The sequence below is a fragment of the Hetaerina americana genome, unplaced genomic scaffold, assembly GCF_022747635.1.
Source record: "Hetaerina americana unplaced genomic scaffold, ioHetAmer1.1.p SCAF_1, whole genome shotgun sequence".
In the NCBI taxonomy this organism is placed as follows: Eukaryota; Metazoa; Arthropoda; class Insecta; order Odonata; family Calopterygidae; genus Hetaerina; species Hetaerina americana.
This window is the reverse complement of record NW_027286069.1, coordinates 29,714,893-29,786,981: the sequence shown is the minus strand read 5'-3', so window position 1 is coordinate 29,786,981 and position 72,089 is coordinate 29,714,893. Positions and strand designations below refer to the sequence as shown.

Below are 72,089 nucleotides of genomic sequence, written 5' to 3'. Positions count from 1 at the left end.
TTTCAGGAAATATACGAGCCTTGCAATGCAACTTGTATATTCTTCCGGCTTCATAAAGTACCGCGAGCGATGATGCTCCAACACATGTGGCCAGTAGTCCTATGTAAACATGACCACAATAAAAATATTGCTACGAAAACCACATGTACAATACATTGAATATGCCAGTCTAAAATTCAATCATAATCAAGATATATGAAATATTTTCTCATTCCTTCGTTTACAATACGTTCAATTTAATGGCAATCACATCAAAATGAACGTCTATAAAATGCATGGTACATTGCTAGGACCAGTTTGTTACCAATTAATATTTCATCTATGGCTAAGTTTTTATAAAACATTGCAAACTAGATAATAGAGCATTAAACCCTAAATTATTAATCCAAATGTCAAACATCTTTTAATATATATTTAAATTACCACAAAAATAATAGCAATTAGGCCAAAAGAATAATTTACCCCATATTGATGTCAAGTCATATCCTTCGAATAAAAAGTTTTTTATGCGAGTGCCGAGCCAAAACGATCGTTCCATTACTATATAGCCTTTAAAAACTCGGAAGCTGCTATTTTAATATGTAGTATGTTATGGCAATAGTTAACCAAGATACAATCTCTTAACTCCGAACTCTTCCGGAAGACTAACTGTCGAGTTCACATTGGTGCGTCGAGCGCTCTTCGCATAAGTCAACAACCTCTGCTATCTGTATTTAGATGCTTAGGATGAAAACAACAATCAGCTGAGCAGGATACGGATAACACAGGCCAGTTCATTACGCCCCATACCATTCACTTATGGATGTTGAGTACAGTCAACATAATTGCATGGCATCACGAACATTTGTATCAATTTTGGGAAGGGAAATCATTTCTATAATTATCAATCGGTTTTCACACAACTTAAATCTTCGGTAACTTTTACAATAAAGATCCACTAGAAATTCAAAAAATTAAGTATCAATTCATTTCTTAGGCCGCCACTTCAGGAAGATAAAATTTAGCTGTAACAATATGCTCCAATGTTACATAACTTCAGCAAAATCACGGATATCTTATCGCGATATCTTGAGCCCGTTTCCTCAAAATCAGTCAACAGCTGACTCACAGTCAATGTATTTCTATTTCGATCTTCAGATGCTTGTTTGAAAATTGAAAATTGACTATCGTTCTTGCGAACACATGGCTTCTGGAGCCTGTTAATTTTTTCAGTGAAATATTGTGAATTTACTTGGGGTTTATGTAATAAAGTTGATGATTCTTCAAAATGGTTCTCAACAAAGAGTACCGAATATGCATGCCTCTTACCGTGGAGGAGGTTTGTTCCTTTTTTTTAAAATTATTATTTATTGAGATCTTAAGCATATCTGTTCAATGACTTCTGAATTCATTTCAGTACAAAATTGGTCAGCTTTACATGATAGCACGTCACAGTCATGAACAATCAGATTCAGGTGAAGGAGTGGAAGTCGTGGAAAATTGTGCTTGCGAGGATCCAGAACATGGACCCGGGCAGTACACGGAGAAGAGAGTACACCTGTCAAGGTAGTAATTTTGCGGGACGATTTTGGGTATGATGTAAGGATGTGAACTTTTTTGATGTTCACTTCCGAGCTGTTAATTTTTAGTTTTTGTATTTTCGTAGGCGAAATTCTAACTACGGTCACTTTCCTTTAAGTGATTGAAATTCCCTACAGAAAAGCTCCAATAGTGAACATTTCCTAAAGACCCTACATTAATTTGTCTTTACAGAAATTAGTTGAAGTTTTATTTACCCCTGTTTTTAATCTTCGCAATAATGTCGTCTTAATTTCCAGGAGATAATTAAATAATAGATTTTATAGCCGTCCAACGGAGGATTCAAACCAAAATTTTTGAGTGCTGTGGTGATATGCTTTAGAACGCTCAAAGACAAGAGGAACATTTTTTTAGTTTGACGAAAGAAAAAAAATTTTGAATGTACATGGAATGGCCCTCGGACACATTAATTTTCCCAGCGGCATAAATAACCGAGTTAGTGATGTAGAATGATTAACAACGAAGATGAAATATTATTGGACGTATCATAGTGTGTACTGACTGAACCAATTGAGTTCAACTGCTATTAAACATTTCCTTGGGTTGCGAATAAAACAATTATTTTATTGATAAGCAGCATGGGTTTTTTAAACCATAGATCAACTTCAACCATTTCTTGTGCAATGAAAAATTAATTCCAAATGTTTAAGAAAAGGGGAATAAAATTGATTTGGGTGTACACAGATATTTCCAAGGCTTTAGATCAAGTTAACCATGATTTATGAATATAAAAAATAATGAAATGGCTATCTCAACCCTCTCCTTTATTGTTTTGAAATTTAATTGATAAACACGGGTCAGTGTGGGAAGTTTAAAGAAATTGACATGAAAGCAATGAAGGACATTTATATAATGCTGAAATTTACTGAGTTGTAAGCAAGTTCTTCCAATTTAGGTTCCATATATTTACCTGAAATCTAGTAAAAATATTGCATTTTTCCCAGCTACATAGTTTATTACAAGGGTTGTGACTTCAACCATTATATGTACTAGGTACTTGTATCATATTAAAATCAAATAGTGCCACCCTGGTTTGATTGTAAGGTTTTACTATGCTGTAGTTGTTATGGTTTGTGATATGTTCAAGATGTGCTGGGGAAAGGGTGTGCGTAAAGTATGTGCTGATGAGCAGTTGTTGATGAGATGAGGTCAGGAGAAAGATGCATCACTGTAAATAGAAATGCTGATTCTTTGAGGAAAAATGAATGTGGATGTTGAGAGAGAAAAAGGAGATATCTCATTTGTTAGGATAGATATGGATCACAAATTGAAGGGAGTTGGATAGGTAGAAAGGAGTTGGAACCTTATGCATTGAGGTTCCATCTCCTTTCCAACTCTTTATGTTGGTTATGCTTATAACCTTTCCATCCTCGTTTCCTTTTTACCCAGTCGCATTGTCATACTAACCAGGGTCCCTCTGTGACTCCTCAGCCTACCTTGGAAACTTGCCCTATTTCTCTCTCCCCGTAGCATTCAGCACTGCTCACTGAATTTCCTTTCCCAAACACCGATTGTATAACATAATCGAACGAATTGCCAAATATCAGAGCCAGTTCCCTTAAACATAATATACAATGGTGGCCAACTATGAATATGAATATGCAAGGAGGAGGAAAGGCTTTCCTCTTCCTTGTTAAATTCCAATTTGAAGGTGTTTATGGTGGGGTAGAAGAAAGTAGAAATTAATTAAGAGCTATACTTTTGGAAAAGTTATAGGAACTAAGTATTTAATTATAATTGTATTAATTGAGAAATGTATGGAGTATGGTTGCAGATTTTATGGACGAAAATAATTGCAGGGTCCACCCAAGGGGTCTTGATTATTCTTTAGAGTATGATTTTTTACCATCTTCACGAATGATTCTCCCAAAGATTCATACCAAAGGAAAATTATTCTTTGGAACACTTCCTTGGATGCCTGCTAGTAACCTTGATTTTCTTCCCTAATGCACCTTCCTCTACCTCAGCATCGCCAGTTCAGATTCTGCACTCCCTGCCATTTGAACAATGTGAAGGAGATGCATTATCATAATGAAAGAATATAGCCTACACAATATGCTAGTGACAAGGTTGATGTGTTCTCTATAATATATTTCACTCTTCATCAGTGGAATTAAACATTTAAGACATGTGAACAAGAAAATTTGAATTTATTGCTTAAATGTTTTGGTTTATCTTCAGTTTATTAATTTTTGACCGAAAGTTAAGATTAAAAAAGAAATAATTACAAAATTTCCTGTTTTGGCATTTCCCAAGGTCAATCAAATCTTCGATTTGAAAAATGATTAATAATTGATAAAATCATGTTTACCTGATCATTTTTCCATTAGGTTTGATGTTGAAAATTTTCTTTTTATTTCCAGTCGTCTTCCATACTGGTTGCAGAATTTAATTCCTAAACTTTTTTATGTGACTGAAAAAGCTTGGAATTATTATCCATTTACAATCACAGGTAGTAATTACTGATTTGTATGTTTTTTCATTATTGCATGTTACACTTAATCATGTTTATAAGAATTTATCTGGTGATGAAATATTAATGACTCAAGGAGTGAATAATGGTCTTTTGTAACTAATATCTTGTTTGATTTTCTCTTTTGGATTCTCTGGGATGCTCTGTGCTGTTATGACCACCTGTAGAGTACACAGTGAGTTTATTGATGAACATTTTTTCATAATCCTTATAGGATAATATAAATGATTTTAATAGGATGCATCTGCTTTCTTTTTCTTATTTTAAAGCAAAGTACAATTTTTCTTTAGCCATGAAAGTTTTGTGTTGCAATTAAAATTTTGCATTCTCAAAGAAATTGATTTTTTTATGCCTTTCTTTTCAGACATAATTAGAATATCATAATAGAGCTTTGAGTAAAAAAAGTTGGAATTTGGAATGAAACTCTGAAATTAGGATTATCTCTAAGTCTGTACTCTTGGTGGGCAATGTGTAAGAATTGGCATTTTCACAAAGATATATTGAAAAAATAAATGAAATGGAAAATAATAATACTAAGATATGAAGCCTTATATCATTCTCCTCAATCAGCTCATGCATCCCATTTTCTTGATTATGTTGTCGACACTAGCTGAAGTGAACATGAATGCTAAGGAAATGGAAAAGTTGATGAAGTACCAAGATCTACAAGCATGGTACAAACTTTGGCCGATGTACCTGGGATGCTCAGTCAAACTTGAATTTACCATGATAGGCAGGCTTGGTGGAGTTTAGGCCTTTATTATAGAGAACATGAAGTGCATCCCAGCTTGTAGAGCTAGAGTGGTGAATTCACTGCTGGCAAGTGCACAGAAGGCCATCATCCAATCAAGGCCCCTCAACTTGCATGAGGATGCCCAGACAACTGGTTGGCCATCTATCAGATGGTGGTGAACGTAGATACTACTCTGCATACCCTTCTCAAGTGTTTCGCCTTTATGATAGCAATGAAACCTGATACTTCCCAGTTGTTTCAAATGTATCATTTAATAATGTAGAAAAGGGAATAAACACCCAAAGTGAGTTGAAACACTCTCTTTCTCAGGTTTTTTATTCCAGTGTGTTGTGAGTACTCACTCGCTGGAGGTTTTCAGAAACTTTATAAATTTTATTTTTATAATTTATTTTATATTTTTACAGAAATTATTATTGCAGGGACAGATCAATGGCACTACTTTAAGTGGAAATGGGGAAAACACACACACTCTGCTTTGTGATCTACAGTGGCTGTCATCAGCTGTTGCATAAGCAAAAATTATGGGGATTTTGCTCCTATGGTTTGGGACTTATCAATTGCATAATTATAGAATTAAAAAAACTACAAACACAGTAAACAACCCGAAGATCGGTTTGGTAGGAGATGGTAGAGTTCACTCGGTACTAAGCCCGAAGGTGTGTGAAATTCACACATCAGTGTTGGGGGGCCTGTGCCTTTCCCTGTAATTATAGAATATAAACAAAATAGAGAAAGCATACTTTGTAAATGCATGCACTCTCCCAGTTTAGTGTGTGGTCAACAGAGATATTCTGTGGACTGTTTGCATGCGTTCAAGGTACGTAGTTTAAAGGAAAAGAATCAGTGCTCAAAAAAACCTGACACCTGATGTTTTGCCTGCCAAGCTAAGGGGAAGTGTTTTAATCACCATTGTGTGTATTTATTTTTCTTTATTATTATTTTCCTATGAATTCAATTTTATTTGTTTGAAAATGTATCAAATTGCTCCTCCTCATTTGTGCCCACCAAAGTGCTGCCTTGGAGTAATCTTTTTTTTTTATTTCAATGGCCGTACGTAGATTCTCTATTTGTAAGAGTTGGAGGCTATACTTGATACATACTAGAATGAATTTATGTAAAAAAATCAAATTCCTCTCAGTTGTAGTGTGTATAGTATTTATGTGAGGAAAGATTTCTGCATTACTGTTTTTAGTACATGATTGTGTTCATACCTTAGATTTGGCCCTTGAGTATCAACCGAGTGCATCATACTATTATTTTACATAATGATGAACATGAGCCTGAAGCATTTGAATAATTGTCATTTTTAGAGGTAAAAATTGTACTTGCTCTATGTCCATATCAGTATTTGCCAAATAAAATCCAAAGTAGAGGCTGCTCTCTTGACTCCATCAATAAGTGTGGCAAAAATTACTGAAAATATTACTGAGTAAAGCAAACTAATCACATCTAATAGATTTTTCTTTTAAACCTTTGTACTGAGCTAGTGCTGCCAATTAGTAAATTGAACCATTGTTATTTCTTATAGTGTTCCTTCATCCCAAAGTTTCACATTTCAATTCGAACTAAATATGAGGACAACAATGGGTCATCAGAAAATGTAAGTGCTTCTATTTTACCAGAATGTTTTTATTTTTGGACAAGGATGTTTCATGTAGGAACTGCATCTAACAGTTTACATATGACAGCAGTTCAATAAATGGTGATGTTACATTTTTATTTGCATATTTTACAGGGCAAAAAAAATTAATTTCATGTAATATTGTTAGAAAAATGTATATTGCATATGTGGTACAAGTTTCATTGATTTGACTAGAGTTTTTCATGAGTGGCCACTGTTTTAGTTGGAAACATGTTCACTTTGTCTAAGCCTTCAACTGATGATGAGAAGTGCTTTCCATGGAGATGTTTCTTAGAATTGGGGAGCAAGAACAGGTTAGTAGATCTGGGATGAAGAACACACTGTGGATATTTTTTGTGTGATGTTCAACATCTGCGATGTGTGGCTGTGCATTGCCATGGTACAGCGTCCAGGCTGTTGCTTTGAAATGCAGCCTCTTGGGATAGAGATGGCCTTGGAGAATTCTATACATCCCTATATTATGCTCCAATTACTCTACTGTATGCTGATATGCTTATACACCACTCCTTGAATATCAAAAAAGATGACCAAACTTTTCCATTAGAAGGCATCTCTTTCGTTTTTTGATATTGGTGATGTTGGAAATTCCCACTCACAGCTTTGCAGTTGGCTTTCAAAATTATTTAGCTAAGTTTCATCTGCAGTGATAAACTTTGGAAGAATCTCTTTAACCTCCTGCTACATCAACTTTAACTGTGAACAAATCTGCCTGCAAGCATCCTGCACGAGTATGCATCCTTGGAATCCACTGCACACAAACATGCCTCGTGGGATTTTTCTGGTGCCAGTATTTTTGATGGCAACTAAATGAACTTTAAAAATTTCTTACAGTGCTGTTAGAGCTTTTTCATGATTTTTTTCTTGCAATGGCAGCAGTGATGTTAATGTATGCCCCTGTAAGAACTGTTACTGGAGCTGCATATCCACTTTCCTTTGGAACTGCCTCCTCTCTTAAAGTTTTTTAAACTGTCTTTAGCTGTGCCATATGGAAGAGGAGCTCTCCATAGGTTTACTGTACCATTACGGAGGCCTCAGGTAATGAATTTTTCTAGCTGGAAGCAAAATTTCAGTGCAGTGTTTTACTCATCAACATGTATCTCCGTAGGAATTTCAGGCCAACTGGGTATGTTTCAACTTGAACCTGCTGCTGCTGGTGCAATACTGAAGTCAAATCAATGATACTTACACCACAAATACTCTAAACATTAAAATAATGGTATAACATAACATTAAATTTTTGAACAATAATTAAACAATTTTAAAATAAAATATTCATGATCACTCGTTTTTGAAAAATCCTCTTTGTGTACATGTCTTCGGTAGCACTGGGGAGTTAATAGCAGTCAATGGTCAATATGTGCCAAAATAATTGAGGAATCCTTCACTGTTAACTATAAGTCTCCAGTTAATTTACCTCCTAATTAGTCAATGTATCATGTTATTGAAGACTCTTCTAGTACCAATTACTTGGAAAAAAATAAACTTGATTACTGCCATGAATTAAAGTTTTATGCATGTATGCCAAACACTTATTTACAGATAATATGATTTGCAAAAATATGACATTCTACTTAGATCTGTTATAATTTATAGTAATACATAGACTCGTTATTTTTGTTGTTTAATTAAAATGTTAAAGGATAAAAGGTGAGACATAGTACAGCTTTGCTATTTTAAACTGTCTAACTCTCTAGAATCATAGGGCATAGCTTAGGTTTTTAAAGAATTTGCTCGGGCATAGATGCTGAACAAGATAAAATATCTAAAGCAGGAATGCCAAATGCATAAATGTAGCTATTTACTCAATGTTCATTAAGACACAATTTCGGCATATTCTGTTGAATTAGGTATCAAACTTATCTGTATTAACTATTAGTTCATTCCTTGCATTGAAGTGTCAAATAAGTAGTCATATTACTGCAAAAGTATGGTCTGAGTGATTGTGTATATATGTATCGAGATGCATCCAGCTAATAGAAACAGTTATTCAAGAAAGGCTTGAAGTAATCAGACAAGATACAGTAATACTTCCTGAGTAAAAATGTCTTTTACCAAATGAATTGTTTCTGGGCTCTGCTCGAGTATGCTAAAAAGGTGTAGTAAGTATACTTTTTGTATTTTATGGTGACAGGCAGTAATTAATAAGAGTAAAAGGGAGATAAATGGAAGAGTAAGCTTTGAGGAGAAGTAAACAGTCGCTTCTTATGGTCATAATCACTATTGACCAGTCCTTCCCATATCTTTCCCCTGTTAACTCATCCCTTTCAAATAAGAACCCATCTTTCAGCTAATTGCCAACTTATAGAATTTTATCTGTACTGTTAATTATTTTCTTGATATTTTAGTCTTCAATTTTAGTAGAATTTCTATGCAACCTTTGCTTCCCCTTTCACCCTTGATTCCTATCTCAATGGCAATTGCTCACCACCACTCCCAGAACAAAGTGAGAGTTCACCCATTCCCAACTCCAAGGTAAAGGAAAACAAGAGTTTGAGTACATAAACCTATGTACTTTCTAATGGTGTCATTTGCAAATCAATGGAATTCATCAGTTGATTTTTTGAGCAGTCAAAACACTATCATGGGAAATAATTAATTGGAAACCATTCATTAGGGGGTGCAGAAAGGGGGGGGGGGTTGCAGGGAAATCCTTCTCTTGGTATGTGCATCCCTGGGAGGCTGATAAGCCTTTGCTTGTCATCAGGTTTCCTAGGTACTGAAATTCTGAATTTTACATCGTAAGCATGCCTTAAGATGGAATTGATGCTGGCATCTTTGAATTAGTGTGACTACTCACCAGAGTAACCCAACCAGCAGTTTATATGTAAATTTCAAAATGTTCTGTCTGAATGATGTGTATGGAACTCTGTTCTCCTGTTGTAGTGTGGGCTTCTATGATTGACTAAATGTATATCTAGTGTTGCATATGAAGTTTTGTTCTTCCTGGTATATTTGATGGCTTCCTTAGTCAACCGATTTGAATATAGAGCAGCGTAGTAAATATTTCTTGTCAAAAGTGATCGCTTCTGGCAAGGTAGCATAAGAGAACTGGCAGATGATGTAGATGAATATACTTTGGTTTGTCGCTGAGTGAACTTCATGAGGCTGATGTGTCAATGAACCACTCAGTCATTGTCCTCGGGGCAAGCAAGATAAGCTGAGTCAAAATTTTGACTGGTCTATATGTTTGCTTCTCCGTCAGGTGTCTTCTGATCAGTTGATGTTGACTTGGTGTCTTTCCCCTGTGCAGTCAGTCTTCTTGAGCTCAGGTTTTCAGCAGCATTTTAGCGTTCATCCAGAATGTCAAGAAGATTGAGAGTACATGGGAAAGAAGGGAAGTCAATGTTAAAAAATATGGCCATTCTATGAGCGCATATGAACTGGCCAAATTTTTTAATGTTTACACAGCTTGCCCCAAGAATGATAAACCAGTGGTTTATTGAAATTTCGACTAACCTCACCCACCGACAAACAGAGTAAATCTTCAGTTGTAAATACATATACATTTCACAATGTAAAGTGGGTCAAAGCTATTAAAATACTTCATAAAGTGAAATTTATTCACACTACTTATTCTTTATCCATATCTATAAAAAAAAGTGAGTTTACTTTCTTCGGCATGTGAAAATGTGGTATTCCATTGTCTGCTTTCTATAAAAAATGGATTAAACATTTTTATATACTTGTACTTGTATTCATGATGCATTCATGCATTGATGATGTCCTCACATTTTTTCAGGTTTTAGGTGTCTCTCCTATAGAGTTGAAGGATCTCGCAGTTGACTTTATTGACATAGTATATGACGAAGTCAACCCCCGAAATTATAAGGAAGAGGAGGTGAGTTCAGTCTAATATATTCAATTGTTTATTTTCAATTCAGTTACCAAACAGCGCCAGGGATTAGAAAGGCCAAAATAATTGGTAATTTTATTTGTGAAATTCTGGATCTCTGATATTTTGCTGCAGTTGATCTTAATTCTCATGATGATTTTTCGGTGCCAATGCACTGCAATACCCCTGAATTGTTGTCGTGAATTTCTAGATCATCGCAGTGAGACATCCTGGAAATCCCTAAATTTACAAAATAGCACTCTGAAGGCCTTCGACAAAAATTTGAAACAATTATTGTGTTTGTGCAAAGCTATAATAATTAAATGAATATATTTGCTTTCCTTGTTTTCAATTATCATTGGTCATTGATCTTAGAAGTCTGGCTATGTCTGAGAAATGGCTGAGATATTTTGGATTTAATTTTTTCATCCTTAGGAGTTTGAGAACAAATTTATGAAAGCATTAGATTATTTTTAATGGACCATTTATTAACTCAGTTGTGTAAAATTTTAAGGCCAATGTAGTAAAAGTTTTTATGTGCCTACGCAATGTTTTCCTAGGTTGTGTAAATTACCCTTGAAGCTTTTGGCTTAATGTATGTTTTAGGTAGTAGCCCAGAATTAATGTCTAAACAGTGGGATATCTGGTGTTATTGCTGTTGGTTATATTGAGATGTTCCCAGAGAAGATAAATTTACCAACAGTCAACGTAGTTTCATTCCAGGAAGTGCCCTTGTGGAAAAGTTGTGTTTTTCACTATATTTGCAGTATTTGTGTAAAATTTTCTTCAAATGTCTCTGTCATGCTGACATTATGTATAAAATTTAGCAAGTTGTTCTCAAAAATTAAATATTTTATAGTACTTTCATCTTATATATGAATGTGGCACAAATCTTTTAGTAACTGACTGATTCTCAAGCCTTTAGAACATTACAAGTGTAAGAAAAGGATAAAATCTATTCTTTTCAAGTGGAATTAATTTTGTAGGTTAACTGAATGCTAAGTTTCTGAGTGACATACTCCATGTCAAAATACTGACTTGGCTCTTACCTTCTTTTCCCGCTTCTGATAATAATAAATAATCATAATTTACTTAACTTATCATAAGTATTTCAACATTCTGCATAAAACAGCTATAGTATATACCTGTATAATATAGAAGAATGCAAAAATTTTATATGAAGCCAATATTTAAAATAATTGTGAAAAAACACTACTTCTAGCTTTATAGCCAATGAATCTCATGGTTAAGTGAAGCACAGGGGTTAGGCAGCATGACATATTGGATGAAGACCTCTGTGCGAGGTTTATTCTTCATCTGCCACTGATAGAAAAATTCTTAATTTTAATGATACTTGGAATAAGTTTGTTTAAGTTAAATGTTGTGCATCAAATTTCTTATGTCATCAGAATGGGTGAAATTATTTTAATCAAGAAGTTTAAATGTTCACTCATGTAATAGTTGAGTTTCCTAAAACATATATTTCTGGGAAACTGAAATTGACTTACATAACTCTTCTGTGATTACAAAATTGGCTTCTTTTTCCATATAGGACTTGAGGTACTTCAAATCAGTCACTACAGGACGTGGGCCCCTTGTTGAAGGGTGGAGAGGAGGACCACAGAGTGGTGTCCTGTCAGAAAACAACTCATGGCTGGACCCCACTGTTCATCCTATCATGTGCTCATACAAACTAGTCTCTGTTTCATTTGAAGTTTGGGGTTTGCAGACAAGAGTGGAGGAATTTGTTCAAAGAGTAATTATATACATTTTCTAATTCTCTCTCAACTTTCTTTTCTACTTTTTTCTCTGTCTGTTGTCCATGTGTACCAAGTATTAGGTGAGCTCTACCCTCACCTTATAAACCAACCTTGGAATGATTACCCTTGTTTTGGGATTGAACATTTTTTTTTTAAATGATACAAAAAATAATAATAATTACTGAGAATATTTTTGGGCTTAGACTTGTATATTCAGTCAATAGGCTGGGCATCTCGTCATATGAGCCTAATGAATACTCACACATGATAATAGTTTACACAAGGATGGCTGTCACTGTGATTTTGCCCCCTGAAACAACATTATTACAGGAACACAAATTACTTTTTGCCCCAGTAACTTTGTGATATGATTTTACTTTTTTGTGCAACTTTGAAAAATATGCTCTTCTCTCGGGAAAAAAGGTGAAATCCAGAAACATCTAAGCTTTGACTACACCAATTACACAATGAGAAAAATCTTACTAAGACAGGATTCGATTTTGTGGTCATCAGGATGGTATATTTAGTAATGGATCAACTATTGTTTGAGTGCACTCTATTACTTAGTCACAGGGAAGAGTAATTTGCATAGAGAAATAGCTTTTGGTGTGATAAAAATCTGTTGACTCTTCTGCTCTGTGGCTATTTACAGTGTGTACGAGATGTCCTCCTGCTTGGGCACAGGCAAGCCTTTGCATGGGTCGATGAATGGATTGCAATGGATTTGAGTGCAGTTAGAGCATATGAAGCTGATATGATTGGGAAAACAAATGAGAAGGTGGCCCAAGGCAAAGCAAAGGGTACTCCTGAGAATGCAGATGGAAAGGCGGCTCAGCATAAGGAAGCTGAAGGTGGGTGTAATGATAGGGTTAAGAATGGCAGGAAACATACTGTATAAATCTATGGATGGCCTGCACCTGTTTTCTCAAATGCCACTGCTTAAAAAGTCAGCATGCGTCTTGCGTGAGGTAATCTCCCTCCCTTACCTCTCTACCCTTCTCAGAACCCTCTGTGGTAGAGGTACTTCCTCCCTCCTCTGTGTCCCCGGCCCTTGAGAAGGGCATGAGATTTTGAGAGGGGAAGTGCCTCATTTTGTTGTTTGCTGTTCAAGGCTAGCCGGCACTAGCTAACACACTTACACCAATGTGTTGTGCTTGAATCGATTGTACATGTTTTACAGTGGCTACATTTACAGGATTCAAATATTCCATGTGATAATTTGCTGATCTTTTATTTGAGTTAATAACATGAATAGTTGGAAAGTAGTCTGTCTTTATGAAATGTGAAAAACTAAAATTAATCTGAGATGCTGAAGAATAGGCAATCACACTACAGGGCAAAGGTACAATTATCCAGAATTTTTATTTATTTATTAAAACATGTAGTCCAAAAACAGCATCACACCAATTACAGTGAACAAATTTTAAAGAAAAATAAATGGTGAATTAATAATGGAAAACAAATAATAGCACCACATAAAAATGAAGCTCAGTTTACATAAATGAGAGAGAAAATAATGAGTGGCAAAGGAATGGGAGGGGATCGAGATGGTGTGGGGGCTAACGTACTGGCTTCCTACCCAGAGGGCATGGGTTCATATCCCAACGGTGTTGAATATTTTTCAGCGGTATCTCGATCCCTACGTGCTTAGTGGAGAGCACTTTGAGTGAGTACGTCGTCCGTCGGATGGGACGTTAAACTGCGGACCCCTTGGCGCCTTTTGTAAAGAGTAGGCTAATGCTGATGCCAGGTTTCTCTCCACCCTTCATCCTTTCCTGTCCATCCCCTATGGTGCAAATGACCTCAGTAGTTGGTTGCCTCCCCTAAAAACTACTACCACTAGGAATGGGAGGTCCGAAAAAAATTAGAGGGGGGAGAAAGATCACGGCAGCAGGAGTTGGGAATGGGTCGAAGTCAAGGAGGTGTTTCATCATTGCTTTACAGATTGATGGAAATCTAAAGATTGATGAACATTTTGTGCTTGACAGTCAATGGCTGACACAATGAAAGAGATCATTCGACCATGTTATATGTAAAGGCATTCAATCCTGGAAAAGGGAAAACAATTTCAGATGGCCTATAGTTGCATGTACATTTTATGAAAAACTTTTTATCATGCTATGCACAGTGATCAGTTGGGGAGTAAATGCCAAGAGAGACCTGACATAATCCAGAGAGAAGTTACGGAAGTGTAAATGATGGTAGTGAGTTGCACTTCTCAGGATTACTGAGGACAGAAGGGCCATTAGGGAAATATCTGCGAGGTAATTGATCACTGAACACTGGCTGGCTGTTTATATAAGAATATAGATAACAATTTGGATGTCCAATAGGTATAGGGTATCAAAAGATATGCTTGTGTCGTGACATTTTCCAGACTACAGCAGCAATTGTGCTCTTTTTCAGTTGCTTGTGATGTTGATGAAGTGATTTATGAGAAAATCCTGTATTTTCTTTATTTTTAAAAATGGTTTCTGTAATCAGTTATCTCTTTTTTCCATGCTTGATTAACTTTTGTGACAATTGAGAATAAGTTGGCATTAGAAATACATAAGATGAGTGTCAGACTGTAATGAGACTGTGAAAGTATAACAAAAATATCAAAATAATGATAAGAAATGGATTACTCTTTTTAATTGAGAACAATATTTTCACTAAAGCCCAATTTGGCTTTATGGAAGGGAAAAGTACCCAACCCACATTGGCACAGTTGATTGAAATGATTCTATCAGCTCTGGATAAGGATGAGTTCTCCATCTGTATTTTTATGAACCTGACGTGGTCTATTGATGCAGTTGATCATGTCATCCTATTAATAGACTCAAAGTCAATGATTGGCAGTATTAGTAGTAGTTTTAGGGGAGGAGACTGACAGCTAAGGTCATTTGCGCCATTAGGGATGGATGGTAAAGGAATGGTGGAGAGGAACCCAGCGTCGGCATTAGCCTACTCTTATCAAAAGGTGCCAAGGGGTCCGCAGTTTAACATCCCTTCTGACAGACATCATACTCACTCAAAGTGCTTTCCACAAAGCACCTCAAGTAGGGATCAGGGTATCACTGAAAAAAATCTGCTGCCCCCAGGATTCGATCCCGGGCCCTCATGGAGGGAAGCCTGTACGTTAGCCACCTCGCAATCCCGATCCCTCAATGATTGGTTCAAGTCAAATTAAGCAAATAGAAAATTTAGTGGAAGGATAAAGGATAAAGGAGCCTTTGAAGGCTCAAAAATATGGGCTTATTACACCATGTAGCTAAAAACAATGGATATTGCAGTTCCACAAAAGAGTACATACATAAGTTGGTATTTGGCAAATTCATGAATAATTCTGTGTAGAGAACTGTTCACTGATTTCATCAAGTGTTATCCACTGATTGAAGTTTTCTGAGTTGATCAACTGAACTCAGTGGTTCATCCATAATGATGGACTGGTGCCCTGAATGCTGTCATCATTATGGATGTTCTCCCTCCCCAAGTTGTAGTTTTGACACGATTGCCAAAGAAGTGACTTATCAATAACATTGTCATTATAAGCCTCCTTTAATTGATGGTGGATATTAAATGGTCACACATTTCTTATGTTGAGAAATCTGATCATAGCCATGGCTACACAAATGGCGGGGTTTTCAATTTTCTTAAATTTGATAAACACTTGGAGAAACAACAAAATAAATGGCAGCATTGATAGATTTATTTGCCATAGAACAATACATAATTGTATGGGCTTGTTAAGCTTCAATTACGTTTACAGCTTTACAACACTTCACACACGGTGAGAAAACAACTGAAGGTGTTTGAGAATGAGTGATGGCTACTTGCAATTGTTGCAAGGGGCATTTCTCGTACGACACAAAGGGTATCGGGGAAGGTCAGAATAAATACACCGAGTCTTACCCAAATGATCGTATATTATACAACATCAGTCATATTACACCATTTACATAAGTATAAGGAATTTATGGATGGCTAGACCCTCGATGAATCAACGCGAGTGTGGACAGCATTTAAATGGCAGAACATTATCTGGGTAAGGGTAAAGGCAGGGTGGACGCAGTCACGAAACACGTAACCTAGGCAGAGCCCTTATCCATTGGAAAGGAAGGGATAAGGCAAGGTGGATGCAGTCACGAAACATGTAACCTAGGCAGAGCCCTCCTCTGTCAAAAAGGAAGGGATAAGCCAGGATGGATGCGTCACGAAACTCGTAACCTAGGCAGAGCCCTCGTCCAAAGTTGAGTCAGCAATAGGACATGCTGTCGCGACATGCGCAACATGGCTGAAGCACCGTGTCTTACTGGTCACCGCCAGGTAACCAGCTGACTGCTTTTCGCCATGCGACCAGGGCTTTTATACCCAACTTAAGAGCCAGGGGAGGAATACTCTTGAAACATTGTCTTTGGTCTCGTGGGAGATTCGGAGGGGCCAGGGAAGGAATACCATGTTGCATACTTGCGACACAGTGCAAGTGCTCTATGCAGCACAAACTGGTTCTACTTTCTGAGGGGCCCTTGTACTTTGTTATATATGATGTTTATTATATATACATAAAATGAGCACTATTCAAATTCACATCTAAAAGTAAAGTATTGTCAACAGATTAGACCGCAGAAAAATGGAGTCATTACACTCTGGGAAGGATTATATCTTGACCAATATGACAGGACCTGGTGCAAACCTTGAAGTTAATGTTGGTTTATGCCAATAAACTGATCTTTTGTGAAAAGGATGATTGTGGGAGGCAAGAAATGACCATGACCATGTAGAAATTAACCACATAATACTTTCACATGTATGAAGTGTAGTAGAACAATTAGTGTTTTATCAATGCATAGTTACTCGTACATTGAAATATAATCAATGGTTTCATTAAAAAATGCCAATGTTATAATTTTTACCTATTCCCTATTTACTCGTTATTTGGACTATTTATAGGCATGCATTGAATTATAAAATATTTTTACCTTTCTATAGCATTTTTGTCCATTGAAAGTTATAAATAATGCATTTAATTATTCTACAGTCTCTAGTATTTTTCATCTGTGTAGAATATCAGATTTATAGTTTGCCACTTACTTAACAGTAAATCAATAGAAATGCATTCCAAACAAGACAATGTGGGATAATTTTGTGTAATGAATTTTTTGCTTCAGTAATTTTAGTGAATATGATTTTGAATCCTCTTTTACTATAAATGAAATTTCAGGCAGTGGAAAGAGACCTCATTTTCATCATTAAACTGCCAAAGAAGAACAAATATTGTGTAAAATATTTGGGAAATCACCACTTTTAGAGGTATTTCCTGATAATTTCAAATCTTATATAGCCTTGAAAACTAACATGTACCGATATGTTTCATGCAAATTTACTAATTTAGGGACAGTAATTCTTAGTTGTACTAATTTAGGGAGGGTAATTATGTAGTGGTACTAATTTATGAAGAATAATTCTCTAATGATGAAAGAACCTGTTTCCAGTACTTTATTGAGTCTAATACTGACATGCACCCCTTGTCTCATTGTGATCACATGTACGTAGTCATTTTAAATTCCCCTTTCATTTATTGTGTTGTCTATAAGTGTCTCGTCTCCACTCAGAAATGTTTCCTTACTCTTGGTCCATATGTTCTATAACTGAGATGCTCTATGAGCAACTTTAAATGAGGAGTCAGTTTTCTTGGACAAATATGGGTTTTTTATGCCCACAATAGACCGGTCAAAATTGTCATCCTATGCTCATAGAAAGACCTAACTGTGATGGTGGTTATCTCTTCGGACTGATCCTTAGTCACATAATTTATGAATATGTGTGCAGTAAAACTTTGATATTTTAATCCTACTTTATTAAAAAATAGAGTAATAGGTAGCTAAAGGCACCATCCCCTAACCAAAAGAAAAGTATTTTGCAAAACTTATAAAGTAGATTAATTGAAATACATATGTCTACGATGAAAATCGAAGCAAATAATGACTTTCAATTAGAAACATCATTTATCTAGAAATCTCTCCCCAAAACTTAGCATTATAAAGCATTATTGCAGTTAGATATAAACATCACAATGGAATTGTACCTATTTTCCTTATTTAATGAAATAAAATTCCAATCCCTCGAAAACATAACATCTTTTTGTTTAGTCAGTGAGCCAACATGGAATAATATGCTATATCATTTGATCTGGAGCAGCATCTTAGACTTGAATCACTGGACATATGAATTTTTTTTGCTCTTTTGGTATGCTTGCTTTTGATTGAATGTAGGACTGTCCAGGTACAAGCATATTATACTTTTCCTGCCTTTTTTGTGAGAGAATTAAGTTGACCAGAGAAACATCAAGACTACAGGCATTTATTTTCATATTTTGTCACTTGGGACAGTAAGTGCTTCTTCCTTCATAAACTTGAATAAAAAAGTAATTAATAGCTTATGAGGTCAGTTTGCATAGGATTCTAATGGGTAGATGAAATGGAATAGTTAATTAACTAAATAGTTAATTATAAATATAAGAAGAAATTTCCTAGATTCCTTATTTTAAGCATTTTTGAAGCTCTATTTTTTGGACTCATGAATTTCAAATTATCTAAGAAGATTTTTATGCTGTTTATCTATCACCTCACCTACTGCAGGCCACATCTGTCTCTAGATTACATTTAGAAGGATGATAAGCAAAATTAAGTGAAATTGGAAGTACATTCATTGTAGATGCCAGATAGAGGGGATCGAGATGGTGCGGTGGCTATCGTACTGGCTTCCCACCCAGAGGGCCCGGGTTCAAATCCCGGCGATGTTGAATGTTTTCCTGAGATATCTCAATCCCTACTTGAGGTGCTTTGTGGAGAGCACTTTGAGTGAGTATGCCGTCCGTTGGATGGGACGTTAAGCTGTTGACCCCTTGGCGCCTTTCATAAAGAGCAGGCTAATGCCAATGCCAGGTTTCTCTCCACCCTTCATCCTTTCCTGTTCATCCCCCATGGCGCAAATGACCTCAGCTGTCGGGCGCCTCCACTAACACTACTACCAAAGCTGCCAGGGTGCCAACCTCTCCTTAAATTTACATTTCACTAAATGTGTATACTTCTTTGCTTCTATCCTTTGCTATTCATCTTGTAAACAATATGAAAGGCTTGTGTCATATTGTGTAATTTTGGTGTAAAAACAAAAATTAATAACTTTTGAAATATTAACTTATTTTGAGAAATTAATTCATTGGTATTAACATGTATTATTTGGATATAACGCTTGTGGAGTGGCTCTTTTCTGAGGTTATTTCTGGCTTTGAGATAACTAAATATAACCTATTATCAAACATAACCTATTGTCGTCCCAAAGAACTTCAGGTACCTTATTATTTTGTTGTTTCAATACCCTCCTGATCCTCCAACTTCTTGTCTTATTACTTGATCAAATGTAGAAAATCCAAAGTTTATTTGGTAAGGAAATTACTACATTATATATGTATTCAAACATGTAAACCCACCGTATGGCCAACAAATATTCATTGCTATGGAAATAGATATTTGGAAGAGGGATGGTAACAGTTAAAAGACAAACACAGGGGAGGTGGGAAAGGCGGAATCAAGTAGATAACAAGTGAAAAAATATTTACTTGACCGGAACTTGTCCTTTCCTCTTGTGTCGTCCATTTCTCCTTTGGTGGGTGAAACAGCTCCCTAACATCACCTCCTGGCCAAAGAATCGGGGCTCTTGGTTGCATAAACCCCCAGTAGATTTCAGTGTAAATTATGTTTCCTTGATGGCTCAAGTGACTCAAACATCGGCCCAGCTAGTTGAAAGATCCGTGGTTTAAGTCCAGGTCAAGGGAATATGTTTGCACGTGTGATCTGCTTGATTCTGCCTTCCCCACCTCTCCTGTGTTTGTCTTTTATGTGTTCCTATCCATTTTCCTTATATCTTTTTAAGAATATGATAGGTAGTAAACATAGGGTTATGAGTTAATTAATTTTGAGCTCTAGTTTTATTGTGCAAAGGCCTGTATCCAGTTTCATCCAGTTACCAAGAGTGTATTGTATGTTGTTTCTATTTTTCAGTGTTGTGAGCACTTCATCATTAATTTTAACTTCCTCTTCTCTTATAATCATGCAATTCTGGACTAAAGATGTGCATGCATGGCTGATGTGTGTCTCTCAGATGGAATAATATGTTTCTTGTTGCCATTGTGAAACCAAGATTTACACTAATAAAACAATGCTGAGGGAGAGTAACATCCTCGTGTTCCCTGGGTTTCCTCCAGTGTCTATTAACCATGGAGTTGCCATAATCATACATTTTGATAACTTGGCATTTGATCCTGTTAGGCGTTTAATGGAAAAATTTTTATATTTTGACCATAGGGAGGCCTGAAGCTGAGCTGACATTAGATCACACTGGTGATGAAGTTGGTGTTGGTGCAGCCATCCTATCCGCTGGTGATAGTGAGGAAACGGCCGCCATCACCAGCCCATCCACTCCACGAAACAAATCATGGTTCTCTTGGTCTTAGGATTTTAATGTAAAATTTTTGACGGATGTTCTCTTGAAATTTCATACTCAAAGGTGGCAGCCATTTCCTTCGATTACTGCTCATCTGGAAACTGGATGCTTTTTCTGCTGTGCAAATGGCTCATTTTTTTATGTTAATAATAAGTGTGGATGGCTGTGTGACAGCTACAATTAATAAACTGCTGTTTACTGTGATTAAAGCTCAAATCACCATTGTAAGCAAGCTATAAGAGCACCATATGACCTTTGAGACATCATATCTACCTCCCTGTTTTCTACTTCTGTGTAGAAGCCTACTAATGGGCCATATAATGTTTGTTGTGAGCTCAGACTTTTGTCTATACCCATCATTAACATCACCAGATTGTGTTAACCCAGACTTGTTGGGTATATAAAGGGTTTACTGATGTTAGTAAAGGTCTTAATTGTCCTTTGTACAAATCAGGTTCTTAACGCTTATCATTGACTATTTTGTCACACCTGCACTTGAGGAGATGCTCATATAAATGAATATGCACATGTTTTGTACGTTGGAATTTTTGGGAGACAATGCCATTTATTAAGAGCAGAGTGGAAAGTGAGAGCATTTAGAATTGATAGCATTTTAAAGAGAATGGTAAACAAAAAGGATTAGAGATGGATCTTGTAAAGTGGAACTTGGGACCATGTCTTGAATATTGCTCACTGAATTTTTCATGGTACCGTTTCAATTTACCCATATTTTATGTTTAATTGTCTCATAGTATGGCTGTGCAACTTACACATAGATGCGCATGTTCTGAAGTCACAGTCACTCCTCGGTTGCTGAATTCCTTGCTCTTTGGTCTGCTTTATTTTCTCAGGCTAGAAACTCTTCGGTGAAACCTATATGTTTAAACTTGTTCAGCTTTTATCCAACATATATTGGTGTTAAAATTTTGTGATTGTTAAAGAGTAATGTTTGTTGTGGTTTGATGTTAAATGCTAACCACTATATCATTTTTTTGAGATGATGAATAGTGGTTCAGTTAAGTTCATAGGTTGTGATTGATAGAAGGTAAACAAGATGTGGTTAATTTACTAAAATGTTTTTAGTGTAGTATATTTTCTGTATTAAAAGTTTAAGTGCTTTCATTTCAATGTTAAGTTTCATAAATCTGTGGATAAAATTCAGTCATAAGTTTGATTAAAGTATTAATAATTGAAAAATTTGTTATTCTTAATAGTGTCTTCATTTACCAGTACAAGTTTTTTGATCTCCCCTGTTCCTGTAACATGCTTGTTTTAGAGGCAATTCATGTCATAGGCATGGGTATCTATAATCTGCAAACTCAAGGACTACCTCACAGTTAGTGGATTTGCTAAATATTTTCAGTTTGAAGACTGAGAAAAGGAAGCATCCTTTTCAACAAATGCTAGCCCCAAAGATGATTTATCATATCTTCAAATTCCTCATAATCTGTGTCCATGCTATTCATGCATTTCAGATATTTTCCAGATGCATTCATTCATGGAATAATAGATGGCACCAAAGGAATGTTTGAAGTCATTTTCATATGATAATATGCTTAAGGTACTATTTTACTGTAAGTACTTTATTCATATTCTTATCGAAAGAAATCAAGGTATAGTAATCTGGCCAGATTTATGCAATTATATCGTAAAAATAGAACCAAAGTTATTTGATTAAGAATGAAAAAAAGTGATTTATATGCTAGATAAGGATTCATTTTAGATATTATGATATCATTTGCTGATCTCTAGAAGAGGCTAAAAATATCTCTAAATCTTACTTCAGCATGGATCCATTTTTCCATGTGTTATTATTTTATATATTACTATATACACTTATCCCTAATTTTGTTTTTTTTTTCTGAAGATATGCCCTACTATCACAGAAAAAGAGGTCCATGGAAGGTAGCACCTTCAATGAGGGCTAATAGGAAGAGTGCCATCACATTTTAAGCCCCAATATTTTACCAATGAGATGAAAAAAATTGGCTGCACTTAACATTTCTTATTCATGTGAATCTGTTCTACACATATTTACCATTACAATAGCTGTGCAGCAAAGGCATTGATCTGAAAGTTAACAATCCATCATTCTCTTAAGGATTATTCCAAGCAGCAGAGGAAAATTAACACCTGATGTACGGATAATGAAGGTTATGTCTATGATTGACCCCGAGCACCCCCATCTAAGTGTGATATAAGTACAACCTGTTGTGAGGTAACATGTGCTTTTCTGTAATTATATTGGTTATGTAAAAATGAAATTGCTCCTCGCCAAATGGTACTTTTTCTGATGATAGAAGAAATCTATGAAAAGCAAACTTTTTCTATGTTAAACAATTCCATAAAGTCACAAAAATTATTTTTTTTAGAGATTTCTGTATTTATATGAATAATAGGATCTTTGTCTGAGTAATGTTGTCCATTTAGTAATTTAGGCTGCGGAAACATAACTTCCTTTTTTCAAACGCAAAATGCTTTAAAAAAGGACGTTATGTTGATGCACCCTGTATTTGCATGATTAGCTCTGTGCACTGCATTGCATTTAAGTTTTATATGCTAAATTGGTGATGATCATTACGAATAGCATTTGATTGTGTCAAGGTGAAATTTGAACTAAGTGAGCGTAAAATCTCAGGTAAAGCATATGAAAGTCAAGAGGTAGGTAACGGTCTTTATTTTGAAAAAATTTGAATTGTGTTTATTTACATAGCTCATGATAAGAAATCACTATGGATGCATTTAAATATATCTGGATGTAATTTTTTTCAGGATTCATCTTCTAGACCTTGCATTCCTCACCATACCTCTTGGGTACCATGTTCAATGGAAAAATTATTTCATTGCTACTAATACACCTCCAAGTCGAATGATTTTTAAAAGTACAATTGGATTGGGAAAGGTTGGTCTGAATGTATTTTTCAGTTGATTTTTATATCATAATCTGGGGTTATTTAATAAATTTTTTATTAACCTTTCCTTCATTATTAATTTGTCATCATATATAAAATGAGCTCAGAATTGTAGCCCAGCACTAAAACCCAGTGAATGTAAAATAACAATAAGGCTACAAGGATAAAAGTGATGCTTGAAAAAATTTTCCAATAGGTTAAACATTTAGTCCAAAAACTAAACCTGATGCTGACATGAGCATGGAAAACACAATGCTTCTCCTTTAAATCTCTTTGGAAAAAACTCACCTAATATACCAGAATATATTTTGGTCACCAATATGTGTTTATCTTAAGAACTAAATATAAAACGGATTCAAATATTACTATAATTCTTTTGTAATGTTATTTATGTCTTCAGCAAAATTTGACCTACCATCCATTTCAGCACAAATTACCCTATTGCCTAATTTACTACCACCAACACTATTTAAGTGTAGATAGGAATATGAATTTCTGTTACTAATCTTTATTTAATGAGTCCATATTATAATTTTAGATTTTTCCTTTTCAAACCATCGATAGGTATGCAGCATGCATATGAATATTATGAGTATTTTGCCTAAAAAACCAATGAAAGTAATTTGTTGAAGTGAAACATTTTATTGTCATCAAGTGTTTGGAATATACAGGCTCCAAACAATAAGTATCGCGGCTGGTTCGCTGTGGCCTCAATGGAGCAATGGATGGGGGTCCGACCAATCGGCTTGGTAGAGGGGTCCCCCACTATTCAGGTGCACTTTAGTTCAGTCACCTCCGGGAATGCGTTGAGACAGGAGGTGGATTTTTGTGATGTGTGATTCTTTGTGGTGTCGTCGCGCCAGCATGGAGCGCACCGTTGAGCAACGCTGTGCTGTGAAGTTTTGCATTAAACTCGGTAAATCCGCGTTGAGACCCTTCGACTCATTAAACAAGCTTATGGAGATGATGCCTTAAGCCGCACAAGAATTTTTGAGTGGCACAAAATGTTTAAGAAGACTGGGAGCTGGTCGAAGACGAGCACTGAACTAAGTGTATCAATGCAGGAGGAATGTATTTTGAAGATTATTAGGTAATTGTAATGATAACTGCAATAAATTCTGATTTTTGGAACCAGTCCCGATACTTATTGTTTGGACCCTGTATGTGTTGTTTTCCTGAATTTAAAGATCAATGATACATAAAAATAATTGATTTATTGAACTTTTAATGCCTACAAACATGTTTTAAATTTAATACGATTATCTTCATACTACCTTGATCAAAAAGTTCCCGGAATAACCACCGTGTGGCGCTCCCATCGTTCCGATTTTAGTTCTGTTTTTTTTTTAAATTGGTACATCTGTTGTTGATATTCCCTTTAAATCTTAGTGTCATAACTTGACATTTGCAAAAGTTACGTAGCCAAGAGTACATCTATCTCTGTGTGTGTTGGCGATTTTTTACAATTGCAGAAATGGATTTAAATTTGCAACAACGAACTTGTATTAAATTTTGCGTAAAAAACGGATTTAGTGGCGCACGGACGTTGGAAATGTTGGAAAAGTGTTTCGGCAACGATTCTCTAAAAAAAACGGTCGTTTACCAGTGGCACGAGCGGTTCAGAAGTGGTCGTGAGTCAATCGAAGATGATGAACGCAGTGGCAGACCATCGACATCGAAAGTCGGTGAAAAAATTGATAAAGTAAAAGAAATGTTGGTCAATAACCGCAAATTAACCATCAGAGAAATAGCGGAGGACTTGAACATTGCCTATGGATCCGCCCAAGACATTGTGGTTAATGATTTGGGTTTCCGTCGTGTAGCAGCAAAGTTGGTGCCAAAAGACCTCAATTTCATGCAAAAAAGAGACCGTGTTGACGTCGCAAAAGACATGATTTGCGAGGCTGAATCCGATCCCACATTCATCAAAAGGATCATTACTGGAGACGAGACGTGGGTTTATGAGTACGACACGCAATCCAGACATCAGGCAAGTGAATGGCGTTCACCAAATGAGCCGAGACCAAAAAAACCACGTCGTTTTCAGTCAAAAAAGAAGGCAATGCTGACGGTTTTCATGGATTACAACGGTGTAGTGCATCATGAATTTTTGCCAGAAGGCCAGACAGTAAACAAAGAGTATTATTTGGGCGTTATGAGACGTTTGCGTGAAGCAATTCGCCGAAAGAGACCAGAAATGTGGGCAGAAAACTCGTGGATTTTGCACCATGATAACGCACCGTCGCACAGTGCTATCATTATTCGTAATTTTTTGACGAAAAATGCAACAAATACCATCCAACAGCCACCGAATTCACCTGATTTGGCTCCCTGTGACTTCTTTCTGTTCAATCGAGTTAAAAAACCATTACGGGGAACGCGTTTTAGCAGCCGAGAGGAAGTAATGGAAAAATCGCAGGAAGCACTGATGGACATACCGAAAACCGACCGTAACTTTTGCAAATGTCAAGTTATGACACTAAGATTTCAAGGGAATATCAACAACAGATGTACCAATTTAACAAAAAAAAACAGAACTCAAATCGGAACGATGGGAGCGCCACACGGTGGTTATTCCGGGAACTTTTTGATCAAGGTAGTATTCCTATTCTGTGTCATTGTGATGGAAATGCAATTCTTTTTTTGAGAACTCAGAAATTGTTGTTTAGGTTAATCATGCTCTTAATTTTAAAGTGTTCCTTAAAATTATTACTGTTTCTAATTCATCCACATCTTAAACCTGAATAGATTTAAATCTAATTGATACATAATGACATGCTCAAAATGTGTCTATGCTTCATGAGATGTCTTGATCTGCCTTTCTTTTGTTCTCATTTACCATGTTTGAAATTTTCTAGCCTTGTTCTCTCATGAGATATGTTACTTTTGTATTCACCTCCACATTCATGAAACGCTGATCCAAGATTATCTATTGCTGTGGAAGAACCTCTGCCTTTAACTGCCTTAATAATCATTGTGAGGTACAGGTACACCTGTATGTTCATGACTAAGTCCTACCCCATGCAATATTCATTCACATGTCTTTGTCCTTCCTTCAGGGCCATGAACTATTTATGCTCCTGAAAATGCATTCATTCACAAGTTTCTCTAAGAAGGAAACCAAATGCATATCCTTTGAAATTATCTTGAATTTATTCGCAAGAATGTTTTCCTAAAGGTGGCTGGGTTTGATTTGGGATACTGTCCCAAGATGGTGGGTTCAACCTCACCGTGAATGTGGATGCTAAGAATCCATGCAACATATTTGCATGAAACAGGTTATGCGGTGATTTATGGCTCGGTAAAATATGTTTGTGTGAAGTCTGGTATTGCTGCCTATATGCACAGTCCCTTTGTCTTAACTCTGATATAAGTGGGGGTTGTGGTACTATTTTGAACTGTTCATTGAAAGTGAATGACGTTGAATATGCTTCTAAGTTGCATTGTGAGGGGTGGTCATCAAGAATGGTGAAGGAGTGGGTATATTACTCTGCTCAACTCCGTCGGCTGAAATTTTTGGTTACTTGTCGAAACACCATGGTCGCGTGTGTTGTGTTGCAGAAATTTGCTTTCATTCAAATATTTTCGGTATCTTTTATATTCAAATAGTAGCTTTGGAAAGAGTCGTAGTTACCCTACGACTCTTTCTTTAGACTCTTTAAAGACTTTACGACTCTTACATGTGGTCTGTTCCGATCGATCAATGTTTGGAGGGATGTGCAGTAGTGTAGCTAGAGTTAGTGTCGCTCGGAGGGGACCATGAGTTTCCCGCTGCTCTCAATACACTTCAAATTATTCATACGAACGAAAATGGACAAAATCGGAACGAGACAGCGAAATCCAGTGGCGAAAATTCGTGAAGAAAAGTACATCTGGGCGTGATCTAAATAGTCATTTGCACCTCCGAATGCAATGCTTGCAATGGGGATAAAGTGTAGGCGAACAAATTCTGCCTGACTTATTTTCGATGCGTCACAAAGCACAAAAATTCGACTAGAGAAAAAGTGGTGAATGAAATTTGGCCTGTACCTTTTATGTGTGCATTAAAAATTTTATTTTCATGTTAATTGAGCCTTCATGACCCCTCGGGATTTCCGTTTTCACCCGATTTAGGTAGGGGCATTTACCCCAGTTCCCCGACCTGTGCAGTGGTGGAAAGGTGCTTCCCAGAGCTGTCCGCCCCTTCGTCCCGTCCATATCCGTAAGCTAATGAATATGGATATCAAGGTACCCTCTCAAGTTGACGGGTGACACGTATGCCTTACGAAGTACCGAAATTCAATTGCGCACCGCATGTATGTATGATTCACGCTCAACATTTTTGTCAGCTTCACTCTACGACGCGGAGGCTGAAGGCACGATCCCATCTCTGGCCGCATGTTCTCCTTTCTCCCCTTCCGCCACCCCTCCAAAGGCAGCCTCCTCAGTCTTCCTGCCTTCCTTTCCTAAATGAGAAAACACGCAAGCGTTGATTTCAACTCCTCCGCGCTACCTAAGAAGCCTCGGCGGACTGGGACGCATCCCCATCGCAGCTTTCGGCTCCCCTGTGCTACGGTAAGAGATCCGATTTGTTTTTACGCGATCATCAGGCCTACTGAATAGGTATTAGCGGAAGTCGCCCATTGTGCGTGGCCATTCTTGTTGTTTCGTTTCACGTTTGTAGTATCGTTATTTTGATTCCGAATATTTGCTATGTTCATGCTCTGTATGGGAAATATTCAAAAGGATTCTTGGACCTCCTCAAGATAAATGGAAGCATTCCCAAGGAAGTATTTGCAGAATTTCGCTAACTTTATCATCATCTCATTTTTGTCCTGCTTGGTATTAGTAATTTTCCGTCTTAATACGTTGTGAGACTAGGTGTTTGCGCGCGTTATGAACTTAAAAATAAATTAACAATGGCCCTAAATATGAGTCGGTTCGTAGCTTACTGTCGTATTAATACTTTGTAGTCGAGAGGATTTGGACCATAGCAATCATTAATTTACCTATTATACATTTAGGATCTCGCTATTTAACGATAAAATATTATTATTTAAAATAATAATCGATAAATGTATTTTAATGCAATATATTTTGTTTATTCTGTGCCACAAGAAGAAGGGATGAAATGACGTAGCAAAATCTCCACTATGAAATTACTTGTTGAAACTCATTTCGAGGATGGGAATAGACATGAGGCCTATCCGTTGTGAGCTGAGGTGGTGTGTTTGAACAATAATTTGTTATTGATAAATCTCAAGGCACGAAAAAAGGGACTAATATCATCATTTGAAAAAAAAGGACTCCAGTGACAAGCATAACTTCAAATATATATTTCATGTGGCATTAAGGTGAAAAATTATCAATCGCAAGCAGAATGTTTTTAAAAAGAATAGACTATGCAACCGTTTATTTTTAATCTTCCGTTAAAGTCGTCATTTCCATTGTCGAGAAAAATTATTATTGCTAATATCATTTCACGTTAGTATCTAACCGAGTTCATCGGTGATTTTGATTTTGGAAGATGAGACGAGATGACCCACTTAATTCGTTCATGCTTAAGCGATGATTATTGTGTTTGTTTTCTAAATGTGCATCGTTAGATGATAAATCGTCTGCGCAAGTTACTATTACGGCTTCTTTCCATTTAGAATAATTTTTGAATTCGTATATTGTGATACATTGTTTTTGCATAACTTTAATTTTGAATTATATTAGCAGCAGACATCTATATAAATATTCCATTTATCAACAAACAAAAGTCCATTTATATCGAGACGATTGTATATGAATGTATTATGGATAAAAACCCAAGAATAACAAAGAGAATGAATAATATAAAAGTCCTTTCAATAACTCCTTCATTTGGTCAAGCTCGTTGACGATGTATTTATTTAGGAGTTTTCAGTAAATATGTTACACTAATGTTGTAATGATGTACGTATACATTAGACTCATACGCTGCCTTAATTATTTTTCCACATCGGCGATGCAAACTGCGGCAGCCCTTGAGTTCGTTATCTACTTGAGTCGGCAACGACGCAGTGTTGTCACCAAAGGCTATACCTATACACGGTTAAGGTAATCAACAAATACCTGTTGCGCCAGTGCTATAATTATCGCCCATTTATTACGGCTTCACTAATTGCTTTTCTTTATCTATGCATGCTCTCATTTCGCGAGGCAATAAAAATTTCCTCGCGGTCGTCATTTGGGAGCCCTTCGAGAATGCTCGGTGTCGGTGCAATAGCTGAGTATTTTAAGCGCTTAGCCTCCCTTGATGATAAAAGGAATAATCTCGGATTGGAGCTGTTCACGTCTTATTACTACCTAGTGCCAATTTAATAACTTCTTTCTATTCGTTGGCCGAGTTAATTAAAATTACAGAACTTTTTGGAATGAGAATAATAGACCAAATATCCTTGATTTTGTGTGAAATAAGGCTGCAACTTTAATTTCCTGCGGCTTAAAATCGCGTGGGACATGATTGGAAAACAGTGATACTATGGTACCTTTACTATCTGATTCGCATAAATCCATTTCTCAATAACTGTGCGATTCCTGGATTAGATATTAACCGAATAATTTTTACAGTAATGTTCTTTATTGATTTAAATTTTAGTCGAGAAATAAGATGACAAAGTAATGAGCTTAAATCATTGATCGACTCCACTCCACGCTTAACAAAAGGCGCGAAAGCAAGAAAAAAAATAGAATTGCATTGGTATTAATCGGCATTAAAAATTTAAAATTTTAAACGGGCTTTTTTTCGCTATAAAACATACTGATGTCCCTTCCAATTTGTAATCAAAACCTTTCATGGCTAGAACTAAAAATTTGGTGAGTGTAATATTGTCCTTGATGGAGACTTTCAAGACACTTTGATGTTCATTGCAACGGCACCGGTCATAGGAGTCTACTAATTGGCTAGAAAACAACTCCAAATCGAATTCTGTGCTTATACTAATAGTGGTTGTAGCTGTGCTCGAACAGCAGTGGTCGTTGGTATAGCCTTGCTTAAACAACATTTTTAATGGTTAAATTAATTTCTGCCAAATTTTCGGATTGAATTGGAGAATAGTTTTTTTTAATCACAGCAAGCTCGGCAGTGTTTGAATCTACGATACGGATGACTGTAATAAAATTCAATGAGTTCAAGTAAACTTAAATCTCTGGCTGCTCGAAATAGCATTCATTGTTGCATGTTCAGGGGATTCTCATTCTACGGTTAATGCAACTTTCAATATCTTTTCGAGTCATGCGTACAACTTACGTACAGGGATCATATCCGTCCCTGTTCTGCGGCACAATTCCGTTTTTGTGGATGTTGTGCTACTTTATTCCGGTAATGCGATAAGGTTAAACCGGAAAGCAACATTCACCGGTCTTTTTTACAATCATTTTGATCTTTCAGTTGACAGGAGTGAATGAAATACGCGTGGACGAACCAATAGGTGAATCACATCTTAACGTTTTGAATCGCACCTAAAGATATCAGATTAGTGATAAAACCAGTACTACCGCAGTTATGTTTTGTGAAATCTACTATTTTTTCTAATTCCTACAAAATGCGGTGACACAAGGTTCAGCCTGATTGATACCAATATATGAACTTTTACATTTGACTTAAATTTTCAATTAAATGTTCCCTTTTGACAACTATACTGGGTGGGTCTTTTTTAATTCCGGAATATTAGCATACCAGTGCCCACCTTTATGTATCTATTACCTCGGTTTTCAACTTCAAATGTGGATCCCTCTTATTTCAGTCCGTGGTAACGAAAGTAAAAAAGTAACGCCTTGGATGCCAGTTGTTTCCTCTACGACACGGACATCCATTTCTTTGACACATGTAACAAACTAGTTTCTGAAAATGATTAAAGGGATGAGCTGATTCGAATTGTTGTTTTGGAATGAAGTCTAAATTAATCATATGATATCGAATTGAATGTAAGATATCTGCGCCTGATTGGGGTGCCGTAGAAATAAATTTACATTAGGACCGATTGAGTAAAAAATCATACTATTGAGTTAATGAAATCGGAATTGCTTATCTCTAGTTTCCACCCATATTAATTTCTCTTTCCGCGAAATATCTCCCTTCGAGATTGCAGTTGTGCATTACGTATTGATACAAACCTCCCTATGGCTTCCCAAAATCCAAAGAGTATCAGTTCTGAGATTAGAAACGGCAAATCTATAGGATAGCTTATTCGAAATTATACCTATAATTACTCATTTATTGTACAAAGTTGTACATTACCCACACACACATACACACACACACACACACACACACATATATATATATATATATATATATATATATATATATATATATGTGTGTGTGTGTGTGTGTGTGTGTGTACATATATTATATATATAATATATACACACACACACACACACATATATATATATATATATATATATATATATATATATATATATATATATATATATATATGTGTGTGTGTGTGTGTGTGTGTGTGTGTGTGTGTGGGTAATATATATTGTTCAATGTCGATAAATGGCGCAATGGTGCAAATATTTATGTGCTTCGATCATTCTATAGGATCTTTGTTTCATAACGATATTAATTTGTCGTTGAAAATGGGGGAGTGATAATAATGTGATGCGCGAATACGTTTCCATGTGTAGTTTATGAAAAATATAAATACATTATACTTGGCAATTTGATATGATATAACTTAGCAATTTTCCACTTCGTTAAAACGTGTTCATTTTTCTCTTAGGCATCAAAATTGAACTTCAAAATCAGAACTACATTGAACTATTTGAAGAACATCAGAATTGAACCACAGGTGCATCAGAACAGGCTACTTAACATCTCACGCCCTTTCTACAGAGGGTGATTTACAACGGATCATTAAATCAATGTTATAAATTTTATTTATAAAGTTGATACGTACGTACGTGATCTTTTCTCTTGCATGAATTTTACCAAAATGATAAGCTGGCATTTGATTAGTCTTTATTTTGAATTTGAACCTCTTTGTTGACTAATATTCCCATTTTACATTGCTCCTTGCAATCATCGTTTCCAGCCATTTCTACCGCATGATTATCGCTGCTTCGAATATTTGCTTTGATTTTCCATGACTTGTACCCGCTAATAGTGCATATAAGTAGCAACCGCTTTTCCTCATTACATCTTTCGGCTTATCAGTAGGTTGTTAAGTACCCCAAAGTGAATTTCAGATGCACAATGTCATTTCTATGTGACATTGTGACTAATTTGCATGCCTCTGCTAGTCGCAGTTTCTTCCTGAGAAGTTGAAATAGGTGCTAAATAGGCGGAAGGTGAGTCAGTCAGGGTCGCGTGCACTCCCATTACTGCACATCTGAGTTTTCTATTCAAAGGGAAATAGATGAGTAAACAGTTTTATACTCATTAAAAAACTATTAATTTGTGGAGTTGAATTCGAACCCGATCTAAGTTCCGTCTTCCCTCGGGGCGTTAAGTTCCCCTCACTTGGGAGGGATGGCCGTGTCTACAGACGGTCGGAATATGGTGCACAGGCACAGTTGGATACTGGGTTGCAAACACAAAGGCGGAGGAAATGAAGATTTTCAACTCTTTCAAATCTTGACGAAGCTACTCACCATAGCGTTGCAACTAATCCAGAAGGACGAATTTGCTGAGAGCTCATAATATTTTTAAAGGGATTTAAGCGAAATTTCAATTATCCAACCCGTTGGTTCAGCTGATACGTGTGTACTTCACCTTAGCTGTACGTCGTTCCGGATCATTCCATTGTGTTTTTGATTCGCGAAAGGATATTTTTTGACACCAACATGCTCACGTCTTGGCCGACGCTTAACAGTAGTGGCCAGGCAAAAAAACTTCCGCACTTTCGGGGCTTCTATGGCCGTCGAGCGGGGGTGCTCGCGTTCTGCCCTACATGTCGCACTGAATCTAGGAATAAAAATATAAAGTGCACGCTAAGTTTCAAACTATTCCTCCTTCAGCCCTTGGTGGTCACCGTTCTCCCCCGTCGACCGATGAGGAGCTCTCGTTGAAGCGGCGGGAGACCCTCGGCGGCAACCCCCTCCCCGTTCCCACTGGCTCCCCGGCCGCAAGATGGAGTCCCTCGCGATGGTGATCTTCGTCGCGGTGCTGGCCGCCGTCGTCGCGGCACGCCCCTCGCCGCCGTGCCCGCCGATTGACGCCCAACCCCACTGCACGGCCGCTCCACACCGTCGTGGTATCACGTGCCACCGCATCGCCGACCCCTTGCCTTTGCTCCCCCTGATGTCCGTTCGCCGCGAGAGACCCCTGGGGGAGGATGGCGAGGAGGAGCCAGGCCTAGGCGTGAGGGAGAGGAGGTGGGCCGGCGAGGAGGGAGTTGGAGGGCGGAAGGCGGAGGTGAGGCCCGAGCTGGTGCGCTCCATCACTTTCTGCGCCTACCCCGATGACGTCATCGACCTGGGGCCAATCATCAAAGGTCAGAGTTAACTCCGGATCCCCTTATCCATTAGTGTTCCCTCTTTGTGAGTGTGCACATGCCTCCCCCTGCTTGGTTTCCTCTCTGTCCACTCCGATTGAAACTCTTTCCTTCTGTACCGCTCCGCAATCCTCTCAATTAACCCCGCTCAGAGTAAAGAAGTTATTTCCTCTGTGTTTAATGCTTATGTACTTATGGCACCCTTACCCTCTGTCCCTCGCTCATGTGGTGACTAGTGAGGTATTATTTAGGCATGCCATTCCTCCCACTAGCTGCACGACTTCCAAGAGATGGAGAAAACTATGGCGTCCCTCTAAACGTCTTTCTTTTCATGTTCATCAATAGTGTGAAGTTCATGCTAATTTTTCTTGTTCTAAAATCAATTGCTATTGTATTAAGCGTGCCTCCAAACTTTTTCTCCATGTAGGCCATCGTTTGTTTTCATTTCTCCTTGACTTTGCAACAATGTTTGCTCGTGAAAACGGAACGCCAGGTGCGTTCCGTTCCACCAGGAGGTTACGTGTTCATGGGTTTGATAATTACTTTCGGCCACATCATGGTAGCACAAATCCGACAAATTCCGACAAATCCGAGAGCATCCAGGCCCTCCTGTGGGGATTCAATTTGGGTACTGCGGATAGAAGCCCGGTAAATTGGGTTCTTTTCAGAAATCAGTAATGGTGACATTTAAGAATTAATTCGTATTATTTCCCTTTGTACTTCTCCGGAAACAAGGAATATGAGCTCCAGTGAACATCTTGCTATTTGGAACCGTATGGGAAGAAGAAAACTTTCCTTTCCTCAGTTTCCGCACCTTTGAATTCGTTAAATCGTAAAACGCATCAATTGTTGAATAAAAACTGTAGATTAATGTGGAAGGTTCGCTTGTCAACGTGGGGTTAATTTTCGCCATCAACAGGGTTTGTATAAAAGGCATCGGGAAAAGTTTCGGAAAAAAAAGATTTATTTCAGATATTGCTAAAAAGCCTCAAAATTCTTCAAAGTGCATCCCTTGAGCGTCCACACTCTCTTGCAAGCGGCTTTTCCACGACTCGAAGGCTCCCTGGTAGCTGTTTTCCGGAAGGTCCTTAAGGGTATGCGTGCAAGCTTCTATGAAGGCACTTGTGGTCACATGGTGGTGTCCTTTGAGGGAGGATTTCACTTTTGGGAAAAGGAAATAGTCTGCTGGTGCCAATACGGGAGTGTCCAAAAAGTCGGGGTCTTTTTCAGCGCGTTGAAGGTCTTCACAAGCAGGCTTCACTAGACTCGTCCGTCAAGACCTTTGGGACTAGTCTAGCGCAGATCTTTCGCATCACCAAAGTTTCAGTGACAATGGTGTGCACTGTCATCTTATCAATTCCAATACGATCTGCGATCATGCGTACACTTAAACGACGGTCTGAATTCAGCACTTCACGCACACGTTGCACGTTGTAGTCGGCTCATGACGTCGACGGCTGTCCAGCGCGGGGCTCGCCCTCCACGTTCTGTCGGACATCTCTCAAGAGCTTGCGCCACTTTAAAACTGCAGTTTGTGACATACTTTCATCCTCAAATCTTGCCCAACGTCTCTGAACCCGATTTCTCAAGTCCAAAAATCCAAAAATATATGTCGTGCCGCTGTTCAATTGTTCGCTGCATTTTGCGTTTGCACCAAGTCACTCGACAGGGGTCCACTAAAAACTCGATCTAGCCTGAGCGAACGCTCGCAGACGATTGGCGCGTGTTGAAGGTAACCACCACATCCACCACCCCCTACCATCGAGCCTGTTCGCCGCAATGTTCAGTGACGTCAAGAAAAAATAGTTTCCCATACTTATTGTACAACACTTTGGTTCACGAGTCTAATAAAACAGTAGTACTTAACAATATTCAACTTCGAGCATAGCAGTGCGATATAAATTGAATTATGAAACCTCTCGTGCCATATCGCCTCTCTACAATTCAGCATATTCGCATTTACATGCACGAGATGGGGTGCCTCAAATATTGAGGTGGTTCGAATTCAATCGAACCATCTCGTATTTCGAGGTGGTTCGAATTTACAAGTTTTTTGGTGTTCCGATTTATGATTCCCATTCTCGTCTCTTAGTGCTCTCGTACGATAGAGGATTTTTGTAACGATAAAGGCGACCAGGTAATAATTTACTGCTAAGTATCCCCACATTTATTAAATATTTTTTTCGAGGATGGGCAACGTAAATTAAGCACCAAACTGCTAAAAATTCTTAATTTTATATTTGACTTACCTCTATGTGTGATGCCATAATTGTTTTGCGACTATACATAACAGTATGATTTTTAATGCATATGTATATCGCATTTGATTGGTTTTGGACAGGATTCATAGGGAATGAAATTTGGCTTGATCAAAAGTAGATATCGGCAGTAATCGAACCATAGGGAAAAACGTCAAGAGACCCATAGTATAGGGACCAGGGGTATCTCTCTTGAAGGGCTCAACGCGCAGTACCTTGGTTTGGAGCGGAATAACACTGAAAAATACGGGGTTCTAAAAACCGGGCCTTAATTTAACTTTACAACCAATAAATTTCACTAGCAACCATACCAAGCCGACACCCTGAAGCACGAGTATCGCACATCGTAGACGATGCACATCACACGGGTCGCATGTGTATCGTAGACGAAACTCATCCTACACTGAGACTCCGGCTTTCCAGAGTTTCCAGAGCTTCGCCGCCTGACGGTGGCGCCCGGAGGGATGGTGAGCCAAGTGGTGGGGTTCGACCTGGAGGACGAGGCCGGTGCCTCCTCTTCGTCCTCGTCCTCGGAGGAGACTGGGGGTGCCAAAGGGTTGGAGGGCAATGGGGGAGAGGCAGCGGGAGGGGGAGGCGAGGGCGGCGCACAGGAGGGCGAAGAGGAGCTGTGGGCCGCGCTGCTTCGCCTGAGCGCGTCTTCGCTGTCGCGGGGTAATGTGAGCGCCATCATGGGGCCGATGGAGGCCGACGAGGAGGAGAGACTGATGCGGCTTCTCCGCAGACGAAGGCTGCGGTCCCTTGACCTCTCCGGGAACAGACTGAGGAACCTGGAGGCGGGCCGCTGGATAAGGCGCGTGCATAAGATATACCTGGCAGGTAAGCAATTCCTTTAGCAATGCAATCATGCAATGTGCGTTCCATTTGTAAGGTCACCAAATTTTTTTCTCGGGCTAAAAGTAGGTAGGGAGATGAGTCTGGCATTAAAATGCGCGGGAACTTGTTATGAGTGCAAGACAAGGTTGACTACGCCGTCGAGGCCATAGGGTTTGTATTGCTTCCGCTAGAGTGAAAAGCGTTTTTAACACTTAAAGAAGCGTCTTTTAGTATTCAAGAAAGGTGGGTCATCCGTTTTCTCTGCTTGCGTTGTTTAACGTCCATTTAAATTGATTGAGTTGGACATGCGGTGGTGGTGTAATTGATGCTAAATATGCGAGCTATTGAATGCAACAGTCCAAAGAAGGCTGGCCGTCTTCTGAAAACGAACCCAAAAAGCCTCGGTAATGGAACAGCAGGTTTTTCCAGTGGGCACCAGAGGCCCTTTCAGAAGTGTTCTCGGCGGTCATGGAATCATGGCATCGACATTGTGAAAGTTTTGTACTACTGCTTCTCTCAGTGCGCTAAACATTTGTGTAAAACATTAGTCCAGTCAGTAAGCCAAATACTCAGATTACTGGATCACCATACCTGCTTTTCACCATCCCAGACGTTAAAAGTTTTATTTTTCCTTGAATGTTTTATTAAACACTCACAAAACTCAAAATTCTATGGAAAAGTATCCCTCTCTTTTATTTGAAATGTTCTATTACTTTGCCTTTTAAGTAGTTTTTACATAGATACCCCGGCATAATGTACAGGATTCAAGATTGATCAAAATATTTGTCAAAGGTAAAACACCCTTAGTGTTTAAAGTTGGCTTTAACCCCGTGGATTGTGGTGCACTGTGTACAACTACGAATGCCTGTAACATTGTATGTATAGTATCTCATCATATATTGTTCCTTTAAAGCCTCCAAAATTTTGGAGTATAAGTGGATGCCTTGATAGTTTAACTGGCTAAAGCACTTGGCTGGATATGGAGGGATCCGGGTTTGAATCCCGGGAAGATGAAGGATTTTTACCCTCTGAATTTTTTGCATTGTATTGGCTAGTGGTAATCTTAGGTATTAAGTGCACGGCTTGGAACCTTAGGTACTAGCGATGACACTTGAGCTTGTGTTTGCTGAAATTGATCATAGGAATGAATTAGTATATTAACTTACTTCTGTTATAGTGGAGAAAAGTTCTTAGAACATAAGATCCTACTAGTACTTACCAAAGACAAGGAAAGTAGGTATTACTATCTGGGTAGCTCTCTCCAGATCAGTAATCATGGATACTGGCACTAGTATTTTGGGAAAAAATGCTAAGTATGTACCAATACATATATGCTGGTATATTGGACCAGAATCCTAGATATTTCACGGTATCTAAGTTAATAACCATTGTTCATTTCTGAAGAAACAACCTCTGTTTGTTATTTACAGATATATGATAGTTATATTTGATAATTCTCCTCATTTCCAAATGCAAGAGAAATCTGGATGAGAAGATGCTTCAAAATGATTTAGCTTTAAGGTTACTTTTTAACACATTAAACATGTTTTTTTTGCATTTGCATGCTTGTTTGTTTTTTAATGTATCTCATTTATAGAGTCATATATGGCTGTTTGGGTTACTGATATATAATGATTAAAAAGAACATATTAAATTATCTAATCTCCAATATTATTTGCTATTACAGACTGCTTCAAAACTCTCAATTGTTATTATGTTATTTCTAGAAGCTTATATAATCACTTTGTGAAGTTAATCAACAGGTCTGCACTAATAAGAATAATAATTGCTCCTTTAATCATTAATCCTAGCAAAAAAGAATCAAATTGACACTGAAAACTTCTTCCTACATTACTTCTTTGGATGTATCGTGCTGGAGAGAGTATTGCCAGAGCATTATTATATTTTACTCTAATCTCAAATATCTATAAATATATTATAATTTCCATCAGGGTTGATTTAAAATTGGAGGTAAAAATATATGTTGGCAATTAGTCTGATCTAATTCAGGAAACCCATGGAATTGCTCAAATGGAGGTCTTCGATGGTTGGTGGCTGACCGTGATAGGACACTGCCTTCTAGACTTGGAAGAAGAATTGCAGACAGAGACAAACTCATGTGCAGTGATGATTCATATCCAGGGAAGCCTCTCTTCCCTGTAATGGCTTTAATTAAGGTTAGTGTGTTCCCTGTGAGAAAAATCTACCACAGTTTTTCATTGAGGTAGATATCTACCATGGTAGATGTTAACTCTTAAGAAACGCATTTAAAAAATACATTTAGATATACATTAAAAACATAATGTAGGCTTAAAAGCAATGCAGAAATGCTTGACCAATTTCCAAAATTTTAAATGAAAGTTATTTAATGAGAAATTTAGTAATCTGACTAAATTATCCACCCAACTGTGTCATGCTATATTTGTATCTCATCACGAAATTTTTTTATCCATGGCCATGCAAATTACCAAAACGTTTTTGGTAATTTACATGGTAACACTGGGCGTTACATGGTTTGGTAACACTGGGCGTTGGTAAAAAACATACTGTTTGTCATTCAGAAGGGCCAATCTGATAAATTGATCAGAGTGTTTTTTGATGAGTTCATTTTTAAGTCTAATTATGACCAATAAAATTATTATTATTATTATTATTATTATTACTCAGGTGTGGCAACCTAAGATAATATGCAATACACTTGCTTCAGTTTACATTCACTTGAGATATGCCAGGCAAACATACATTAGCATTATCAATAATGTAATAGCTTTTGAAATTATGGAATCCATGTTTTTAATATTTATCAACAGTTGGCCATCAAAATTCTGGGTAATGTACCAGTAAAAATGGCTATTGGTTTTTATTGTCAGCACAGAAGATTGTTTGACAGTGAAATAAATGGCTATTTCAATGAATACCACAGCAGAGTGCCTAAAGACTTTAGGTTTGTAATTCATAATTTAAGCCTTTTCAGGAAAAGGCCCTATGTGTGTAACTTTTGAATTGCCTTTCAAGGAAACTTAGGGAAATCTCTAACTTCTCTCGGTTCAGCCCTGAAATACACCAATACCTCGTAAGGATTTTATTCCATTAGTGAATTCATCTATTTGAAATGTGTTTACATATTTTTATTAATTTGACTCCTTATGCTGTGTTTGCTTGTGTACTGTGTTCATATGGCCTGTTCTGTACATGTAAACCACATGTTCTGGAACCAATAAATATTATTTTATGCATATACACACATTTTCATGCATGTGCATGCACATGGACAAACACGACTGTCTCAGTAAATGAAAGTGGCAGAAAGATGTGAGCATGAAATATTTGGCTTGGTCCCCTAAATTTTATGTTAGCCAGTTTCCTACTATAAATAAGTTTTAAAAACACATTTCACACCCAATCAGTTTTTCTTGCTTGTTAGGATAGTTTCTTGCTATCTTCAGTCTTAATTTGTATGTTGATTATGAGTTTGAAGTTCATTATGAAAGTAATTAATGACACAGCTACCCATGAGTAATAGTCAGCCAAGTGGAATGAATTTCTACAGTTTTCATTCTTTCTTAATTCCTAAGCAATGAGCATGCCTAGGATATTGGAGCCTCATATATGTGGCTTCGAATTCCTCGTTACAGCGATTCCATTGTCTCTCCCAAATACTTCATGAAAAACCACGTTTTATCTGCTCCCATTCTATCCACAATCTTCAGGAAATATGAGAATCGAATTATCTCATTCCCAAAACGTAATTCATAAAGTCAGTTAGATTTGTGGATGATCAAACTTTATAGCCAGTCAGCCAAAGTCATTTCTCAACCCACAAAAAAAATTGGCATTAAAGGTATGGGCTGAGAATCAACGTGCATAGAAAAAAAAGGCTATGAGGTTTTCAAGTTGATGCAGGATAATTCATTCTAAAATTGGAGTGCCATAGTAGTAGGGACATAAAAAGAAAAATTGCATTTGACAAAGAAGCTTTTACCATGAGTGTGGAGTTGATGACAGTTTTGTTGATGAATGATTCTAAGAAATGATTAGCAAAAACTATTAAACTATATAAAGTGTTATTTTATATGGTGGAGAAGAAACATGGCCATCAAAAGAAGAGGATGGGCATAGATTGGAGGCTTTTGAAGGCGGAGAAGAATAGAAAAAGTCAAATGGATGAAAAGGAAAACAAACAAAGAAGTGTTAGGCAATGTGGGGGAGGAGAGGGGATTGTTGGAAGAAATCTGAAGGAGGCAGGAAAATGGGTACATAGCATTTTGATTGGAAGTGGGATGTTGAAGGCGGCGATAGATGGGAGAATGTTAGGCAAGTGAAGTGGGGGAGGAAAAGAATAGGCTCATTGAAGGGAGACAAAAGGGTGCAATATTGAAGAAGGGTATATGTAATTGTTGTAATGGGTGTTTGGTTTCGACTTATTGGGCTAGGCTAGGAAATGTAGGTTTGTTCTGTCTGTCCAAAACATACCTTCAATAGAAGTACATATATCTTAATTTACATAACAATAGTCATGCTTGTTCCTTCTAAAATGGAGTGACTTAACAGCAATTCATCCTTCACAGCATTTGCATGATCAGTGCCCAGACAGTCATCCATGGCATTGCAACTGCTCCATGACCAACGTGGTGTGGCACAGTGGAGGGGACTTGGGGATGGGGTGGGCAAGTGGTGGAGGATCTACCACAGGGGGAGGGGTTGTAGGAAAAGGGAAGCGCCCTGACTGGTTGGTGCCTGTTATAATGGTCGACTGCAGTCACAGAAACCTTTCCAGGTTGCCATCACGCCTGCCTGATAACACCACCTCATTGTACGTAAAGGGGAATAGGGTAAGTATTTATTTAAATATTTATAGATAAATTTAGGATGTATCCATAACCAGCCAGGGTTTATGACCTTACAATTAATTATTTGCTAAGGTTAAAGTTGACATAGTGGTAAATATCCATGATGAAATAAGATTCAAATATATACTTTAAACTTTTTAAATGTACATTAAATATCAGAGTATCTTTTGGCCCTGTAAGTATATTAAAAGCATAAGAAAAACTATGATAAAAGATGATAATACCTTATCCACTGACAAAAAATTCTCTAAGCCTCTAAATTAAAAATTTTGAAAGGATATTTTAATTAATTTGCTTAACTACAGAAAACAGAATATGACAATAAGGTGGCTGAGGTTTGAACCTACAAAACACAAAACTAGGCATGAAAATGGACTTGATAACTTGATAATGGTTATTATGGCAAATTTACCTCATGGAAACCACATTTCCACTGAGATAATTGTCTTTTGTTAAGCTGCTTATACCACATGATTAATCTATTTTCCAACAGTAATCAATAATGATGATGTTTCAAAGCTAGTTGAAGTGTTATGTAATTACTTATACTTGTCTTAAATTCAGCTTCAATGCATTTGAATGAGTTTGTGTACTTTTCATACTGTTGGGAACACATATAGCTTCAGTGATGTCATGGGTTAGTGATGGAGTGATATGCTGAGCTTATTTAGTATTTAAATATTCTTTAGTTTTATAAGATGTTGAATAATTTTAACTGTAGCATTCTAAAACAGGTGCCCGCATATTTTTCAATCATTAAATATGGGAAGTGTGTGCACCTAATGTTATCACTTGTTTTCAGTAGAAAACAATTTTTCTTCATCTGGAGGATGAAGTTTTGAGTTATGATTTCTGTTGATTATGATTCAGGGATATTATATTTTATTCATAGTTTTCTACAGCAATTTGGTTCAAGTTTAAGTCTAATTACAATTTTCCAAATTTCTGAAACAATATTAGAAATTAAAAATCCATTATCCCTCATTTTCTCATCCCCCAAACTAATCAAAAGAAGGTTTACTTTCACGCACACACACAAAAACACATCACTATCCTACCCAAGTCAGCAGCTTGTTCCATCCTCTTCACTGTAGTCTTTTCCCTCTCCCATCCCATCAGTTCGTTGTCACCATCAAACTCTTCTCATGCTATTGTCTTTCCCTATTCCACACCTCTACCTCCCCATCTTTTAAACCTTAAATAATCCCTTAACCAACAAAACACTCAATCTTCCACTGACAAAGATGTTGCCTTCAAGTCCTGGATAATTTTTAATTTCCTTTCCTCTTTTGCTTAATTCTTTTGGGGGTTTAGTAACAATGATTAAACTAACCTTCGGGGTAGTAGTAGTTTTGAGGGGAGGCGACCGACAGCTAAGGTCATTTGCGCCATAGGGGAAGGACAGGAAAGGATGAAGGGTGGAGAGAAACCCGGCATCGGCATTAGCCTACTCTTTACGAAAGGCGCCAAGGGGTCCGCGGCTTAACGTCCCATTCGACGGACGGCGTACTCACTCAAAGTGCCCTCCACAAAGCACCTCAAGTAGGGATCGAGATACCTCTGAAAAATATTCAACACCGCCGGGATTTGAACCCGCGCCCTCAGGGTGGGAAGCCAGTACGTTAGCCCCTGCACCATCTCGATCCCCACTAACCTTTGGGTTGATTACCATTATTTGTTTTTAGTTTGGTATCATCTAGATATCTAGGTATCTAGGTATCTAACACATCTAGACAGAAATATATTCTTGCTTATGGTCTTGTAAAGCTACATATGCAGCATGCCTTTGCTTTATGGTTTTGAGGTGGGAAACTGTGCTTATAATATTTTACTCATGCAACATGAATTTTAATTTATTTTTGGCTTTATTAATGGTATGTCAATGATATTCAGGAAGTTGTTAAATCTGACATGGATCTTTTTGTAGAAGACTGTATATTGTATATGGGGATAAAATATTGAAAGGACTGGAACATCTTTCTAGAAAACTTATACAAATTACCAGTATAGATAAAAGCCAATAGAATGTAATTGAATGGAAAAAATGTCAAATAATACCATTTATGAGGAAAAAGACAAGGCAAAATCAGGAATATATATTTGAAGTTGTGAGAACAGTAAATATTTTGGCATTACTCCTATGGCCAAATTTCAATGGGGACAAAATATTGAAAAGGTGGTGACAAAAGGTTTTCAATCCCTTGATTGGATAGTGAGAAATCTTGAGAAGAGTACATAGCCACCAAGAATTAGCATACACTTCTGTTGTTCAGTCAATGATACCGTATGTGACAGCAGTGTGATATCCCTATGAAATGCCCATTTGAATAAGTTTGAGTTAGCCCGAAAGAAAGCATCTGGGAATGTTTCAGGCAAGCATAAAATGTCTGAGAGTGTGGCAGCGGTGCTAGAGTTCTTGGGATGGGAAACTCTCCTCAGAGGAGGAAGATGAGCAGATTGTCTGGGATTTTTAAAATTGAAAGAAATAATGGATATAACCCTCCCATGGACTACAATCTTGACGTGGTGGAAAGGTTTGTGTATTTCGATGACCCATAGAGCTGTTCTGGCAGGAGCAATGATAATTCCTCCTGGTAGGGTCACCCATGCCAGATAGGTCAAAGGTTAGGAGCCAGACAAAAGGTAGTCTACTCAGCGTCTGTTCCTCAGTGAGGTGGCTGCAAAGGCATCTGACCCAAGTGGGGTGGCCATTGAGTGATGGTGTCACTTTAAAAAAACTATTGAGGAATGCAACGGGAAATCACCTCAATAATCCCATGATTTTAGGATGGACAGTATAGAGAAAATGAGTCCTGGCAACTACGGGACTCGGCCCAATTGCTGTGTGTCGTGCCTGGCAGAGGGAGAGGCAAGGCTTCTGCGGTCATCATCTCATGAAACCCTTGCAAAAGAAAACCGACAATAGCAGCACAAAAGGCGCAGAAGAAGAATACCAAATTAGTTAGGACAGGAACATGGAATGTTTGGACAATGTTGAGGACAGGAAAATTAGAGAATATAAAGCGAGTGATGAAAAGGGGAAATATAGATATACAGCGGCCGGGACGAGAGCCAACGAGGGGTTGCCATAGCATTAAAAGAAGAGGTAGGAAGAAGCGTAGTCAACATAGAACAGGTAACGGATAGAATATTACCAGTAGAGATAAAAGCAGAACCAACGAACTTGGTTATTATTCAGGTATACATGCCACCGAGCAACCGTACGGAGGAAGAGGTCGATAAGATATAGGAACAGTTACAGGACAATCGAGTGTGTTCCTGCAGGGAAACATTTGATAGTGATGGGGGATTGGAATGCGACGGTAGGCGAAGGAAGAGATGGTGACGAGGTCGGGGACTACGGTTTAGGCACGAGGAATGACCACGGGGAGAGAGCAGTTGAGTTCTGCAGGAGACAGGGGTTAGTCATCAGCAACACTTGGTTTAGACACCACAAAAGGCATAGCAATTTGCATAGCTTCCCGGGAGCAGATTCAGACTCTGTTTACAAGTTAAATTTTATGAAGTGTAGCATCAAATTCAAAAAGATAAGCCAGGGGTGGTGGGTTAGGGAATGAAATGTAGAAGGATTAACTGGATTGACAAGGAGGGAGTATCGGTGGGCTGTAGAGAAAATATTAATAAGGGAAAAGAGCTGAGTACTGTCGAGATAAAATGGAAATTGATCAAAAAAGGGATATAGAAAGCTACAGGAACCGTTAATAGGAAAAGGACAGGGAAACCATGGATCACGGATGAGATGATTAGAAAGATAGATGAGAGGAGAAAATGGAAGAATGTAAACACAGAGTTAGGCAAAAGAAGTACAAAGAGTTAAATAAAGATTGGGACGGGTAATGAATAAAGCAAAAATAGAATGGTGGAAGATGCAGCGCGAGGATATGGAAAGTTTGCAGAAGTAGGGTGAAATTGGTGCACTATGCAGCAAGGTTAAATCACTATTTCTATACAGCAAGGTTTAATCACTATCAGGAAGTAATAAGGGAAGATCTGTGCTAAGAGTAACGGATAAATTGGGTACGATAATAGTTAAAGCAGAGTAGATCCAAGAGAGATGGAAGGAATATATAGAAGAACTGCATGGTAAAGAACTTAGGCCAACAAGGTTAGACATAGAAAGGGAATATGATGTAGATGAAGATAACTTAGGTCCAGGCATACCCAACAATGAGATAGAAAGGGTATTAAGAGAAATGAAATCAAATAAGGCCGTGGGGGCAGACAACATTCCTACGGAAGGACTAAAAGGTTTAGGAAAACATATTAGGAAGAGTCTATATGGACTGATTCATAGCATCTATGAGGAAGGAATCTGGCCAGAAAACTTTGTGAGCTCAGTGTTAGCTCCTGTTCCAAAAAGATAAATGCTCGTTCATGTGAGGACTAAAGAACAATTTGTTTGATTTCCCACACAGCTAAAGTTGTTCTCAGGTTCATCAACCAAAGGATGGAGAGTAAGGCAAATTATTACTAGATTTAGTTTGATAGGGGGGATTGGGAAAAACTAATGAGAATATTGCAGAAAATAGGAATATATTGGAGGAATAGGAGACTAACCCACAACCTGTACATATCTCAGACTTCTCAGGTGAGTGGGGAACGAAGAGTCCAAATGGGCAGTGTTAGGAAAAGGAGTAAGGCAGGGTTGTCCATTATCATCAATGCCATTCAACATATACGTGGAGGAAATAATTAAAGAGGCATGGGAGAAACCGGAGATAGGAAAGTCAGTGGGAAATTTGTAGAATCAGCTAGGTTTCCTGATGACCAAGCTCTAGTTTGTCAGTCAGCCAAGGGTTGCAAGCATTGCTGAGTGAATTGGAAATTCAGAGCAATAGATATGGGATGAGAATCAATACAAAAAAACCAAGGTAATGAGATTTTTCAGAAAGACAAATGGTAAGCTTGACATTAAAATAGGAGGGTAATAACTATAGCAGGTAGGACAGTTTATGTATCTCAGAAGCGTTCTGGACCAAAATGGCCAAAGTAGTAAGGGCGTAATGAGAAGAATTGCACTAGGCAAACAGGCTTTTACAAGGAAGAGGGAATTGATGACAGGGACATTGAGTAAGGATATTAAGAAAAGACTCGGGAAAACTTTGTTATGGAGTGTAGCTATGTACGGCGCGGAAACGTGGTCATTGAAGCAGGATGATAGATGTAGATTGGAGGCTTTTGAAATGTGGGTGTAGTGAAGGATGGAAAAGGTGAACTGGACGGAAAAGAAAACAGATGAGGGCATGCTGGGGTAAGGTGGGAAAGGAGAGGGGATTGGTAGGAGAAATCTAAGGAGGCAGAAAAAATGGATGCAAAGCATATTGATTGGAAGTGTGATGTTGAAGACTGTGATAGAGGGGAGAATGTTAGGCAAACAAGGAAGAGACAGGAATGGGATAAGGAAATTGGATGGGATGAAGGGAGGAAGGAATTATACAGAGATGATGAGGGGCCTGTTGTAGAGTAGGATTTTGGGTTGTGTTTTGTTAGTAGAAACAGAATATTTATTTGGTAGTTGTGCCCATCCAAAACCTACCTTAACCAGTAGATTACCTAATAATTAAATAAAATGGATATAAAACGCAAACTATAAGGGAAGGAATAAAATCATGAGAACAAAATAAAATATACATGTCAGAAAATAGATGTATTGAAAAAATCCTTCATTAATCATGGAATTAAGGAATGTGATGAGTCACTGAAGTTAATTTTAACCTGTTTCCTGACTAAATAAATTTAGAAGAAAGTGGGCATAGTTTTTAAAATCATTCAGCTAATAATATTATAACTATTATTTATTCCACCCTTGTTATCAAGATTTGATACAAGAAGTCGTCTATTACATATGATGTAATGTATGTCTTAAATGAGAAATCACAAACTACACAAAACTATGTAAATATTTACAGCAGGTCATTCGTACTATTAATCATTTAAATATTCTTTCACTGGATAGAACAAGTCCTTTTGCAGGTATTCCCTTATTTTCACTTTCAAACTATCAACATTTTCAATTCTTTAATTATTGAGGTAAATTTTTAAATAATTTTCTTCCCATTTCCTTAAATCCACATTTTAAAGCTTTAGTTCTTACACATTCGTAATGCATCTTGTTAATACTTCTTGTGTAATGTTTCGACCATGCACATATCTCTTTAGTGTGAAGCAGTTACTATGTCTTTTAACATTGATAGTTAGGCTTAGAATATATGTACATGATAGGGGAATAAAGTTCAGGTCCTTGAAAATTGTCAGGGACAGGTAATCCATATGGTTTCCCAGAGGCAATCCTCACTGCCTTTTTTTTACAAGTCATATTTGGTTTTTCATGTGTTTTGTCACATATTTTTTTCTTAAATTTGGAGGGTGCATGATTTTGTGATGTTGCTACTGTGTCAATTGCCAACTTATAAAAAAATATAAGTAGCTAAATATCACATATTATATCCCACTATTAAGATTACACAAGGAGTAATTTTATCTTTATTTTTTAAATTATGCTAGATTTCTGATCTCCGGCCACTTGTGACAAATGAAGATTATCGTGATGTGAAAGACATTTATCTTGACAATAATGACGTCACATCTGTAGATGTCCTGGAAGGATCACACTGGCTAATGCATTTTCGAGTATTCAGCCTGAAGAGCAATCAAATTAGCAGAGTGAGTTGAGATCCAAGGTTTGTTCCGGACATGATCCCATGGCATTATTAATATTACAGGAGAATAATTTTCCCTTTATTTAATAAAAATGTCATTGTATTCATATATGTATACCCCTCCACAGTGAGGTGAACCTTTTGATGGCTTCCATTAACAAAGATGAATTCTATGTCCAGGGAAATGGCCTCTCTCTATTTTATTCCAGAATAACTATATAGACACATTATTTGATATCTAAAATATTTGTCACAACTACAGCAGTAAGTTTTTTGGAAATCTATTTCCTCCTTTTGAGTCCTTCAAAACGTGCCTTAAAAGAGGTCTTCACCTGCTTCATGACATCTCCAAATGAGGATCCTATCCACAATACCGGAAAGAATCCATATTTTTTCTTCTATGATTTGAACCTGACAAAGACCTTTCCCTGAAGGCTTTTCGATTCTCTTAAACCTGAATTCAAGGACCCCCAATTTTACACGCTGCCCATAAATCATGATGACCATCCAAGCTGACATATATCATCAGGTTTTGATTGCCCCAAATAAGAAATCTTCATCTTTGTGGGCTAATTTCTGCAACTCCTCGCCCATTCCTTGCTCTCCTTCATTCTTCTCACAACTGTCTACATTCCATATCCATTTCCAATGAACCTACTTATGGCCTCATTCAACATCACTAGGTTTGTCCTAACTACCTCCAAATTACCTAAATATCATTTCAATTCTACTAAGTATCTCAAAACTAGTAAAAACGAAAAATGCATTTCTCTTCAATAATCGCTCAAATCTAATTGCAAAAAGTGAGGCAAACACCCATTTCAGACTGGGAAGATACCATTCCTAGAAAATCTATGTTAGTCTCTTTTAAGGAACTTTGTGATCTTTAATAGTTATTTCCATTTTTCTATCATGTAAAGTCTCTTTTTTTCAGCATAGGTCCTATGTGGCCTGTCTATTGTGATGTTACCTCTAGTGGTCAGAAACCATTCAATAATAAATAAAAATAACTGGATAAATAAATAAAAGTAATGATTGCATACCTACTGTACTCCTCAGAGGCATGGGATTCATTTCATAAAAGTGCCATTCAGTCAATTAATATCTCCTCTAAAAAGCCTTAAAGATAATATGATATTTTTTTAACCATGAACCATAAAACAGAGAGATGCATCATTATCATTATTGGGAGAATAATATATATGATAAAACTGCAAGAACTAGTGAAATATCTTCTTGCTTAGAGAAATGGGTTCATAGCACAATTACTTACTATACAAGATTAAATTGGTTTTCGTAGTATCTTCCTTTAAAAACTCAGACAAAGAGCCCCTGCCTCTGATTTACTGATATCAATAATTACTTTTCTAGCTTCCAGTGTATGCATTGGACGCAGCACTAGAACGAAATTCCAATGCCTGGGGTCTCTTCCTTGCTGGTAACCCTTGGGACTGTGCATGCGCATGGGCTCCTCAGCTAAGGGATTTTCTCGCTAAATATGGCTCCACTGTGGCAAGGGATGTTGGTGATGTCCGGTGTGCATTTGCTGAGGGGGACGATCTTTCTTTGGAGCCAGTAAGTGGTTGGGGGAAGCATTGATTTTATGCTAATAATAATTATTTTAAGATATCCTCTTAATCTAGGATGTGAAACTGTCAGCTGAGCACTTTTTACCTGCTGTTTTTACTCATTGATCAACTCTGTCTCTTACGCACATTCAGGGTTTGTCCCAATAAGTAAGTAAATCGATATTTCCTGGCAAAGCAGACGACTGGAGTGGGACAATTTGTATTAGGAAATATGGTGAAAAGTCTTGAGAAAGCAACACCACCCACATCAGTTGTTTGTGTGCTGTCACAGTCTGCAGATCGCTGCTAGACTGAACCCCTTTTTAAGGGTTGCATCACAAATTCACGATGCCACTTTCCATGGAGCAATAATGTGAGATAAAATTTTGTGTTAAACTCAGATATTTGGGTTCAGAGACCAGGACCATGGTTAAGGATGATTCTGGAGTTGAAAAAATGTCCCTAGTGATTGTATTCTGCTTGTACAGGATGTTCTGGGAGGGTAACAAGGAGGTTGATGATGAGGATTGCCCTGGACATCCATCAACAGCACAGTGTGATGAAAATGAGCAAAAAGTGTGACACATGCTAAATTCTGATTCACCCCCAAGTGTCAGGATGTTAGCATAGTGTAAAAGTGTCCAGCGTTTGATCATTGGCGGCACAGAGCAGAGGACAAGCTTTTAAACTGTCTAATCTTTCTCCAGCTGAAATTATTTCTCTCTAAACTCCATTTTTATGGCTGGATTGAGGGGTATTGTTAAGCTTAAAATCCCTGTGGACACCTTTTTGGCCTCTTGAAAGATCATTTTATTGTTCCTTGGATTTTCTTCTGAAAAAAGTCTGTATGGTCATATTATACATGCCTGGAGGGTGATTGGCAGAGTTCAAGTACATACTATAAACACTTAATTTTTGGTATAAATATCTATCAAACAAATCTCTTTTGTTTTTTCTGTCATTTTGAATAGATAATGTCTGTTACAGGCCCTTATCTAATAATCACACTGAAAACAAATGAAGATATGGCTTAACCTAATAATTCAGGCTAATTGATTTTTTATATACATCTTTTCTTAGCTATTGTTGTTCAGAAATGATGAAAATTAATGATCTTCATGAAAAATAAGCTATTCCAGATGTTCCCATAGTAAAATGGCTTTGCTCCCAATGAATGGGTAAAGTGGCATTTTGTTGGAAAACCACTCTTAAAATGATTTAACATTTTAAGAGTGGTTTTCCAACTTTGTGTCAGCAGATTTGTCACAAAATACCAGTTGGTATTTCCAATAAAATTATCAGACCTTCAACCTTGGCCTACCACCATTTGCCAATAATGTCTATATCTCTTATTAAAAATGCTGAATACAAGCATAGAGCAATTCACTTCCTGATAAATGAATTTTCTATTTTTCCATTGAATTACAACCATGAAAAATCATTTTTTAAAGACAATACATGTTTCTGGTGAATAATTTTATAAGCATTATGATATTATTTCCTATGGTATACATGTATCTGAGGAGACAGAATGTTATAACTTGAGGGTGTTTAAAAACATTTCACTAAATTGTGGGCGGTATGTTCAGTTGGACACTAGTTCTGCATAATAATGCACAAATTATTTATAATGTGAAGTTATGAAACATTTTTATGGATATTAATCAATGTACTAATCTGGTTTCATCACTATCGATTAAAATATTCCCAGCATGTCTTTTCATCAATCAGAGGATGTGCTCTTCTTATTGGTTCATTCAAATACTACCATACTTATTGGCAATTAGCTTTGAGTTGATTTCTTCTGCCACTTTACGTATTTAAGTTTTCATCTCAAACTTTGGTCAAAAAAGGACTTTAATTACATTCATGAAATGCAGTATTTTGAACATGATACATGTATGATGTTAAACTATCATGCTGAGAGATTATCATCATTTTAGTGTTGATGCATCGATTTCATACAAACTTGAAAGTTTATATGTACTAAGGCTTGGAGAATATTAATTCGTAAAATGGCTCATGAAACATATATTATATTTATCCATTATGATTCTACCCGGTGTAAAATTGTTTATAAATACATACCCTGTGTTTTTTAACAGGTGGTGGACCTATCAAGAAGAGAAGTTTGTATGGAAGGTGGTGATTGGAGAGGTGATTGGGGTGATGGATACTGGACTGATGGTACAATAGAGCCCCTGGATGTTGCCAACATTGTTTTGCTTCTTCTTCTAATATTTGTCCTGTCGAAACTAGCTTTTGATTGCTTTATATACCGGAGGACAGGAAGGCTTCCATGGATTGTTACAAAGATGCCATAATGACCTTTTATATACAATCTATGCCCTATCTCAAATTGGTCAAGTTTATGGCATTAAAATTTACTGATTATTTCCAATTTTTATAATTTTCACTGCACATTTGGATTAAAGCTTCAAAAAGGTTAATGATTCTTGCACTTATTTTCAGCTGATATATGTGAGCATTCATTTTTTATATAAATGCAGTGGGTCCTTTCTTTATCATGGATTCACAATAAAATGAATTTACTCCAGATTGTATTTTGTAAAGTTTATGGTTCATTTTAAGATTGAAAACTCTCATTTAAATTGTATGTATCCTTTAAAGTTAACTATCTTATGAGATTTAATTATCTCTGATCAAAGTTTTTCCTCATGTCATTCCATTATAAAATTAATCACATTGTTTTTTTTCTAACCAAATACCCCCTTTATTGCTTTGAAAATCATATGTTTAATCTAGGTAATGAACAAAATACTGTGATAAGCTAGATAGGTAAGAAAAGGTATGTATAGGAGGGTCAATCTCAAGACCAAAAGATAGGAATATCAGATTAACATTCATCTGGGACATTTAAAGAGGTCTACAGTCATGTAGCATGCCACTTGAGACCTCATGACATGCATTGAATAAAATGTGTGCCCAAGGCTACCTCCCCAACCACTGGCATGCCACCTACATAGGGTTGGAAATACTCAGTTACTATGAGTCATTATCCATATTTTTACATCGATTATGATTTCCCGGGCATTTTAATGGAGCCAGTTTCCTATTATTTATCTCGCAATTTTTGCCATGACGCCATTACTTTATACAACCTCTCTCCCCCTAGGGAAGGCCTTGTAAAGAATTGAGGATATATTTCCAGATGGGGTGGCAGTTAACTGAGGAACTGTCATACTGGCATGCTTCATGACCATATAAGCCCTTTTATCACATTGATGTAGTAGTTGATGAGGAGGGGGTCACGTCATTTAGTAAGGTAAAAATTGGAAAATACCTATTCAAACACATTTTATTCTTCACTCTCTTTGTCCTGCTCCATATATGCTTTTTCCATCCTCATTAACCTCCCTACTGTCAACTAGAGATGATATGAAATGAACAAGATGATAGCATTGTTGTTATGGGATGAAATTCTTCAGGAATTGAATTAACACATCACTGATCTTCATGATGGATTCAAAGTTCCCATCCATGAAACAGGCATCACCATCCTTGAGGCCAGGAGAAGTTAGGAAAAATATAAGGTACAAAAAATGTAAAAGAACTCTTGTGCTTACTATTTGAATAATCAAGGAGAGAGCATGCATTTTCTCCAAGGCTAGCACATGAATTACTGAAAAGTACTTTTCTAAAACCTTGCCTAGTGTGGACTCTTCTTCAAGATGTACCTGGAACAGGAAATGGAAGGAAAATCTCTCCCTGAGGATATTTTATTAGATTTTGGTGAAATTTGTGGCTCCTATGCACTAAAAGAATGTGTAGATACCTACATGATTTACATTTTTTTGCCTTACTTAGACTTTCAAAAATAATGTCTTTTAAAAAATACATTCATCTTCTTCTGCAGCAGTCCTTTTTAAAGATTCCAATTAGTTTAGTTAATAACCTTCCTGTTAAGTTAATAATTTATAAATTCAATCATAACTAACTAATAAATGATTCGTAGAGTTGATAATTTGCACAAGAATGTTAAAAATTCCATTAGCCATTTTATGCACCCTTCGCCATCATTGGCCATCAAACTTTCCCCTAAACTTTATTTCATAACAATAAAAAATGATTGATATGAATATTTTGAGAGAGATTTTTTCCTCCATAATTGATTCATGTCCTATAAAAAAGTAGAAGAAGGAGGTTTGGCTATATGATAGGCATGACAGAAAATGAAACACTAATCCTCTCCTATCAATTAAAAACTGATTTCTGAAGAGAGATGTGCTAAAATTTGCGCAGTTGGGTTAAAGAAAAATAAGCAAAAAATAGGAAAATTGGTAATGATATGTTTTTAACAGACTTTCTTATAGTAGTGTGACTGATTTATTTTGTAATTCAAGCATTTTTATGTTTAGGTGTAGGAAAAAAAAGCAAGGTAATTAATTGATGATTTCAGAAATGGTATGCGATCTCAAAATGTCACACAAAACTTGGGTTGACTTCACTGGTAAATCTCCCAAATGTAGAAAAGACTGTATACTGTTCCAAAAATATTGTGCATATTATTAACAAAGTTCACCTGATTGTGAATGATCACTTGTCAATGATCACTCTAAGCATTTCTGACCACTCTGCACGAATGGTAAGTACCTGAACTAAAGACTAATGATGTGTTGTGAAAAGTATTACCCAAGTGAGATTGTAAATTACTTTTATGAACTATCATGTGTATTGCCTGGGGAACCTTTGTATAAGTTGAAAAAGTCCAAGAAATGTACATCTTTTTCATGACCAATGTAAAACTTAACTTTGAAGCATGCTCCCCCAAAAAAATTACTCCTAGGAGTTGTAATAATGCAAGCAATCTGCGGGTAACAGATGAGGTAAGGTGAGCCAGTATTAAATTGCAGAATTTGTGTGCATTGAAAAGATGGGTGGATGAACCAAATTAAAAAAATTATTTCCATATCTTTAAAAAAAATGACATGTGACTTCTTCTGAAAGCAAGGGCATCCTAATATCGCATACTCACTTGCCAATCTGGCAATGTAGATGTCATGCAATGAAATTATCATGGAATTTAGGTAATTAATAGTTTGAGTGGGGGAAAAGTGATAGTAGAGAAACTTTAACAACAATAATTGAGAATAGAGTCATATGATCGAGTCTGATCCTAAACAAATTGCCAATTTTGCAAATAAACACATAACTGGTGACATTTAAATTTACCAAAAATATAGTAAGTGATGTGGAGTTATTGCAAAACATGGTCATCATGTGAAATCTTTCATAGTAATTTCTCCTGTAGCTGAGGATGATGAGTTCTCTAAGTGTATACTAAACCTAAAATATAAAAAAATCAGCTGAAATGTACAATTTTCCATTTAAAACTACCAAAACTGTACAGATGCAATTAGTAAATTATTAACATTCGTTGCTAATGAGTTATTTGCAAATGATGAGTTTCCAGACTTACTAAAAATTTCAAATATTAAACTTATTCACAAAAAATGGATGGGGACAGATTAAATATTGCATAACTAACACTGCCAACAGAGAGTCCACTTGTAAAATATTCTTAAATATAACAATTATTAAGGGGGCATGACACCCTAATTACATCAACTTAGCCCTCTTGGCTATGTCTATGGAAGTGTCTTAAGGACCACAATTCACTATGCTGGTAGCGCCAAATTTTAAGGTCTATTGATAAGGGAAAAGCTTAATTGTGTAGAAAATCATCAATAAACGAATGTTAAATCTGTTGATCATCAAAGGGATTCAAAAAGCTATACACTCTTCTGTCTAGAGAAGCTCTTCTAATGATTTATCATGCAAAGATACTATACCTTTTGTTCCATTCAATCTTATTTCTGGGGAACTGACTGACTGCCTGTCTGGCAAGCATTAACTCTATCTAATGTGTTCTTTACGTATTATTTATCAAAATATTATATTTTCTTTCGTGATGACTATTCCATTAATATGCATACGTATACCTGGTGCTAAATGAAGATCAAATCTTCCACACTAGGCAATGGAAGCAAATAAATATGTATAGAAGAAATAATCTCTCATAATCTACCGTCAATATTTAGGTAACTAAGAAACTGGTGCATTGGCAACTATCTCTTCATTTTCTTTAAAAATCACCTTTTCAAAGCAATCAAAATCCATGTTTAAAATAGTGACTGTAGGGTAGAAATTTCTTTTGGGTGTTACAATATGTGAGTCTCCAATCTGGCTGACATTTTGATGCTAGACTTGGGCATCGGCCACAATGGAGACACCCTGTGGAAGATCCAAGGAGAATATCTGCACACAATATGCAAGGAAAGCACCACACCTCCTGTGATTGCAGTGTTTCATACAATCATGAATTTCATAGAAAATCAATTATGAATCACCCACAAGAGTTTCCATTAAAATTATTTAATGAAAATCATGATCAGCACATAAAAGCCATGATTGTTTTCAATCATGAGCTGCAAGCAAGAGCTATGATTCACATTGACCACTTTAACTTGGTTAACATCAATGAGGTAAGAGGGACTCAAAACCATTAGTTTTAATTCTGCAATTTAGACTGACAGATTCAATCAAGACCATTTTCATGGCTTCATATAGTTATACTGATATTCTTCAATAGTGCCATGACATTCCATCCTGACCTGCACATTGAATATGCAAGTGCAATGCACATTTAATTGTTTTTCAGTTCTAATAACATTTGGCAAGCTGCTTCTATGGCTTATCAAAAATCTATTCACAAAAACTCATACTGGATCTGAGATTTCACATGTGAACTGTTCAATCAATCTATTGCTTGTATTGAAATTGAGGACCAAAAATAATCTAATCATTCATTGTTAATGTTTCAGGAATATTTATTCATTTCACAAAATTATTTGCACAATACAATCATGGAATTTGTGGACTGATTTCTTGATCCACTCATTTCCTAGAGCCTAATTTTTTCAGAAACTTCTGAGATTTTTCATTAACAAACCAGCAGTAATAATATCAACTTTATTTCTTCCTACCACTTCCACCTCTTTTCGATATGTGTGACAATAGTATAGCCGTGATATTTCCCTCAATGCATCCCTCACCCCTCAAGAAGTTGTGTTTTACTTTCCCCACCTATGAAGGGAGGGAAACTTTTTACTTAGCTGCTTCAAACAAATTTTGGGAACTTCCATCCTTTCAATAAGGATTATGGCTAGTAAGAGAAGCACCTTTCTTGGACTATGGACTTTTCCTTTTCCCATATCCCTCCTGACAGGGATTCTAAAAATTGTAACCGCTAAACTAATTTCAAAATTGATAGAGTGAGGTGTGAATGCCAAAAAAATATGAGAGCAACATCTTTTTGGGAATTATGGTTGATTTTGTATAAAATCTTAGCAATTTATATCTAAAATAATAAGAAAAAAGAAATTCCATCTAAAGTGGAAATGCAGAGTAAGTGATTGTCATGAGTGACAGCATCAAAACTGACAGTTGCAAAGTTTTGAATGACAAGCATTATTAAACATTTATAAAAAATTAGCAACTTTTTTGAGGATCAAGTTTCAATTGGTACATAAGAGTCTGCATGCATCAAAATGTGATGAATTGGATGAGGTGCTTCGCTTGTATATTGTAAGGGCCAAAAATTCTTAAATTTCTTGTCTAGCTGTAATGACAAAGACTGAAACTATGACTTTAAGGTTGGGAATTGATTTGAACTCTATTTCTGGAATGTTGGATCGGCTGAAAGTGAGGAGTGGATTAGTACCTAAGTGGGTTTCTGGCGACTCAGAAAATCCCTTGATACATGTCAGTGAATCAACTATCAAGTTTCACCTTGGTTGAATTGTTGAAAGACATTTGAGCTGAGTAGTATCCAATGAGATAACCCATTTTTATTGGGTCTCAGAGAAGACTGAAGTATTTAAGAGTGAGCAGGGTTTTGGTGAAAACATTGATTAAGAGTCAAATATGAGGTCTGTCTAAAAAGAATTCATTCTTAAGTCAGGAAAAAATGTTTTGCATTTGATATATTATCACCCTGATCTCCTTGAAAGTAAGATCCTTGAATATCCACAAACTCAGCCCAAAGAGACATAATCTTCTGGAAATGCTTCTAGAAGGTATCCTTTAAAATGGTCTGCAGCCCTGAACACTGTATGCTTCATGTAATCCTCCCTATTCTCAAATCAGGAGACTTAAATTGGCATATTTAACTTCAGGAACAACCAGAAGTTGGAGAGAGCCATTTTTTTTAAGAGCAATGCCTTGGCATACCACTGGAATTTCACTTTTTGCCAAGTAAGCTGGGATGAGGCGCAGGGAATGAGCTGGAGCATAGTGCTGGTGCAACTGGCAGTTTTTGTGCTCAAGGTTTTGGTATTTTGCAGGAAACAGCTGCCTCGACATGGAGATGGTGTAGAACTCCTTCATATTTAAAAAGATCAGAAAATTTACTCCTTTGTAGCTATTTGCTCTTCTGGGGTATTTTGTGATGCACAATACTACATATTTTATGGAAAGAATCAACCCCAGCTATATTCTTACAAATGGCCAAAGAATGGGTGAGGGAAAATAGAAAGGAAAAATAAATAATTCAAATTAAATAAATATAGAATAAAATGATATGGGGGGGTTTAGAACAGAAAACGATTAAACCAAAATATGATAACAAAAAATGCTTTGGCTGAGATGTACTAGATAGCATTGACTCCCGCCCTTATCAAGTGCTCACCAGTCAGGGGCTTATGAGAGAATCATCTCTGTGCCAGCGGCCCACCAATCACATGTGATAAAATAAAATGAATGCAAATTAATCATGCACTCTCTAGCTTGGATATACTAAACAGCATTCATCCTTGCTAGTCTCAAGCACTCACACCCACTCAGGGCTTGCGAGAGACTTCTCTCTGTGCCAGCAGCCCACCAATTGCATGTAATAAAATAAAAAAATAAACTATATATTATGAATTATGGTATCGTGGCTGTGGTAGTGTGAACTTACATGGGAATCTGACATATTTTGTTTCATGCATGTTTCTGTGAATAGGATGCATATGGATGGGAAAGGTAGGGGCCCAAATCTTGAAAAATTGGTCAGGCAGATGGAATTGGGGGTTTAGATGCAAATAGCCTTCTTTTGCAATTTAAATATTACCAGCATAAGACATCAAACAACTTAAAAATGAGTAAAAGAAAGTTCATTAACACAGCAGGGTGACGGTGAAAAATTAATTTTAAAACATAATAAAAATAAAGATTTGCCATCGATTTAAGACAACAGAATGAGTCAATTTAATTTAAACTAAAGCTGACTTTTTCCTAATTTTAACAATGAATTTGTTTGGGATGAAACCAAATGCAATTATGAGAAAAAAATCACAAACCTTATGCCCACAAGATCCAAACTTTTTCTCTGGGTACTATATTTCCCATGAATTATTGACACATAAAAACTCTTAATTATGAGAATATGTTCATGATGTTTGTATTGGAGAGTACATTTTAGCGGACAAAATGTTCGATAGACAAAACTTGCAAAACTTGAAGATTGTAAGGATTTACAAACTTCTGTTGAAAGTGCCTATTTTCTTCATTTAACTGAGGAGGGCAATGTTGTGGCCAAAATTTGCAGATCCGATGCACACCCTCGTCTTTCCCTGCTTGTTGTTATCCCTTGACTTTGCTCAATTTGAGTAATACTCTCCAGTATTTAGGCCCTCTTTGAATGTGCGAGTGAGTTTTTGTGAATATGTCTGGACTGTGTTTTTCCCAGGCTCGGAATGAATTCCCGAAACAGTCACGGATAGTGTGTATGTGATCATAACTCAGGTATCCTTAGCGGAGTCTCTTCAACCCTGCGAAGTATCCCATTTTGGGTTAAGTTGTGCCTATAGTTGGTCGTTGAAGAGGAAGTAATATTCCCAAAAACCTCTAAAGAAGGGTATGCTCGTTGAGAGGTTTTTGTTGGTCACTGTTGTGGAATTCCATCTCCCACAAACTATCAGAGCAATTTATAGTCCTCCTTTAGGACGAGTTGTGATATTTTATCACGGCCATAAGAGATTTTCTTTATACAACTATATAGTCATTTTATTTTAGTTGAAAACTTGGACTCCCTCTCTGAATCGACCTGTTATCGAGAAAACAAGTTACAAATTTGGGGCCGGTATTTTGAACAATCCCGCTTTGTTTCGAATGCTGCGAATTTCGATTTTCATTTTCTATAAATATGACGCAAAGAATCATGGGAGTCCTTCCGTCTTTGTCGCAGAACAAACATGGCTGCGTTGGTTCAAGGGATACGATGTTCTTTAGTGAGAAGTTCATGTGCGTTGCGTGTTTGTGCGCAGCGAGCTTCATTAATCGGATTGCAATGGAAAGCCATGCATACGAAACAGTATAATCCAGCTCACAATTCAAATAGTCTCCTATCTGTAAATGTGGTATGTGAATAACCGGTGACCTCTCGAAGTTTTCTACAGTTTAGTATAGCTATTGTATTGTGATTTCTTGATTTAGTAGTACATATTTATTACGATGCCTATATGGTTTAGTGGAGATAAGCGTTTACAGATAAATTTCAAGTGAATTCTTATTATGGACATTTTTCGTGCATGTAGAATCCCAGTAATCGACGAAATCTCCGCGTGAGATCTTCGAGGAAAGAAATTGAAGAACGAGTTTTGAAAGCTATCAAGGAATATGAAAAAGTAGATGCCAACAAGGTACACTTTAATTTTTTAAGTGATTCTTTTCCCATCTTTTCAGAGGACACTGCAACCGAAAAGACTTTACAGCGCCAAGGATCCCTTGACCCTTGAACTGATTCGGGACCGAGTGCTATTAGTTCTCAAACTGTATGATAAAATCGACCCCAACAAGGTATATATTATCCCTGAATTGGCATTATTGGTAAACTTGTAAATATTACCCTTCATCCCATATCATGTTATCCCATTATCATAGAATTTGTACGATTTATACATATTTAAGGTGAGTTTATGTACACTGGTAGCTTAACTAGTGACGTTTGTATTGTGTATTTTTATTTATTAATAATTATTGTAAAATCTTATATAGTTCAATAAACCAGTTTGCGGAAATTAATGGTAGAACTATCACAGAAAAATTTTTCCGAAGTAAAGTTTGTATTAGGCAATGGCTAAACCTGAAAGGAAAAGAAAATTCCGCCCTTTGTTTTTAATATTGCCTCAAGGTTTGGTCTTTTTATCCCATTTCATAATTGAGTATCTCCTTTATGCCGACTCACCCTTTGATGATGGTATTTTTAGGTCACATCATGGTTAAAGTAAACCTTAAGATGTAATTCTGCCTAAAGTTCTTCTCACATCAAATTCGTTCGCCACGTTCCAGATGTTTACATTTTGAATCTTCAAAATGTTGTGAGGTCTCGATGCGTGTATATCGCGGAAGGAGTTGCAATGTATAGTTTAAAAAAATAGTTCAGCATAAATCTGAAAAGTGTGCCTCTGATAAATCACGAACTTTGGCGGAGAATGTTGGCTCTGTATACAACTGGGAGCAAAAAAATTAAAATTCAGTTAGGATTTAGGCCGCGGTTTTAACTGCACTTTCATTCGTTCCCTGCGTTAGTGGATGTTCTCTCTCTCTCAAGACTCCTGGGTTTTATAATATTCACATTTCAACGCGGTATTTCTGCCATTTTGCCAGCCGCCGTAATTTTTGGTCTATGGTTACCATGGAAAAGAATGTTAGTTAATGAAGGCCAAAGCACTCATGGAATAGATTTTTTGTTACATTTTAAGGGGAAGAATTCCGCTGTGGCCATTAAACTCGTAGGAGGTTGCATCTCGAATAATTCTGACTCTAGTATCGTGGCGTTGATATTGTCCGATTTCACTTATAGTTTGTTCGAGCTGTTTATATTTATGAACAGGTATGTGCAGTAATATGCATAATTGCATGTTTGGATAATTCAGCTTAGTTTCAACGTCTAACATCCATTCATATCATTGCGTACAGTCGAGCTGGAATTTTTGGATCACATATCGACATGCTCCCGAGGGCGTATTTAATGGTCAGTAATTTTACTAGAAAAAGTAATGTGGACGAGAATTGAGCTATAAAGTCTTGTATTCCATCGGCAGTTTTACATTGCGAAATTTATATTCGTAGCGTAAACTGTTATTATGAAATCTATCTTCTACTCACTACCAGGCCACGGGAAAGCCATTGAGAGACCTTACCAACTATGAACTATGAGATAAATTGCGAAAAACGTCGGTTTTCTTGGTAAATACGTGAAGAAAAACTTAACAAATACGCTACTGTTTCATTCGCCTCGCCCGATTGACGAATAGCGTACGAAGGCGAATTCCAGATTGCTGATTTAAGTTGGTTATTTATTGAAATTGACGACTTGATACGTGACCAAAAAAATTAAAAATATGTAAGGTTGTTCAAATGCAAAAGTTAATTTGTTATAGATCACTCGAATAATATGCTCCCGCATGTGGCCTTTGAAAAGTTTTTATAAATTTACTTCAACGGCGTGTCAGACACTAAAACCTAGCGAATAGTTGGCGTATTTTGAGAATAATGAATGCAAATAGCATAATATAACCCATTAAAATTCAATCAATCTCAGCAAAGGTACTAAATGTTAAGTGCAGAGACTTCGAACAAATCATTGTAGCAGTATTGATCTGCGTTTTAGGCTGTGATCAACTCCTCTGTCAAAGATTGACAACGATTTCATGTAGTTTACCTTTGCTATTTCTATGACTGCAGTATTCATTTATATGCTTTCCCATGACTTGAAATTTAGCATGGGCTCAGTGGTTTCACGCAGGAGTATACCTAAACTACCTCCTCAGTGAGGAATTCTGGTGTGTTTTGTATCAGTGGTGTATGAAAAAGAGTGGTATCCAGTTATTTTTAGGCACTCTGCCAAATTGGTAGAGAGACTGTTACATGCTATGCACGGAGATGCTTAACTTACTTGAGAACGAAGAAATACCTCCACAAAAAATTAATTTCACATTTGTGCATTTTAAATTCTTGTCGCTCAGCATTCATGTTTGACATTTTTATTTATTTGCATTCAGAGATTAAAATTCTTATTCCCAATTTCCGATGAATAAAGATTTAAAGACTTATTTACATGCATCATTAAAAAAGTAGCATGCATAAATTTCTGTAGCCTTTTGTGTGTGGTTGAAATTATAGAAAATGTGGCATCCAAATATAATGATATGCATGATTTTGAATATATGAACATGCAGAATAAGATACCAAGGCTTACCTTTTTTACAATTTTCAGTTGTATGTTTTGGAAAGTGGTGCAGTACTCAGTCCATGACATTCTGTAGATTGGTATCTTGACTCCATTCTCAAGTTCTTTTTCCTGTATGTCATACACTACCACATTGTATCTTTTTTTGTCACAAGTAAAGACTGACCGAAAAGTCCTCCTGTTCATCAATTTTCTTCCTTTGGCTTTCTGCCCTGTTTTACTGGATTACCACCTGTTTGTAGATGTTATTTACTGCTTTCCTCTCAATGGGGTCATATTTAAACCCTGAATTTCCACTTATTTCCACCTAATTTTTGAATAATACTTATGTATTGAATGTAGATTAATCATATCAAGCGATGAAATGTCTTTTGATACTAAATCTTCATTCAACCTCTTCCTTTTGTGAGGAAAGGCATTCAACAATTGATCGCACTTCTCCGCTACTGCCATGTTTCTGTTATACTTGTAATCATTAATAGATTTTGGCATCTTCACTTCCTTTCTGCATTCACTGTCCCTTCTCCGTTATGAATGGCACCATGCAGTATGACATTTTTTCAATCTTCTTTTTCATCAGTCTCATATAACAACCATCACAGCTGCCACCTCCCCTTTCTGTAGGGTTTTCTGTTTATGTTTTAGAAATCTTTCACTTTTTGTTCACTTCGCCATAGCTATTTAATTTCCTTTCAGCGGCAAGGTTTAAGACTTGAATAATATTAAGAGATTTCAGTAAGAGTAGAAATATCAATAGCAACCCTTAACCTTTTAATAGGAAACATTTTATGGAGTAGGTTTCAAAGAAGCTTGCTGTGTTATGCAAATAATTCTTGGTTTTAGTAATGCCTATCACAGAAAAGCAAAAAAATTAATTTCGATTGAAGCAATGTTAACCATTTTGTAATTGGAATATTTGAACATAATAGCTGCTTTATCCCTGTGCAGCATACTGTTTTTTATCAAAGACAATCAGTATATATACAAATCTGTTTTCAAAAAATAAATTGTAGCATAGCAAAAAATTACCACAATTTTCATAGCCATGTTTTCCCCAGATTTTCCTATAAAATCACATTTTATTTCTACCTCAAGTTCATGTGGCTTTAGGTGGTATCTTAAATCTGTACGATAAAATATTGTGTAATTTTCAGATCCAGGAGACTCCCTGAAAAATAATAATGTAGTCTTTATCATAGTCATTAATTTCATCAAATAACAATAAAATAATAGCTTAATCATTTATTTGGGGCTGAATTGCTTGTAGTGCTATTGAAATATATAAACAATTTTTTCTTTTGTTTATTGTTTCTGTAACTTTGGATTGAGGACTGATAGAAGTCTACCAGGTACCAGTTGAGCTTGAAAATGGCAGCATCATGCATTAAGTGGCCATAGAAAAAATGCTTTGAATATTAAGAGTATCATAAAAATATTAAACATCATAAGCAACAAAGTACATCAATGTGTTTCTTCATCATTTACTTGTAAATTTTCAGCATTGCAACTGCCATTGATCCATGTCATCATCTTAAGGATGTACTTTGCTGTTATTTATTGTATACTCCTAATTCCTTTGGGATGTTCAGTGTTTCTATTCCAGTTATCTCTTTCAAATGCCCTTTCCAATTCATTCTAGGGATTAAAAGTTAATTGGTGTTTATGCATTTTCTCAATGAGAACTCTCAAGGGCCATGGTGCCTTCTTTTGTGCCCCAACTTTTCCTAATTTCAAAATAGTCTTTGTATTATCCTTATTATTTTGAGGATTGGTGGGCTGCCCCATGTGTGCCCAGGTGGGCCTTAACCTCTCTAAAATTCTGTTCTCTCGGATTTTAGTTACTTCACAAAACTGCATATTCATGTGAAAATTCCATAGCTTTCATTTGCTTGATCTTGCTTAAATTTATAAATTATATTAGACAATTTGGATTGGTGAATTTGTGCACCTCCTGGGATAAAGTCAACAAGGCCATTTGTTTTTAGTCATTAACCTAACATAGTAAATTATAATTGTTTAGCTTTAAGTCTCAAATGCCCAATTTTTAAATCATTGAGGCAAACTCTTTCAGGCAAAATCTGTGCCCACATAAGCTCTCATTGATGGCTTATTTTAGCCTGTAAATTGAAAAGAATGGCCACCAAGGGTTGAATCTTCTGATTATTTATGACTGGTGATAACTTGGTTACTACAGTGGACTTTTCACAAGGGTGAAGAGGTCGTTTCCTCCTGAGATTCCAATGGAATCTCTCCGAGTGACTTAAGATGATAGCTTATGTGTTGTGAATGTTTTTGCTAGCAAAAATGTGATTGATTAGTTGAGTTTTTGCTATACCCTTGCTTCATTATCTATTCTATTTCCATTTTCATGTATGGCATTGTTTTTGTTAAAAATCACTGTTTGGTTGTGTCTGGTTATGTGTGTGGCTTATTGGAGTTCCATTTCCTTGTAAATGACCATGTAAGATTTGAATGAAAATATATGCATTGTTTCTTTTTCTGTAACATTATCTTTTTTGGCTATGTTGTGGCCTAATGATTTTTCTTTAATTTGTGTTGAAATATTCAATTTTCTGGAAATTTTATTAATATGTTAGATTTATAAATAATCCCTAAAAATTGAAAATCATCCTTTATGCTGGTAGAATGTTCTAATCTCTCTTAATTTTTACATCCAGCTGAGTTAAAGCTCAAATTTCTAATTAATCTTGTGGAATTATTGCCGCCCTCAATTAGAAAATACATAATAGCTTCTAAAAAAAACTTTTTGTGACAATTTGTAGCTAAGTGTCAATTGTTTGGCATCAACTCAATGAATTTGAATGTGATAATAGTATGTTTCTAATATTTCTTCTTTATTTATTTAGGTTAGGAATATTCAGTGGTTATTGTTAAGATTGTCTTTTATTTTGATTTTAGCTCACTTTAGATTCCCACTTTATGAATGATCTTGGCCTTGACTCATTGGACCATGTTGAAGTTATCATGGCAATAGAAGATGAATTTGGTAAATATTACCTTAGTTATAATTTTCAGTTATTACCATAAGATTTTTAATGATTCTTATATTATTCCAAATGTTACCTTATATTTAAATCCTGTGTTGTATGAATTCTCATTTTTTTGTTTTTTGATTACTGTATTAATAAGTAGAAAGAAAACTCTGGTGACCATATTGGTGCATATATTATCAATGGATGTGTAAATCGCAAGGGCTTTCCTCTTTTTTGTAATTGGTGTTAATATTATGAAGGCTGCTGGAATGTTCTTTGTGCTATTAATTTAGTTGAGGCCGTAGAGATTTATTAATGTACCTGATTATCTTGATTTGTTCCTGATCATATCTTAAAAGATGACTTAATTTTTATTGTGAATTGATTCGGTTTATCATACAACATTTTTTAATTTTTGACATCATCAGCATCATGAAGGAATAACAGATTTTGATAAATAATTTTGAGGGTAGATCATAGGACTTTACTTCAAATAAATTTAATGAATTTCATCACTGGGAATGTATGAAGCTTTTTATTAAATTTTGCAGCAACATTTTATGGTCACCTTGTACATTTGAATGCTTAGTTAATGATTTGGGTAGTTTCTGGGTGTGCTTTGTGAAATTGATCTGTATTAAAGTAAGTAATTAACTGGAGAAGTCATGTATTAAGATGCTTTTCACTGTACTATTTCGTTTTCATTGTCTGAAGTGTGGAATTTCAGTCATTAATTTCATGTCAATATGTTATGAAAATTCCATTAAGTCACTCTGGAGATGACAGATTTCACTGTCTGAAATTTATTAAAAGCAATAAAATTAGATATGAATAAAACTTCTCTGATGTATTACAATTTATAGTGGTAGTGGTTGTTACTTGGCGAGATTACCAAGATGCGGACATTTGCTGCTCCGTTAGGTATTGGTGGGTTATATGGTAGATGATAGATTTTCTGTGGGGGAAGGGAAAGAGAAACCTATCTTAAATTAGCTTTTACAAAGGTTGCTCTTAATATTTTGAGCCTTAACAAAGCTAAGTGCTTTAGATGCCATCTGATGTTTCCATCTGAAAGTTTGACCCTTTTAACATTAACATTTTTCATAAGATTTTGTTGTTTGATCATAGCTTGTGTTGTTCACAGTTACTCAAAAATTTTGTCTCAGTGAAAAAATGAAGTTAACTCGTGCACACTTTTGTGAGATGATTTTTTCAGCTTTCAACCTGGATTATCAAGACAGGAGTGCATCGATCAACTTACTTCCACTTTTGGTGATTAAGCCTCATCCTTTGCCACTGTGAAACACTGGTATAATGAATTCCATCATGGTCGCCGTTGGCTCAACGACAGAAGTTGTGAAGATCATCCAAAATCAGCTGTTGTGCCAGAAAACATTGATGCTGTGCAAGAACTAGTAAAGGAAGATGGTCATGTGACTTAATGTGAGATTGAGGCCTTCTTGAGGATTAGTATGATGAGTATCATCAGATATTGCATGAACATTAAGCTTTGAAAAAAGTTTGTCCGTGTTGGATCCAGCATAATTTGGCAAAATCTCAAGATGATGTTCATGTCAATTGGTGCAAATAAATGCTCAAGAAATACAATCGCAGTGCATCAAAAGCTGTGCATAACATCTACACAGGTGACTAATCTTAGATCTATGCGTTTGAGCCCGAAACAAAACAGCAATCTGCTGTATGGGTCTTCCAAGATGAGCCAAATTCAACCAAAGTGATTCATACACGAAGCGCATCGAAGAAAATGATCGCCTGTTTCTTTGGAATAACTGGACATGTGGCAACTGTACCATAATAGTAATGTAGAACCGTGAATTCTGAATGGTACACAAGTATTTGTTTGCCAGAAGTGCTTGGTGAAATACAGAAAAAGAAGTGAAAATGAAGGATCATTCTTCATCATGGAAATTCAAGCTCTCGCAGATCGTCTGAAACAACTACCTATTTGACTGGTCAAAATGTCGAATTGATGGTTCATCCTCTGCACAGCCCTTATTTAGCATGAAACTTCTTTTTATTCCCGTTTATGTAGAAAAAATTGTGTGGCCAACGTTTTTTGGCACCTGAAGAAGCAGTTGATGCATTCAAAAACCATGTTTTGGTTTACCTCAGAGCAGAAAAAGTGTTACAGAAATTGGTTCGAGTGCATGCCAAAGTGTATTGATTATCATGGAGAATACTTAAAAAAACAATGAAGCCATTTTCAACAATAAATTAGTCTTTTCATTATTAGGCTGAAAATATTAATAGCGACCCTCGTATTGAAGGTCACCAGGGGGCACAGTTTACTGCCCCATCCATTTGACAGTGTACTTCTCTTGACGTGATCTCCACATGGCATGCAAGTAAGGATTGAAATACCTTTGAAAAATTGTGGAATTGTATCCAAGGCTCTTCGGGTAGGAAGCCAGCATGCTAGCCACTGCACCAACACAAGTTTTATTTGTATGAAATAAATAGTGAAGGCCATTATTGGGTTTTATTTCCTATTCAGAAAAGACAAGACTTAGGTTTCAAAGGTTCTTACTATAATGCAGTAAAAATAAAATCTTTAATCACTCTTTGATGTTGAGTTTTTATTTGTTTCAGATTTTTCTTACATTACATACTAATCTAGATGATTTTGATTTATTAGACTCAAGTAAAGAACAGCATCAGGTAAAATCATTATGGATAGTTTAACACTTACAGTTACATATAAAGGGACTAAGTTTAATACTTAGTTCCTATATACCAAGTGAAATTTGGTCTTCTAGTTACTGTAATTTTTAGGAGAGAACCAGTGAATATATAAAAAAGTTTTACTTCTTCCTTTAATTCTGAAAATCATGTAATATTTTTTATTACTTATAACAAAGGTTTTAGCAAGGAAATGTGTATAGGGAAAGTATTTCAACATTATGTTAAAACCCAAGTATGTACCTTGAAGATTGGATTGATGAGTATTGATGAAATCCACCCATTGCTTTACCCTGCTTCATGTGAAATATGTGTGGATGTGAAGTATCTTTTATCCACCAATATATTTTTTGAAAGTGGGTGTTTTGCCCATAAAAAGCATTAAAAACTTATGTAATGGTACAGTAGTTAAGATCCCTAAGTATATTGTACAGTACAAGTATTTTTGAGAAAGTTGAAGGCATTTTGCCATTGCATTTAATTAGTCTCAAATAATAAATAATTGCAAAGTGGTGTTTTTTTAAGCTGCCACTTTAGAAATATAGTATAAATGAACTTTACATGGTTAAGTCTGTTTTTTCCTTTACCTGTAATATGCTTGTGCACATTTGTTTGCCTGGTGCCCTTGAAATTAATATTGTACTCTTTCTCAGGTTTTGAAATTCCTGATTCTGATGCTGAGAAATTATTCAAGCCTGGTGATATTGTGAGATATGTAGCTGACAAAGAAGATGTGTATGAATGAAGATAAATCTAAAAGAGTATACCCAAATAGAGGTTGCTGTGTTTAACTTTTCTTTTGGCTACAGTTACTCATACATGCGAAGAACCCCTGTTAGGAAGCTGCCAATTAGAGTATCTAACCATAGTTAAATTATTCTCAACATTGCCCACCCATTCCCAAAATACCATTCATGGGCAACTGAAAGGCTGTCACTTGAGAGACTGCTGGAAACATGTTGTAGTTTGAAAAATTGTTGTGGTTGATTCTGATGGCCTTAGGAATGTTGGAATAAAGTGCATATATCATGAAATTGGCGTGCATATAAGTGGAAAGATAAACTTTTAAGTTTATTTCTTTTTCAATATAGATTAAATGTTACAGTAAAGGGGAAACACATCTTGTAATAAAGGAAATTCCTCAGTGTACAGTGCAAATAAATTACACAACTGGGGTGCATTTGTATGAAAATGGTGTCATTCTGTAGTGTTTTAAGAAGTGACAATTGTCACCTCAAGGTTTGCACAGCTGTAGGCATTGTAATATACTTAAGAAATTCACAATAAAGTTGTTTTCTTCTATGGTATTTTATTGTTATTATGCCCTTCGTGGTGTTTCAGGGAAGGGGTATGATTATTAATTGAAAAATTTCCTTAAAATTGTGCTAGTGTATTCAGTTTTTATTTTCTGTTTCAATGCAACATATGTTAAAACGAGAATGTCAACCGCGACGTATATGCGTAAGATTTAGGAAATGGAGAAAGTTTGGTGAGTATTATTTACCTACTTCCTCGGCGTGTGCTTCATTATTTAAAATTTGTAGTGTGGACTGGAAATTGGGTTGATGGGAGGAGATACAAAATTTTCCAATTGTACATTGTTTTGGTGACTGACGTGTGTTGTTGCCATAGTAGTTCATAAAACAATTCAAAATATGAAAGTAGAACACAATAGCCCAAGTATTATACCGATACCTGGTACAAATTTAACAATAATTTTCTGGGACATTTTAAAATTTCAAATAGCCCGCGCAAAATCATTCAAAATGTTTTTCCAGTGAAATTTTTGTAAAGATAGCAAATTGGTCATAGAAAATTGAAGTTGATCACAATCTCCACTCCGTTATATATTTGAGAAATTAGATTCATGAAAATTGTGTACAGCTGTGAATGAAGGTAACTTGACTACAGTAGTTTCCTGTGCCCTACCACACGAGGGTCTTCAGTCGTACGAGGTTTCTTTATATTCAATTAAAAGTGCCTAAGGTTTATCTACAATTTTTAATAATCTGTTGTTCTTATGGCTCCTGCTGAGGACGGAGATAGTGGGATGGAGTCATTGACCACGAGCAGTAAAGATCTGACGCCAGAGAAAGTCAAGGAAATTGGGGATACTGACGATGACTCCGACGATGAGGTATGAAATGTAGACCTGAGGAAATGTGCTGTACCTAAGCCATATATACATTATTATACAGCAGTATACTGCCTTAAATGTTTTGTGCATACCCATATAATTTGTAGATCATATAGAATACCATTAGCATAGTCAGACCGCTGTAGTTGGCAGCTGAAATTTAATTGATGATAGTTTACGGTGGAATTCATTTATTACTTATCATGTTATAGCTGCTAATTTAGATTAATCAGTATTTGGTAACCACAGAACGGGAATTTAGTAGTGAATGAGTATCCCCAAGTAAATAAGTTATAGTTATGTATCATATATTAGTGATTCCGCTCAATTTTACGACGCCCGAGAATCTTGAAACTCGTTATTTATCAGAATATGGTTATATCTAGTTATAATTACGAAGAATTTGGTTCTCAACATTGTTAAGCGCCGGTATTCCTATTCTATAGAATACCGTTGTGGAAAGTTACTGAAGGGCAAATGAATTTGGTTTTTTCATAATGAGGTTTCTTATTAAGGTCTCTGTTCTAGTAACAGAAGCACGAAAATGGCTAGCTATCCCTACTTCTTTCCATTAAAACATTTTTAATGATGATACCGCTGTGATAAAGGAAATGAATTGTGGGAAATGTCTGGCTATACATCATGTCGGTCCAAAAACATTACGAATTAATAGGATAAAACAAGAATAGTCTAGTGTGGAAATTGACACGCCGTCAAAAGTTTCATTTCACTAACCTCTAATAAATTATTTTTGTACTTGTGATCAGGATTTGGATGAGACGCTTTCTGAACGCCTTTGGGGATTGACGGAAATGTTTCCAGATAAAGTAAGGGAGACAACTGGGGTGGTATCCAGTGCTGCATGGACTGCTATAAAAGGTGTGTTTTCAGGGTATGCGTAAAACTATAACAGGTTTGGAGGTTTGGT

The 72,089-nt window shown here is 36.5% G+C and overlaps 5 protein-coding genes across 6 annotated transcripts in view; 4 read left to right on the top strand and 1 right to left on the bottom strand.

The window, feature by feature from the left end:
* The window catches only part of LOC139690216 (uncharacterized), a 7,058-nt gene extending 5,962 nt beyond the window's left edge, over window positions 1-1,096 (bottom strand). For both annotated transcript variants that reach the window (XM_071587523.1, XM_071587532.1), the window contains exons 1-2: window positions 463-1,096; window positions 1-99 (exon numbers count right to left, since the gene is read on the bottom strand). The exon at window positions 1-99 is cut by the window's left edge and continues 73 nt beyond it. In XM_071587523.1, coding sequence (XP_071443624.1) covers window positions 1-99; window positions 463-538 — 175 coding nt within the window. In that variant the 5' untranslated portion in view covers window positions 539-1,096. The remainder of the gene's footprint in view (window positions 100-462) is intronic.
* Window positions 1,097-1,164: 68 nt separating this feature from the next.
* On the top strand, window positions 1,165-21,686 carry rdgBbeta (cytoplasmic phosphatidylinositol transfer protein 1). The gene is made up of 9 exons (XM_071587545.1): window positions 1,165-1,318; window positions 1,397-1,545; window positions 3,942-4,030; window positions 4,219-4,226; window positions 6,334-6,405; window positions 10,187-10,285; window positions 11,832-12,035; window positions 12,692-12,890; window positions 20,385-21,686. The coding sequence occupies exons 1-9, from the start codon at window positions 1,268-1,270 to the stop codon at window positions 20,531-20,533; spliced, it is 1,020 nt and encodes a 339-aa protein (XP_071443646.1). The 5' UTR covers window positions 1,165-1,267; the 3' UTR covers window positions 20,534-21,686.
* Window positions 21,687-33,522: 11,836 nt separating this feature from the next.
* swi2 (Protein singed wings 2) lies at window positions 33,523-52,400 on the top strand. Its single transcript, XM_071595967.1, has 7 exons — window positions 33,523-33,886; window positions 36,568-36,981; window positions 38,989-39,155; window positions 41,547-41,810; window positions 48,354-48,512; window positions 49,880-50,083; window positions 52,182-52,400. The coding sequence occupies exons 1-7, from the start codon at window positions 33,523-33,525 to the stop codon at window positions 52,398-52,400; spliced, it is 1,791 nt and encodes a 596-aa protein (XP_071452068.1).
* A 7,912-nt stretch (window positions 52,401-60,312) lies between these two features.
* Window positions 60,313-70,331, top strand: ND-ACP (NADH dehydrogenase (ubiquinone) acyl carrier protein). Its single transcript, XM_071587509.1, has 4 exons — window positions 60,313-60,497; window positions 60,823-60,936; window positions 66,251-66,338; window positions 69,678-70,331. Exons 1-4 carry the CDS (start codon window positions 60,333-60,335, stop codon window positions 69,767-69,769), a joined length of 459 nt encoding a protein of 152 aa, XP_071443610.1. The 5' UTR covers window positions 60,313-60,332; the 3' UTR covers window positions 69,770-70,331.
* Window positions 70,332-70,930: 599 nt separating this feature from the next.
* Window positions 70,931-72,089, top strand: part of mge (translocase of outer mitochondrial membrane 22 homolog mge) — an 18,802-nt gene continuing 17,643 nt past the window's right edge. The window contains exons 1-2 of the mRNA XM_071587497.1: window positions 70,931-71,161; window positions 71,929-72,040. Of these exons, the coding sequence (XP_071443598.1) occupies window positions 71,045-71,161; window positions 71,929-72,040 (229 nt within the window). The 5' untranslated portion in view covers window positions 70,931-71,044. The remainder of the gene's footprint in view (window positions 71,162-71,928; window positions 72,041-72,089) is intronic.

Bases quoted from the DNA above. Each gene is read 5' to 3' on its own strand.
- ND-ACP (XM_071587509.1), top strand. From the start codon at position 60,333: ATGGCTGCGTTGGTTCAAGGGATACGATGTTCTTTAGTGAGAAGTTCA. The intron at 60,498-60,822 runs GTATGTGAATAA...CCATCTTTTCAG, and splicing joins GTCTCCTATCTGTAAATGTG to AGGACACTGCAACCGAAAAG. The intron at 60,937-66,250 runs GTATATATTATC...TTTTGATTTTAG, and splicing joins ATAAAATCGACCCCAACAAG to CTCACTTTAGATTCCCACTT.
- rdgBbeta (XM_071587545.1), top strand. From the start codon at position 1,268: ATGGTTCTCAACAAAGAGTACCGAATATGCATGCCTCTTACCGTGGAG. The intron at 6,406-10,186 runs GTAAGTGCTTCT...ACATTTTTTCAG, and splicing joins ACAATGGGTCATCAGAAAAT to GTTTTAGGTGTCTCTCCTAT. The intron at 12,036-12,691 runs GTAATTATATAC...GGCTATTTACAG, and splicing joins TGGAGGAATTTGTTCAAAGA to TGTGTACGAGATGTCCTCCT.
- swi2 (XM_071595967.1), top strand. From the start codon at position 33,523: ATGGAGTCCCTCGCGATGGTGATCTTCGTCGCGGTGCTGGCCGCCGTC. The intron at 36,982-38,988 runs GTAAGCAATTCC...GATCTAATTCAG, and splicing joins GCATAAGATATACCTGGCAG to GAAACCCATGGAATTGCTCA. The intron at 41,811-48,353 runs GTAAGTATTTAT...AAATTATGCTAG, and splicing joins TGTACGTAAAGGGGAATAGG to ATTTCTGATCTCCGGCCACT.